The following is a 72089-nucleotide window of genomic DNA, read 5'->3' on the forward strand; positions in this document are numbered from 1 at the left end:
AAAAATAACATGCGGCATGTACAAAGCGGCAGCATATAAAAAAGTCGTGACTTTTTTTACGAAAATTTTTTATCTTTCTCTCGGGCTATTTTTCGGATTATTTACCAGACATTACGGTAACTATTAAGTTCTAAATTATATTCCTAGTTTTTAGAACGGAAAAACTTTGTTAATTAGTGGAAAATATCTCTAAATGGTTAAATATAGTTTCTCAATATCTTTATTTATACGCGTACAATAACACATTGATGTTTTAAATATTTAACTTTTCTGAAGTTTATGTACCGTAATTTCGTGAGTGTAATTAATCCACGTAATCTGCAGATGCCGCTTCCAATACTTCATTAAAAAAAATTCATTGTATATTCCGCAATGTCGTATTTCGCATCGTATATCCGCCTGAGAAAATTTCATTCTTCAACAATGAAATCTTAAGGAATTGTTTGTCACATTTTTGTAGGGGAAATATCTTAATTTCTCTACTCACATCTACATGAAATAGTTCTTAGTCCTTGCAGCTAATTCAAAGCCTCAGCCAAATTCAATGAATTTTTTTTCTTGCATTTTATGCCCATTATAATCTCTCAGAAAAGGAAAAAGCCGCAGATAAAACGCAGTGTCATCTGGGGCGTACGCAAGATCGACTTTTGTGGAGGGCACAAAATTTTTCTTCCCGAGAAATTTTGAGTTCTTCAAAAAGCATTTAAATTGACAGAAATTAGTTAAAATAACATACGACCGTTTTTTCTTAACCTCGATATTTTAATTTTCTTACCAAAATTAGTAAACTTCTTTTTAACTTTTGGTCGACTTGGGAGGGGGTAGGCATGGACCCCCCTATGCACCCCCCACTGAATGTCATGTAATCCGCACTAAGAAAATCTGAGGGTTTTTTGTAGCGTACGCAAGAAAATGCGATAATTCGATGTTTTAACTGGTTTTTTTTTTGTTTTTTTTTTATACATCAATGCCCTATTATTAGTCTATTCTGGCCAATGCAAAAATAAGATCATTTCATTATTAAAAAAACACTTCAGAAGCATGTTTACCGGTTGGGCAAAAGACGAGATTTTAGAGATATTCCCGATAATCCGCGTTTCAGGATTTTCTTGGTCGCTACGACTTCGTCAAACCTTTAAGTTTACCGTGTGCCTGCAAAAGTCATTGCTTATTTATTATTTCATGAGTTATTCATTGAATATTCAACAGGTTATCAATAGTTTTGTAAAAAACAGAGAGGGAAAAAGCAATCCAAATAACGTAACAATGCATTTCAAAAATACCTTTACAATTATTCACATAATCATTTCTTTTAACCCTGTATGGTCCAATGCACATTCGAATATCATTGGCAAAAAGTCGTACATAGTTAAAAAAAACTCATTATACCTATTTCTTTTCTCAATTTGTTTGGTATTTTCAAAAGTAGTAGGCCTACATCTTTTTAAGTGTCATTTCTATATACAAAATACGGCTGTACAGTATATAAGCACAATAGGCTACTTTCTTTATCTGGAAAGATTTCATTCTTTGCCGGTGTCATTTTTTGAGAGCTGCTGAAATTTTACGAGTTCGGTGATTTATGAAATCACACCAAATTGAAAGATTTGGAGATGGAATTCGAATAAGCAATAATTTTATCTTGCTAAGCAAGATTTTATCTATTTACAGATAATAGTAAAATAGCAAACTGTATATTTTACCCTTAATTTACCATTTTATCTTATTAGTTAATTATTACCATCTTATTAGTTAAATTGCTGTGTTGAGATCTCGGCATACTGTTCCAACTAAAAATGTGCTAACAGCACCCATTCACACCCGTTATTATGAAAAAAAAAATTCAATATGTTTTCATGCCGGGTGAACCATAGAGGGTAAGTGAGGACCAATCACGTCCATCCATCAACAATTCTTTACCAACAAAAATCAATCTCCTAAGACGGCCGGAAATAAGACGCTTTAAACCTTTGCATTTGCGATCGAATTGCCATCAACAGAGTCGGGCAACCCAATCGTAATTCCCAATTCCCATCTAATTGGCAGGGATCGAAAGACGAAACCCGAACGATTCGCCAAGCTCTTGAGAGTCCAATAAACCCAGCCAACAGCGTATAAATAGGTCTTGGAACAGCTAGCCCATATCGATCGACGAGAAAGCCTCTCTCTAGCGCGTAATAGAAAAGATCAACGAAGGAAACGAAACAGCCACGTTTCCAGAATTTTCTAAAATAAATAGGAAAAACCAAACCGGAAGAGAGAAAATTACTTTTTCCATCGGATATTTTATTTTCAATTTTTCTAAAGATCTTAGGAAGAGAGAACACAACCCCGCCCGTGAAATAAAAGTAATGTTTTAAATTTTTCTGCTAAGTGCACACCAGGTTTACCAATCTTGCTCTAGGAGGGTGCGGGCCGCGGACCAAATGTGGCCCGCTAAGGGGGTTCCATCCGGCCCACGAAAGTTTTTCTGATAGAAAAGTATCAATATAAACAACACGATAAATTCCTAGGCTGACTATATTTCCCGCATGAAAATACGGGAAATCGATTTTCATACGGGATATCACATATTAACGCAAAAAATTGCAAGTGAAGTTGGCAATTTGAGCCAAAAAAACTATCAAAGAGGCGAGCAAAGTTACCAATTACCCGTTAAAAAAAGGCATGTAAAGTTGCCAATAACCCGTTAAAAAAAGGCAAAAGTCAAGTAAAGTTGTCATCTATCGCTAAGATTGCTGGAAAATCGCCAACGATAGGAAATAGAAAACTACCGCGAGAGAGTCGCAATGTCTAAAAAATCTACCAAAAAACGTATATGTTTGACAAATATGTGAGATGAATATGACTATAACTAATCATGATGGAGTTATAATTGTCATAATATAATTCATAAATCGTGAAAACAATCTCAGTTCTTCAAATATTCAAGTTGAAATTGAAGGGGGAAAACGGGACATTTAAAAAAAAAAAAGTTTTAACGGCCACAAAACTATAGAGATGTCCCGTAAAATGTGGGTTGTATGGTCTCCGATAGATACAAATTTCTGTCAGACCAGACACGGCCCGGGCCCTGTCCCTTCCGGGATGTAAGCCCTTTACCCGTATGGAGATGCACATTTCGGGCCCGCGAGTGGCAAAAATACCACATATCTGGCCCGCGGACTGGAAAGGTTGTGCACCTCTGCTTAAGAGGAAACGGTAAAAGGAAATGCAATCTTTCACGTGTAAAATTATTTTACAATGGAATCCATCATGAATAAATGATAATAGACTTCTTTGTTATTTCCGAATTTCATCGATAACGATCAATATATATCGAATAAAAACAAAAGTGGGAAGAGAGTGGGTGTCGGTAATCGATAAAAAGCGAAATAAATATTAATATGATAGATATGTACATATGTGGTGTGTGGAAGCATATTTTTGTCACGCGTCGGCCACGCTTTTTCTTTGCGTATCATTAACCTCGTTTCAATGATCGTCGCGTGCTTATTTTATTTATGGAAGTGACGGGGAAAAAAAAAGAAGTGTTATATGGTGTTATTACATGTTTGGTTGGGCCGACGTGTGTCACGGCAACGGCCTATTTTTTTTTTTTTTTTCTCGAGCTGTTGCCTTCCAGCAGAGTTTTAGGTCGACGAAAATAATAATAATAATATGAGGCTCGATTCGTAGCGAAGGTTTTGATTTTCTATCCGCTTAGGGCGAATGGACGCGGAAATGGAGGATTAAATTAAATATGAACCAATATTTATTCGATTTAGTTGTTGTTTTTTTTATCAATTCAGCGTGTGTTGACGTTTCATCTGTTTTTTCCTATCGCGTTATAGCGTTTTATTTTCGCAGTTTTTAAAATAAAAGCCTGACACCGTGTTTACAGCAACTACTAAATTTTAGCTCACTAAAAAAGTTTTTGTGATGCGATTACTTTTTTTTTACCATACTTCTACAAAATTAATATTACACATTTTCCATTCTATACGGCCAGAATTACACTATAAAATTTTTTTCATAAAACTTGAAAAAATACAACGAATTAAGAAAGTGCGAACGAATGTAACCGATACCCTGCTCTGACTGGTTGCATTTTTCAAATTTTGAGAAAGATCTTTTATAAAATTTCTATAGTGTAAGGCCGGTATTACACTATAGAAGTTTGATAAAAGTCCTTTTGTAAAACTTGAAAAATACAACAAATAAGCGCATCGATTACATTCGAGCGAATGTAACCAATAGGCTTATCGGCTGTTTCTTCACACAAGTTTTCTAAAAGATCTTTTATCAAACTTTCATAGTGTCATCCCAGTCCAAGGCGGAATAGCACTATAAAAGTGCTTTATAAAACTTGACAAAAAAATGCAACCAACCTCAAAAAGGTCTCTTTGCATTCTTCCGCTTTTCCGGAGCCTAGTTCGTCCTGTAAACGTCCTGTAGTCTGTTCGTAATGTAACATACGAGTTTTATTACCCATAGGTTACATTCGAGCAAATGCAATTGATAATGTTATTGGTTGAATTTTTCAAATTTTATAAAAGAACTTTTAGAAAACTGTTATAGTGTAATCCCGGTTTTATATTTATTTTTGCTAGGCCGGGATTATACTATAAAACTATTATAAAAGTTATTTTATAAAATTTGGAAATACAACCAATAAGTAGATCGGTTACATTCGAGCAAATATAACCAATAGGCTTGTTGGCTGTTTTATGAAAGATCTTTTATTATACTTTTATAGTGTAATCCAGGCCGTACACAATACGCGATCGATATTCGCATCCGTTACATTTGAGCAAATGTAACCGATGCACTTATTTGTTGTTTTTTAAAGTTTTGTAAAACATCTTTCATTAATTTTTTCTATAAAAGTTTGATAAAATCCCTTTTATAAAATTTGAAAAATCCAACCAATAAAGCTCATAGATTACGGCTAATCAAATATCGGTTTGATTTGTACAAATGCAGCCAATAATCTTATTGTTTGAATTTTTCTAATTTTAAAAAAGCTCTTTTAAAAAACCTTTATAGTGTAATCCCGGCCTTTTATATTTTTGCTTTTTTCTAATATTTAATTTGTGTTTAAAAATATTAAAATTGTATTTTTTTTTTGATTAAAACTTTTTTTGATAATTATATTCCAGTCTAGCTAGTGTTTCATCCAATGATACAAGGATTGTCTGAAAAATTATTTGGGAAGTGAATTCAAGATTTAAAGCTTTATAATAGTGCATTTTCCAGCCATTATTCAGTGATATTTTAAGCAAATAGTTGTGGAAAATTGTTACGTGCTAAAAGTAAATAGGTGTTCCTCTTAGAAATATACGACCGAAAATACATCAGTAACAGTTGAAAGAAAATTTTTTTGTAACAAAAATGTCGCCACAAAAGAAAACAGAAACTAGTTTTTGGCTCACTAAAAAAATTATGACGCAATTGTATATTCTTAACCATTTTTTTATTTTCACAAATATATAATTTCTATTATTTTTTCCATTATTAAAGGCCTATTTATTTTTGTGATTGAACGTTTCTTATTTTTTTTTTTAATTTGAAAATCTTAGAACTCAACCTTGAATTTTTTATAAAAATTAATTTATCTTTTTGTTGCTAGTTTTTAACCGAAAGCTCACGGTGATAGAAATATTTTTAAAAAATTGTTTGGGAAGCCAATTTTCAGGATTTAAAGTTTTATAATGCATTTTCTAGTAATTTAATGAACAGGCGAATATATATATATTAAAGCGACTTTTCGTTAAAAAGCCTTACTTGATGAAGAAAAACGGGAGTTATATCAGAAATATATATGCTGCAAAAAATACACCAGGTACCGTCAATTGATTCCAGACAATTTTTTATAACTTTCTATTACATTTTAAACAATTAAACTTATTTACGACATAGTTTTTTTGCGTGTCTTAAAATTCTTAAAAATTTGTCTTAGAATTCTACTTGTATTTTTCATAATGATGTATTTTTCATCATAATAATTCTGTGGTTTTTGGTCAGAACATGATAACTCCAAAATCACATTTTTGAGATATAAGCATTTTCATTGTCATTTAAAAATCAGAAATAAAGCTTACACACAAATGCTAATGAAAATATCATACGTCAGCATCTTGTTTAGCCGTACGGTGCGTATTTGTGAATTTATCTCACTTCTAATTAGTTATAATTAGCAAGACTTACTAGTAGATAAAAAAGCCATTTTTTGGAGATGTCATGTTCTGACCAAACACCACAGAATTTAATTCATCTTTTGTCGGTGCTAGTTTTTTTCTTATCAAAAGCTATCAGTGATGCAAAAATTATATGAAGAATTATTTGAGAATTCAATTCAAGATTTAGACGTTTATAATAATGCGTTTTCTAGCCATTCTTTTGTGATATTAAAAGCAAATTTTTGTGAAAAAGCCATACGTGTAGAAGGAAAATAGAAGTTATAATAGGAATATTCGGCTAAACATACGTCAGGAACCGTCATTAGATTCCAGATAACCTTTTATAACTAGGAATTTACAGCCCCATATGAATGTTGCGGCAAATAGAATCTGCTAATTTTTGGTTCATTTAAAATTTTTTGATACAATAATTTTTTCGCCATATTTCTAAGCATAATTTCTATCACATTTTAGATCATTATATCTGTTTTTATCATTGTTAGTTTTTTTAAATATTTTGAAAATTTTTTTAAATTCTACTTCTATTTTTCCGATTCGAGTCGTTTTAAAAATAATTTCTATTTTCCACAATGGTGGTTTTTTGCCGAAAGTTATCCAAATGATACAAATATTTTTGAAAAATTACTTTGGAAGTCGATCCAGAATTTAAAAATTTATAATAATGTATTTTCTAGGAATTTACTGAGTAATATTAATACAAAATTTTGTGGGAAATCCTAACATGACGGAGGGAAATGGAAGTTTATTAGAAATATGCGACCAAAAATATACCATGAACCCCCATCAATAGATTCCAGATAATTTTTCACAACCTGAAATTTGCAATCCTGCATAAATGTTGCCGCAAAAAAGGAAACAGAAACTATTAATTTTTGTTTCATTAAAAATGTTTTTGACCCAGTTATTTTCTTTAGCATATTTTTAACACAAATTCTGTTACCTTTTATATTATTACATTATTACTTATACATTTACTTTCTTCATTTACTTCGAAATCTTCAAATTCATTCAACCTCGAAGTTTTAATAACTAAATTGTTATAACAATTAATTTATCTATTCGTGATGCTTGTTTTTTTTACCAAAAACTATCCAGTATATAAGTATTGTATGAAAAATTATTTGGGAAGTCAATTCAAGATTTAAAGATTTATGATAATACATTTTCTAACTATTTTTCAGCAATATCATAAGCAAATTTTTGTGGGAAATGCTTACGTTATATTTAGAAATTATGCGGAGTTATATTAGAAATATTCGGCCAAAAATACATTAGAAGCTGTTAATAGATTACAGATAATCTTTTGCAATCTTTGGCACTATCTTGTATAAATATTGTCGCAAATGCAAACAGAGACTATGAATTTTTGATTCACTGAAAATGTTTTTCAGAAAATTTTGCTCTCACCATAGTTTTAAACATTATTTCTCTACTAAATTTTATATCATCGCTTTTTTCCCCCATAATTAGCTTTTTAAATATTGCTTTTATATTTCAAAATCTTAGGATTCCAATTCGAATTTTTAATAATTTAAAATCGGTATAAATTTATTTTTCTATTCTCTATATGCTTTTTTTTTTTTTGCCGAAAGCTATCAAATGATGCAAGAATTATACGAAAAATTATTTGGTAAGTAGATTCAAGATTTAAAGGTTTATAATGTTGCATCATTAAATTATAAGAATATAAGCACATTTTTATGGATGTTAATAGATTCCAGATAACTTTTCATAACTTGGAATCTACAGGCCTGTATAAATATTTTCACAAAAGCAAACCTTGCGCATGCGAGACGACAATTTTTATGTTGATTTAAAAGTGGTTTGTATAATGATAAATCATGGTGTTAATGTTTCTTGGATCGCATTCAAGGTACTTTTGAACCGCAACTTTCATAACTAAAGGGCTTGCTCCAAAAATGAAGTCAGCTCCGATTTCTGCCACCCTTTTTTACTTCTAACTGTAAAAAATTTTGTTGACGCGTTTCGACATTCAAAAATTTCGTTTTTTTTTCTCTACTACCAATGAGAGTCACGAGCACCCATTTATGTCCATCGCCAGAAGAGCACCCATATGGCAACTCTGATCTTGAACTGGGACCAACAATCTGGAAAAACGACGCGCCAGCGAAAATCGTCTCCTGCCGAGAAGTTATAGCGACATATTATAGGATGTGTTATGCTTATATGCAGGGCCGTAACTAGAGGGGGGCAGGGGGAACAACTGCCCCGGCTGGCAGAATTTGAGGGGCGGCAGTTTTTGGTGGGATCAAAGAACATTAAAAAATTAACTAATTTTGAAGTCGTGGGGACGGCAAAATAATGTTTGCCCCAGGCGGCAAAAATTCTAATTACGACCCTCTTTATATGTGCATGAAAAGGCAGAATCTGTGCCATAATGTTTCCGCTTTAAAACTGCTTCAAAATTTTCGGATATGCACCCCTGTTTTCGTTAGAATTTCTATCCTAAAATAATAGGACTAACGTTAAAGAAAACTGCATCGCACCTCATCATCATTTGAAGTTAAATGTAAGAGATGACAAATGTTTTTCGTCTCATTTTCCAAGTTACTTTTCTACTGGAAACTTTTTGTAGTAGCCTATAGGCTTAATGGATAGTTTTAAAAATAAAATTTTTTAATTTGTTAATTTAATTACATAGAGTGAATTATTTGATGAATTACGATGGCCAATAAAGGGTAAAATATACAGGTTTTTTAATATATTTTACTGTTACATATAAACTGATAAAAGATCTTGATAAGTTGAATAGCTGTTGTTCCGAATTTTATTTCGAATTTCCTGAATTTTTGGCGCAATTTTATATTTTTTTTGAACCCGTAAGTGTTCAGTAGCTCTCAAAAAAAAATGACATCGACGAGGAATGTGAACTCTTTCTAGATAAAATAAGTATTGCACTTAGATAGCCGTATTTTTTACTGAAATGACTCTAAAAGATGTAGGCTACTTTCTAAAAATATCGAAAAAAAATGGTGTGATGGGATGTTTATTGCAAATTTTACACCAAACCGAAGGGGATTAATAAAAACTACGAGGCGGGATGAAATTATTTGGCGTAAAGAAATAAATGTCTATTGGCGTTCAAAATATATTTATTTCTAAATGTTTCATTACTCTCACGGTAAATATCGAAATTATCTGATATTTTAAGTGGAATTAATTTTATCATTAATAATGTTATTTTATCATTACACTTCGATATCTCCTTGAGATGGGCAGCGGGGACGTGTCCGGTCCTTCAGCGTTGAATGGTAAATAACAGCTTAGCTTATAATTTTCTCCTATCACTACAATTATTCGTCCAAATAGTTTCAATAGTCCTGATATTATCTGAATAACCAACGTGAATTAGCGGAAAATTCAATCAATATCCAAGTGCATTAATATACTAAACAGAACTTCCTCTTCCAAACCAGATCATGGCCCATGGACCTGGGCCATCTGGAAAATGTGCGTGTACATGTTGTGTGAGAACTTAATGCGAAGTTTTTATCACCTACGAAAAGATGTTTTCTTCCTGAAGGCGAAAATGTGACTCCAGAATGACAATGTCGGAGTATATTTGTTTAAAACTATTGAAAAGCACATGAGCCATCATTCCGACGCGTAGATTGCCATTCACCAAGTAAAACCGATCGAGATCAAATCAAAAACGGACAAAATGCAATTGAGAGGTTTCAAACTTATTATAGAGCTATTCAAATATTATTTCTGGATTCACCAGGTGTGAGGAAATATTGAGAATTTGACCAAAAAATAAAGTAGAGATAACATTGTGGGTTGATTTCAAGTTTCAAAGCACGTGACTTTCTTCCGACTTTCTTCTCGGGGAGTTACAAAACAAAAAAGAACCGACATAATGGCAATAAAATTTCATAAATTTTATCACTTTACTAAAATTTCAATCACGAATATGCATGACAGACAATTTCAGTGGCACAATTTTATGTGGATGCAGCCCACTCATAACTTCAGGCCTTCTCCGCCATATGGTGGAGAAGAAAAGAAGGAAGAAACAGGAAGGAAAACACACAGAAAAATAAAAGCAAGAAGGCCACCAAATTCTCCATGTGTGGAAATGTACCATGCGGATCTGTCACTAAACCGAATGACTTTTTAGTGTAATGATTGAATAATTGTACCGTTGTAGGCCTGTTGCTCTCTGTGATGAGGCTCTTTAACAGGGAGATCGGCTCACATTCACGCCTAGTTGGAAAGCACAGAAAACCAACTTCAGCCGACCACCAATGTGGCAAACGGTGGGGTTCGAACCCAGCTCCTCGCGATGCCAGTCCATCATCACCACAGCGGCTACGCTAAATATAACCCGAATTTCATACTAAAAATGATTTTCAATAATCAATATGAAGACACTATTCATGATTTAAAATTACAAGTACCAAATTGACTTAAAATCAAGAAAATAAACACGAAGGACTTCAAAGTTTTATGTGTAGCACCTCAATTTAATATTCTCCTTAAAAGGCTTTTTTCCGAACATAATTAGCTTTAAAACTGTCCGTTTTTTTAGATGAACTGCAGTTATAAATGGTTTTCATACACATAATTGGAATGGAAAACACCAAAGAATGGCATTGAAAATCTGCAAAGTAAGGAGTTGAAAGGCTATTGTGTGTGCATATAATCGATTAGTTACCTCTCTCAATAGTGATAAAAGGGTTTCTCTAGAGAGAGTGAAAGTGGGCGTTCGTTTGACTTTTGTGACGGTACAAGCACACAAAAGACACGCTCTCTCTCTCTCACCGAGGGTTTCTTTCATGTTCAAGTTCAATACTACGATTCTTCTCATGCGTAAGTACCAGGACAAGTTATAAAAGAAGTCAGCTGCCGCACAGAGATCTTTTTTTCACTTATCGTCTTTTGACAATCGCATTGTCCGAGCAAGAGAAATCGAGAAATAAATCGTAGTAGTGAAAAATCCATTAAAAATAAATTATCGGGTTTCTCAACCCCCCCCCCCTTAAAATTAATCATTTGTTTCTCGTATTAATACTAAAATAATATCATATCGATTTTAATTTACAGTTGATCCCGCTTATGAAAGTTTTCCCGCTTAGTATGATTCATTTTCTTGTGTGTGTGTGGTCCTAACTCTAATTCTTATTTAAGATTTCCTGTTTAAAGCGTTTTCCCGCTTACAACGTTTTTTACACGAGAGTTCTTTGGAAAGCGCTATAAATGAGATCCACACTGTATTCTAGTGTTTCTCAACCTATGGTCTGCGGCAATGGCGGTCCGCAGGTACACTTATAATTGATATTAATAATATCCCCATATGGGTTCTTCAAATGAAATTATACCTTCACTAAGTTCAGCATTCATAAACGGGGGCAGGGCCGTAACTAGTGGGTGAGGCACGCGGGGGGGGGCTTGAAGGAGGACTGCCCCGGGAGGAAAAATTTAGGTAGCGGCAATTTTAGGTGAGAGCAAAGAGAGCACCATTATAACATTATTGAATTTTAAACTTGTGGGGTCGGCCGAATCATGTTTGCCCCGAGCGGCAAAAATCCTAGTTACTGCCCTGTCGAGGAGAATGCAGAAAATTGCGATCATAAATACGGGATGTCACTAAATTTTGCCCAAAAAACTCAATTTATTGCTTTAAATGCAATTTTATAACTACTGCTAAAATTGCTGAAGGATGTGGAAATACAGAGCTGCTACAAATCGCAGTAAACAAAAATGTATTTCACGAAAAAAATATTCAAATGATCTGATGACCATATTTCATTGAGAAAAATAAAATTCAGTAAACTTGTATGTGTGTGTGGGATCTTAAATAATATTCCGCAAAATACGGGGCATCTCCAGTTGTCATCAAAAACCTTGTCAGAAGTGGGCACAATCACTAATTGTAATTAAAACTTGAGGGCGAAACTTTAAACCTGACAAATGTGAGAGAGGTGAATATTTTTAGTTTTCGCCATAATTATCATAAAAAAAAAAACCTTATATTATGAAAACATCGTATATATATTCCCGAATTCATTTAATTTTTTTCATATTCCAACAAATATCGTTGAAAAAACGGAACAAATGTGTAAAAAAAATTATCGGAACAACAAAAACTACAGGAATGTCCCGTAATAAGGGACACAAGTGGTCCGTCGAATTGTTCGTCATTTTACTGGTCCTTGTCTTCAGAAAGGTTCGGAAACACTGCTATATTCTATTTACCTCTAAGAAATAAATTAGTCAAAAAAAAAACAATTTTTTTTTTCACGTACAATAATATGTATTATTAAGTACTATTAATTATATGCTATGTATGAACAAAATATAGCAATCGTAAATCAGTTTCAGTAACGGGTAGCAAATGAAAAGGTGACTAGGGCTAAATATTACAGTCGCAGTTGCAGGTAGTATTTTGTTCAGAGAAGTGTGAGAGACGCGACATGCGAAAACTTCGAGTTAGGGATTTTAATACTAAAATATACGGAAAAAGTTCTGGGGCAGAGGGGAAAACTTCGACTTAAAATTTATTATGTATCGAGTTATCGGAGTTCGATTTATCGCAAATTGACTGTAATTGACGACACGAAGGAAGACGGTGATTTCACAGTAGTCTAATGAGCTAATTAGTTTGGTAAAATTACAGCTTACCCCAGCAATTACGACGACGTAGACTAATATTACCAACAATCTCGAACCGCTATTCAAATACACATCAGTGGAGGTTTACCGTTTGAGAGTTAACCACCAGGCATTGCAATCCTGGTGGATAGTAGGACTGTATGTATAATGCCACCTGAAAGCTTTGCTGAGAAAAATCACAACTGCTCAACTTCACATATTACTTATGCGAGAAACGCATTTAGTCTGATTTATGTATATATTAAAAGATCTGTTTATATAGAATCCCCGGGGAAAAGAATATTTAAAAATGAGAAGAGAAAATTCTGTGTGATATTGGCAAATTGAAAAGAAACGTTTATTACAAGCCATCTAAATAAAATTCAGTTTACGAAATGACATTGTGAGACACATCAAAACGAAATGTCAAAATTAAATAAAAAGCTGCACTAAGAAAAATGAACTAGAGGAATACAGTTTTCTAGAAACTCAGTGCCTTTCTACACGCCACACTTTCGTATAAGCCACACATAATTTTCATTCGAATTAAAACTCACTAACATCGAAGTAAAATAAAATTTTGTGCGTTGAAATTACAGTTCAAATAAGTATTCTTGACGAATTTCATAATATCACAAGATATTGTACATTATTGTTTCAGTAAAAGTTACATTTTTTTTTAAACGGATCAAAAAGAAATACATAAAAAAAATCACACACATCATAGGGAATAATTAGAATTCCTCAAAAAGCCCGAACGTCAAGGGGGAAAAAAACTATTGGCTAGAGTAGCCAGATTATATACAACTGCGAAAACCGGGAAAAATCTCGATAAAAACTTTAAAGTAATACTAATTTCTTGCTTGGTAAAAACCGCGACATCTTGGAAAATATTTCTCAGAGAGAAAATATAATGTCAAATTGCACGGCAATGGGTAAAACTAGCTATTGCTGATGAAGCCTGAACCACGTTACATACATACATACAACACTCGCTGTAAATATGTAATGTCTAAACCGTGTCGGTCTTGGTACGCGGTTTTGTTCAGTTTAGTGTCGAATTGTAAACCTACAATGTAATCGAAATACTATGCAATTACTTTGTATCGGCATTAAGTTATATTTTTGAGACGAATAAAAAAGACTGAATATCGTTCGAGTTTGAGTAAAGCCTAATAGAAAATATGAATTGAAATCTAGCCACCCTATTATTAGATATAATCCAATGGCGGGTTAGAGGCAAGAGGGGTAGGAATAAACTTTTAGAGCAACATAGGCCACGGCTTTATTAGGGAAAATTACGGGATAATATTTCGAAAAAAAGGACAAAATAAGCAAACGAAGTGATGTCCAGAGCAGATTTAAAATTAAACTTAGACCTAGAAACCAAAGTATCTAACATAAAAGAGTCGTTGTGTGTGTGTTTATATTTTATATTTTTTATATTTTATACTTTATATTTTATCATGTGTATATATTGTTTTAAATTTGTGTTAATTGCATTTTTAATTGGGTTGCTGTATTTTTGAAACATATGACAACCATATTTTTATGGGCATCTTTTTATCAGCCACCTCGTTGGGCATTTTGCCTGTTGTGGCGTTGTATTTGTATTTGTGTGTGATAAGATATTTAAGTGGGTTTTATAATGAAATTTTTCAAACATGGTTGAGCGTAAAGAAATTGGAAATGAAATTTAAAATCAAAATGAAATGAAATAAAGAATGGGGAGCACACACTTATAAAAAAATATAGTAAATGAAAATTGATGAATTGTTTGCAATTGATATCAAAGTTATGACCGAACAAGTCATTGGATTTACCAACCACGGCTACCGCAAGGTTGGGAATGGCGGGGTTGGGACTGTACTAAAATTAGTAATTGTCCCGTTCGACCAAACGGGACATATGGTCATGCTTTTCGCCTACGGGATTTTTGATTTATTTTTTTTTTAAATATAGCTATCAACTGGCTATTGTTATCAGGAACCTCGAGCCCCGATGTGATCGCAAAGCGGCTTGCACTGTGCGATCAAACTATGGAAGAAATTTTATTGATCACCGAAGAGAAGTGTTTTCTTCATCCAAATTTCTTTTCTCAAGTCACGATCTTGTGATGGAGGAGGTGGTGGTGGTGGCGGCGGCGGAACCGGTGGCTGAATTGATGATGATGGCGATAATGTTTTCATAGCCGAGGATGTTGTTATCTTTGGGAATACGTGCCCCGTCTTCGAGGTCGAACTCAGCTGATCGAATTGCGGAAGAAACTTACTTAACGAGTCACGACCTCGGAAAGTGTTTGCCGTCACTCCCACCGCGAATCCACCACCACCAACACGACGGCCGCAGCAAAGCGAATAACCCAGGCGTGAGTAAAACGACTCCTTGTCCCTGGTGCACAGGTAAGCCGTCTCGAACCCGCGTTTCTTGGCGTACTCTTCAGTTTCTCGCATGAGTCGCCTCCCGAATCCCTTGCCACGATGCTCTTCCGATACGACCACCGAAGATATGAGACAGCCTCGTGGGTCTTCGACTGTTTCGGCTAGACGACTGTGCCCGATCACTTTCGGTGATAATGATGATTCTTCTTCGCTAGATGATGATGATGGCGATATTAAAACGAAAGAGCACGGCAGCTCGTCACAGCTCTTCTCTAAATAATGGATTCGTGCCTCCGGACTGCGTTTCCATTCGATGTTCAGTAAAATCGCGCATTCTTCAGTCAGCTGTGGATGTTCGTGGAGGAGAAGGATGTCGGCCATCTCGTGTTCCTAGAATAAACATTTCAGCTATTAGAAAAATCTAAACAAATCGATTCCACATTTGACTAATACGACAGCTACATCTATTTAATCCTCTATGGACCGATATAAATTTGAATAGGTTATACAAGGTGAAAAAAAGCATTATACCTATTTCTTTTCTCAATTTTTTTTTGATATTTGAGAAAGTAGGCTATATCATTTAGGACGAACGGTATTCATTGGCATGGTTTAAAGTTTAAACTATGATCACAAATCTTTGGTCCGCGACGATGGCTCAGATTGTCCACTGGTAGACTAGATAATTTCATTTTAACTGAATGGAAAATGATTTAATTGTTGTGATTGATATATATATATATATTATTGTTAATACCCACACGGGTTCAAGTAAAAATGAACATAAATGTGACGAAAACATTCAAATCACATGATGAGCATATTTCATAGAGGAAAAATACGGGGAACTGGGATCTTAAATACGGGATGTCGCCAATTGTCACCAAAAACGTTGAAGTAATTCTTCAAAATCATGAATTGTATTTAGAATCGCTGAAAAATTGAGGAATAAACGTTAAACTTGACAAATATGTAAGATGAATATTTGTATTCGCAGCCACGATTATATAATAAGTAATGAAAACGCCGTTTATATATTATCGATTTTAGTAACTATTACAAATTCAAATGAGCATTTGAATTTGCAATTGTCAATTCTGGACAAATGTGTAAAAAAATTCAGAAATTCTTAAAAATAAAGGAATGTCCTGTAATACGGGACCAAAGTGGTCCGTCGAATTTTAACAGACATAACTAGGCCGTAACTAGGATTTTTGCCGCCCCCCACAACTTTAAAATTAGACAATTTTATTACGGTTTTCTTTGCTTCCGCCTACAATTCCCGACCCTTAAATTTTGCCGCAAGGGGCAGTTGTCCCTCCGCCTCTAGTTCCGGCCCTGCATTGTGTCCTTGGGTTCAGAAAGGTTAAGAAACGCTGTTTTAGCGTAATTTCAGTACAAAATAGTACAATCCTTTCTTTTTATCCAAAAAGAGTTGATTGCTTGTCGTTGTCATTTTTCTGAGAACTCATGAAATTTTATGTGCTCTGAGATTTATAAAATCGCCCCAAAAATTGAGAGAATTAGAAATAAAATTTTCAAAGTAACAATTTTTCAATTTTGCTAAGAAAGATTTTATTAGTTCATAAATAACAATCAATAAAAAGAAAACTTATATTTTACCCTTAATTGGCTATTGTAATTAATTACACACAAAATTTACTCTAATTAAATCACTTGATGCATTGATTAAACCAAAAATATGGCAACAGCACCAATTTACATCCGTATTTGTGAAAAAAAATTCAGTACGCATTTAGGAGTAAACCATAGAAGGTTCGATTTTGAACACTAAATTTTACCGTTTTATTGTCTATAAACTAGATATTAACCCTGAATAAAAGCAAGAATTTATGCTTTTCTAAAAAATTCGTTTCTTATAGGAGACCTTGAAATCCCTCCTAAAAAAAGTAGATCTTTAAAAAACATTCCTTGTAAATACAAATACAAATACAAATACAACGCCACAACAGGCAAAATGCCCAACGAGGTGGCTGATAAAAAGATGCCCATAAAAATATGGTTGTCATATGTTTCAAAAATACAGCAACCCAATTAAAAATGCAATTAACACAAATTACAAACAATATATACACATGATAAAATATTATACGATGCCCATAAAGATTAATGTGCTGTATTTGCTGCCAATTACGGCCAAAAAAATTGTCCTAGGCAAGAAGAGTTGCCAATCACAGTAAAACAAATTGTCAGAGGTACGTATTAATTTATGTCATGAATATAATCTTAATTTTTGATTTCAAAAATGCGAATAAACTTGTCTAAAAATAAGGGAAAAAGTGGGACATGAAAAAGTTGGGACGACCCAGAATCACGGGAATCCCATAAAATACCGGTTATATGGTCATCCTATATAAATAACTTCCTGCCGCGAGCGGTAGAATTACTGCATATCCGGCCGGCGGACTCAAAAGTTTGTGCACCCCCTGCATTAGAATGTTTTGCTGCAAATAAATACTTATGAATGCGTTTTATGTTGGCACTAACAACGCGCGCCAATTCAGCGTTTGTCTGTATTTTACCCATACGAATTAACGAATATAGCTCCATATTCTAAAATTTAAAATAGAATTATTCCATTTTTACAACAATTTCTAACTCTATTACATTGCAAAAATTTCTAACACTATTACATTGCAATATTACTTTTAGAAGATCATTGTGGAAATATGTGAAAATCGTACTTTTTCAGTCATTCCGCATGCTTACACACTTTTTGGGCATTCATATGCTTGCACACGCTTTGCATGACATTTTTGATCAATCATGCTCGTGCATGCTCCAGGTCACTCTTTTACTCACTTATGGGATTGCAAACTCTCACTCCACTTTGCTCACTCACACAACTCTCACTTCCACTTCCATGTGAAATTCCCATTTTTACCTCTTCACACTTCATTCACAATTAAACTCTCAGTTCCGACACAAAACGAATTTCTATATTGTGATACGTTTTGCTTGGCGTTCTTGTTATAACCATAATATAACTTAATCTTATAACGGATAATGTTTTCAAAATTGGGAACATCGGTTTCATTAATTGGAAAAAAAAAATTTTTCACCAATAAAGTTGGTTCAGTTTCATATAATAAAGTTTAGTTTTTTTTGTTTTTTTTTTCTCATTCCAATGTAGTTTCTATGGACATGGAGAAGTCCAGGAAATATGTAGGAAATATTTTTTTTCTTCATGAACTTTTCGGTTGATATGCCTAAACTAAATAACCTGGATATTGAAGGACCGGACACACCCCACTTCACATCTCTCAGAGAGATATCCAAGTGTTCCCGAAGGGTGGATGTGTCCGGAAATTTTATTAAATAACAAGTAACATAGAGCTGCTTGCGACGAAAGAAACAAAAGTAAATTGATTAGTGGCTTCAGCAATCATCCATAAAACAGTATCATGTACTTCGAAACATAATTATAGATTTAGGGCAATCGGGCCCAATAACAATGATTAATTTAGAAATCTCGCATATATAATAATAGACGATTGCATCCGTCGATCGTCTCTCGGCACCGGGAGCGTCCTTGTGGTTCGGTGAGCGTCTTGTGTTACTTAATATGTCGACATTCCATTCATGGTTACATGGTCAGTTCAGATTCTTGCAGGCACCGCAACTTACGCTGCTGAGGGGACTGGACGTCCAGCCGTCATAGTGTTCGTTTAGATGAAAGGTCTTCATTCCTCTATTCATGTCACAAAAAGACGCAACTACAATGAGCAGATCTGCTACTTCAGTAGTGTAAAATTTGGAATCACTGTGGCTAATGACCAGAACACAAAAAGAACAGAAAACCTTGTAATTTTGACTTCAAAAACCAAACCCAATTTCGAATAATTTTTAAAAGATGATTCCTTCCGAAATAGTTGTGTCGTAATTTTATTTAATTAAAATATTATGCACAGAAAATACAAAAATACGTCAATAAAAATATATACAGTACATGCATTTTTTTTTTGTAGAGACATGATACATTTGTTACATTAAATGTAATATACAAAATCCTCAATTTCATTTTAGTCTGTACCTTGGACCAGGGCGGTAACTAGAGGGGATGCAACTGCCCTGGGTGGCAAAATTTAGGGGGCGGCTGGGCGGGTTATAGGTGGGAACAAAGAAACCTATTACAAAATTATCGAATTTTAAGGGGGGGGGGGTTGACGGCAAAATAATGTTTGCCCGGACGGCTGAATCATGTTTGCCCCGTGCGGTAAAAATCCTAGTTAAGGCTCTGACCCTGGTATCTATTCTAATTCCCAGAACACATCCACGCAAGAGGAGTTTGTATTTTTCTCTCTCTCTCTCTCGCACAACTCGTGTATTTTTTTAAATTTTTCTTATGAATCTTATATAAGTTGGCTGAAGAAAGGAAATCTTTAAGGAGCTGAACAAGAATCATCAATCTTTTGGTTGCATTCTTGTCTTGAAGCAGGTTTCTTCACTAAAATTGTAAATTACTTGCACTTGAAATTTGTGAAATGGAATTTTTTTCATGTAGCCTACTTTCATGGATCCCGCATTCACATAATTGATTATCTTAAATCGATGCAAGTACGTTGGGAATGGCTCATGCTCTGTTAGGAATAGGACCATTTACAGGCCCTTCCGTTCATTTTAGGTGGAATTTGGAATGTTGTTCTTTTTTTTTCTCCCTGGTTTTTCCATACCATTTCTTCTCTATTGACTCTTCCAGACCTTGTAATCTGCAGAAATACAGTACAAGCGTCTCGCTTTACGCGATTAATTGGTTCCGCGAAATAGTCGCGTAAAGCGAGTTGAATTTAACTCGGGGAAGGTAGGGATGTGGGGATTGGTTTTTTTCAGAAGGGATAAAAAAAGAAATAAACATAATAGCAAAATAATTTTTTTAATGAATTAATTATTATGCAAACTTATGAATAAATCTAATGAACTTAGGCAATATGAATTAATTAAATTACTGTTTCCTCTGTCTTCACTACTTCTGATTGATTCTGGTGGATGTTTTCTTTCTTATTAATTAAACAGTCGAGATTCGGCTAACAAAAAGCATTCATTCTTTGTCTCTTTATAAAAACTTCAGTAGAGAATTCCGAACATTCTTCCGAAAATATGGAAATTCTAATTTCATTAGAACTGCTTTACTCGATAAATATTCTGTTGGAATTGTCAATGTGCCCCCAAACGTTGTTCATCAATGAAATCTGGTGAGTTGTATTTCAGCATTTCTCTCATATTTTTATCTCAGCTACATTATCAAATTCAACGGATTTTGTCATCAATGAATGAAATGTCATGGAAAAAGAATCTATGCCATGTAATTGGAACCACCTCCAATTTGCAAGCCCATTTTCAAGATTAAAGTTAAACTCCAGGCCGAATTTTGCAAATTTTTTACAATTTCTGAAATTAACTTTTCAAAATCGCGTAAAGTGAGGCATACTTGAATAAATATTTGGCTAAAATGGCAAAAATAAAAAAAATCCAAGTTGTCAGACTAACGCTAAATCTTTTTCTAAACCCTTAAGATAAAGATCTGACAATATTGGGAGATCGTCTCAGATATTTCAGCAAGTTTTCCAGGCTTTCCTTGGGATGTTTGCTAATATTACTGTATTTTGTGTCTCCCAGAAAAAAGTTGGCCTGAAGACCTTTCCCCCCACTTCATAATTTGCCCAACTTGAGAACTCATGTTTTCCACAACCTAAGCTTTTCCAAAAGACTGCACTCATTTTCGCGGTATTTTCATGTTCCGATAATTTTTTTCGAAATATTACATTAGATATACAAAATAATAATTAAAAAAAACAGAGTCGGATTTACAAGCATATCCAATTTATTAGGCTGCATACAATAACAGATGCCACCTGCAATTTTGAACTCAAATTTGAATATTATTCATTCAAAATAATTGCCTATAATCCTATATTTTATCATTACTATCGTTGATATATGACCTCAGTTTAATCATTACAAATTTTGTGCAGGCCATAGACCATTATTTATTTTAATTACAACAAAAATTATCAATGCAGTGTTAAATGTCAAGTACAAAGAGTTAATTGGACATCTCTGATCCAAGACAGTTTAATCCTTTTGAAGGTTATTCACACACAAAGAAACAAGGATGAAGGTGTAATTCGAATCTGGAAAATATATGCAAAGTATTCATTGCGTAAATCTAAACCTAATTGAAATAAATCGCAAGTTAGTTCAATGAAACGATCGTTTCTTGATTCACTAGTTAGCATACTTCAAATTACGTGCCTGCGAATCTCTTATAACGAGGCCAAGGTTCTTGCTTTACATATGTAATATTTCTTACTCTTTCTTTTTTATTCTAATATTCACATTCATATGGACCATGACGTTCCGATTCCTTTTTTGCTTCTTATATCATTTATTAGGCAAGTTTTCGGCTCGACAATGCGCCATTAACTGCTCGAGTAATTACAGGGTGTTTCTGCTGAATCGCTTAAAACTCACTTTGGCAAGGCTCGAGCTGATTTTTCTTATTCTTCTTTCCTTTTTTTTTTTTCTTCATCATGGTACTAACTCGAACCTCATACAGACAGAGAGAGAGAGAGAGAGAGAGGTAATAGTGTAATCAGATTATTACTAGCCCACCAACCCGCAAGCAATTTTCGTCGTTGGCCCAATCAAGTAAATTACGAAGCGTTAATGAAACTCGATTCTCCTTCATAAATATTTCATGCAATTTTTTTTATTATTATATTTCCCAACCCCCCCCCCTCTCTCTCTCTCTCTCTCTCTCTCTCTCATGGTACGTAATTATTATATATTAATTTTGGTAATGAGGTCGTGCGGGATATGTAGGCTATTCGAGTCACAGCGATAACGGATATCCCGTTCTTTACGTATACGGATGTCAATTTCTCGACAGGTTAATTTTTTAATAATCATTTGAGTTACAGATTATAAATAAATAAATGAATATGCAGTAGATCCCGCTTATAATGTTTTTTTTTCTTTCAAAAAACCAATCGTGGAAAACGTTTTAAACGGGAAAGCTTAATGAGAAGTATTTGGAGTTTGGATCTTGAAATAAGTCATACTAATCGAAAAAAACGTTCTAAGTAGGGGTGTTATAAGCGGGATCTACTGTATTATTGTATAGCGAGCGGATCCTGCTTATAATGTTCTTTAAAAAAAATAGCATGAAAAAACGTTGTAAGTGGGAAGACGCTTTAAACGGGAAATCTCGATGAGTAGGCTACTACAGCAGTCGAGAGCATGAATGCGAGCCAGTATGCCGTTTGAAGACAGAAAACCTACAACCCGATACTGACATAACATAAAAATTCAAGCATTTACCATCTTTACTTTAAAATATGGAAGACGGATAGAAACACCAGCAAGAACACAAAACAAGCCCACAACACAAATATGTCAGGGCCACACACTTAGAGCACTGGCTCATTCCAGCATGTACCGGTCCGTTACAGAGGAATATATGTACGCGGTACATGTGAGAGCTGGATAAATCTCCAAAAATTTACATGCCCGGTCGGGCATGTAATTTTTGGAGCATATTAATAGATGCCCGAAAAATATCATCTCATTGGATTTACTTACTTGGAAAAATGCTAAAAACACACAAATTCATTTCATTTGCATGAAAAACATTAAGTGATACAATTTTTTTTAAATCGAAATTTCGGAAGAAATACGAAAATTGAAAAGGAATGTGGTCACCAATTAAAAACCTAAAACTAATCGAACCGTTAATTATAATTTTCGAGCTCTTGGCACCAGAAAAAAGAAGTAACCAAGTAACAATTCACCTCGCTCATAGAAAGAATCACCGCCGATTTACGGTACGGGACCGGACTCGAGAAAACGCGGACCTAGAATGTAGAGGCCAGATCATGCAACAGATAAACCGAGGACAAATCCCGATAAAAACAGGAATATAATGTAAATTAACTGATAAAAACCAGGCCATCTTTAGATGAAAAAAAAAACCTAGTCTTCAAGAGATTTCACATTATTGAAATTTCTACATGCGGATTGCACGCCGCTGCGGACATTACGGTGACATTTTTCCTCAAAGTAGCAAAATCCGCATCCGCGGATTATACGCGGGAAATTATGGTAAAGGATTTCGTTATTAATTATTAGTCATTAGAATTTTCCATGTCTATTGGTCGGGATTGCATTATAAAAGTTTGAAATACATTTAAAAGTTTGAAACACATTTAAAAGTTTGAAACACATTTAAAAGTTTGAAACACATTTAAAAGTTTGAAACACATTTAAAAGTTTGAAACACATTCGAGCATATACAACCAATAAACGTATTGGTTAAATTTTTTAAATTTTATAAAAGAAATTTTAAAAAACTTTTATAGTATAATCCCGGTCTATCTAAAAACCGTATCAATCATATTATATTGAACAGCAGCCTACTAATTTCGATCACTTAGAAAAAAACATATTTGAGGCAATGGGGGGGGGGGGGGGAACAGCACATCAATAATTGCGTAATTTCAATGATATTTTAAAAATGTATTAAAATAGACTAGAAACGCTAATCAAAAACAGTTTTATTGCATCGGTTTAACCGATCACCAAATGCAAAAAGATACCGAAAACCCAGAGAATTGAGCGTTTCTGTTTATCACCGAGAAAATCAGAATTATCTAGGCGTCACAGTTGCGCAACTTTTCAGAAGCGTTTTCGCAATACGTGTAGTATTTATTGCGACATCGTCAGGTGACAGAATTATTTGATCATTCTTCATCCACCAGGAAGTCGTTATCCGCTATGGCCCTCTTGGGTGTTGTACTCTACCCACATTTACCGAAGCCCAGGTGATGACATATAAGGCTACACAAGCGAATCTAAAAAATATTCCACGTAAATTTTGAGTCACGCTGTTGTGCAATAGCTTTTATTTATTTATTTGTTGTTGCTTTCGTCGTAGAATTGAGATTTTTCTATTAATAGGCCTATAGTTAAAAATTAGATACTGAGATCTCTCGTGTAAGGTATTTTGTAAACAACGATCGCGAAATCTTTCTGGAATCGATCATAAGTGTCTAGACATGTTATGTTCCAGCCATCAGGCCGGCATTACACTATAAAAGTTTGGTAAAAATACTTTTATAAAACTTGAAAAATGCAACCAATAGGCGGATCAGTGAAGTTTTCCCGAATGTAACAGATGTGCTTATTCGTTGCATTTTTTCAAGGTTTATAAAAGAATTTTTATCAAACTTTTATACTGTAATACCGGCCTTACACAGATTGCTTTAAGGCCGATATTACACTATAAAAGGTTTATAAAACTCTTGACAAATGCAACCAATAACCCTATCGGTTGTTTTTTCTCGAATGTAACTGATAAGCTTGGTTGTATTTTTCAAGTTTTATAAAAGAACTCTTATAAAACTGTATCCTGTATCAGTTAAAAGCTTATCAGTTACACATTCAAGCAAATGTAACCAATAGGCTTATTGGTTGATTTTTTAAGTTTTGTAAAAGATCTTTTACCAAACTTCTACAGTGTAATATTCTATTATAGTTAAAATACTATACACTATATACCAAACTTATGCTATATACACTATAAAATTTTTATAAAACTTCTTTTATAAAACTTGACATGCAATCAGTAAACTTATCGGTTGTATTTGCTCGAATGCAACCAATAAGGTAATCGGTAGTATTTTCTCAAATCTAACTGATAACTCTCTTGGTTGAATTTTTCAAGTTTTACGAATGAACTTTTATGAAACTTTTATAGTGTAATCCCGGTCTGAGGTCGGGATTACATTATAAAAGTTTGATAAAAGTTCTTTCATAGAACTTGAAAAATGCAACCAGTAATCGTACCGGTTACATTCGGGCAAATGCAAACGATAGTCTTATTGGATGCAATTTTTAAGTTTGGTAAAATATCTTTTGCAAAACTGGAAAAAAGCAACCAATAAGCCTGTTGGTTACATTTGCTCGAATATAACTGATATGCTTGTTGGCAGCATTTTTCAAGTTTTGCAAAATAACTTTTATCAAATTCTTATAGTGTAATCACGGCCTAATTAAGGTTTTTGAACTTTTTGCATTGAGAAATCTTTAAAATAGGCTATTTATGATGATGAAGCCGCTCAGGAATAAGATTCTGATTTTCCACTAATCAAAATCAACAAAACCATTAACTTTGCGATCCATGGGTCTACTCGAATTTAAAAATGCTTATTGAGAGAGAATGTTCCTAAATAACCACATACGTTTTTGATATTTTTGAAGTTGTTATTAGTGTGTGTCAACGGCTGGGCCATCGAAGCCTGAGCGTCGAATCAAATAGGCGCTCGAAAGCATTGAAGGCTTGCCATGGTACTGAAGTTATTTTTTTAAGTTGATTCTCCATTTTTTTTCCATTCTTAAATTATTTCGCTCATTAATTTTCTATTTCATATTTAATTTTGGTACTATTTTTCATTAGTTGCGGCATTAGTTTTCATTCGGTCTGGAGTTGTGTTATTTCTTTTATTAATTTGAAATTCTCATCAATTATGAGTCTTTATTAATTTTTATATTTTACTTCTGTGCGCACATGGCAAAATGTAACAAGTCACTTTTTCAAAATTTCACGAGGGCCAATTTGTAAACAATATTCTGCAGAAATGAGATACTGTAGCTTTTTGTCTTATTGCAATTTGCCTCCGTTGGTTCCTCGTAAACCAAAAGAGATGGACGAAATTTTGTCACCTTACAAAATTTTGACGAACGAGAATGCGAACAACTCAGTTTTTTGGGAAAAGTGGCTTGTGACATTTTGCCATCTGAACACAGATTTGATGTTCTCAAATATTTGAATCGATATTTTTCAGCATTTCTGTGCATTCTATAATGATGTTATGCCTTCTTAAATGCCGACTTGCTTAGTGTAATTAACTGTAACGTAGTTATTGCATACGCTACATAGCAAATATTAAGCCGTTATTAGGTACCATGGCACCAACAGTCACTAGGTTGAGGGATCATGAGGCAGATAGACATTATCTATCAAGCTCCTACGCAGTGGTGTGTTTGCGGGGGGGGGGGGCTTAGCGAGCTATATTAAGGGGGGGATTTGAGGAATGATTAACCAAGAAAATTAATAGAATGTGAGAAGGGCGGAAACATTTGTGTACCCTCAATAAATCCGCCTCTGCCCAAAACCTAGTAAAACCTAGGGGCGCGGTAGCCCAGGTCGGTAAGATACTCGCCTAAAGTACCAAAGGATGTTTAGAGGTGTCACGAGTTCGATACCCGGTTCGTCCTTGTCAGAAAACTTTCCTGACACAGGGGTACAACAAAAATGGCGACATGATCGCAGCAAAAATTGCTACCGTAGGGAGTCCCCCATCGAGAGGTTAGCGCACCAACCTCTCGACGAGTATAAAAAACAAGCCTGCCGTTCGGAATCGGCAATAAATTGTAGGTCCCGGTCTAATTAGCCCTCGTGTGCAGGAAATGATCGCGGTGCGACAAAAATGATCAAAAGTAAAACCTAGTGAGTAACCAAAAACCTAGAAAAACCACAACACGCGAATGAGCAAAAGAGTGAAATACAGAGAGCCGGATTAGGTCAGTGAGTGACCTAGAGCCGTGTTTCTCAACCGCCGGGCCCTGATATCATTCATAACGGGTCGCGAGTGATTAGCCGTTTCATTTTTTCTCATTCATTTTCCGTTGGTCGTGTGTTTAACCAGACCTCCAACTCACAAAAATGAATGAAACCGGGCCACGGGCATGAAAAGGTTGAGAACCACTGACTTAGAGCATGTGCAAACGTGTAAATGATCAAAAGCGTGACCCAGGTCAGTGGGCAACCAAAAGAGTGACCTGGAGCGCGTGAAAGCATGTGAGTGATGAAAACAGTGTGCAAGCCTGTTAGCCTGTGAGGCTAAAAGAGTGACTTATAGAGTGTGTGAGCATGGGAGTGACCAAAATAGTGACTTGGAAACACGGGTGGTATACTTGAGGGAGTGGGGAGAGGCCAAGCGGGTGATGAATTCTAGGAAAGAGTCTCAAGAAAACGACTAGAATGGGAGAAGGGCAGCAAAATTCGAGTATCCCCGCCATACGGCAAAACCATAAATGCGCCTCTGCTCTTACGCAGTGAATTTCTTTACATACCGTGTTTTCCTGTGGATATTCCACGGAATGTACGCTAAAAATTGTAATTTAGTACGAATGCCTGTTTTGACCATCGCGTATTATCTGTAGTTTTTTTTAAATAAAATTTTTAAAAACAATTTTGGAAAAGTAGTAAGTAGTGGGACACACACGCGGAACGAAATACGATATTCACATTGGGAAAAATCGAGAAGCTATCCATACTTAGTTGAAGACAACCATAATTTGTAAGAATATTTATTGTATTCATCTCATAGCTCTTTTTAATGAAAATTGTTATTTCCCCCTCGGGGTTTTTGCTGCATTTTTAGATAAAAAAGAGTATTTGACATCCGTATTTTTAGGGGCTTTATTATATTATTATTTATTTATTCATTTATTCCTTAACCACCTCATTAGGCATTTCACCTATGAATTTGTACAGTAGGACCTCCCAAATCTTGAGCCGAAAATTTTTTTTACCTCAACCAGAGACTTTGATGCTTTTTCTTCGCTCAAATAATTCAGTTTTTTGGCTTTTTCTATTACATCGGTCATTTTCTTTCTTTTTTATATACCGTTCCCCCTCTCGGTGCATTGTGCCCCACCGGGGTTGCCGCGCCGTTCACCAACGTATCTTAATGTGATTGGTCAGAAAAAATCAGCTTTCATAAAACTGGCCGATGACGAAATTCGCAACATGAATTTAAATCCAGAGAAGATACTAATTCAGAAAATTCAAACTGGAAGCATAAAGGAGCAAAGCGAGTTCCAGCGAATCAGGTTCTTTCTTCTTTAGATGGTGTACTTGAAGGCCTGGAACATCGAATGATTGCAATCGTGGGAAAAGATTATGACTCTCTATAAAATATTCGAGCAAAGCTAGAAGAAAAATCGAAGGTCATCAAATAGCAGAAAATTACGGATGTGTTTCCAGCAATACTTACTTTTCTATATACAATATAACTCTGAATGCCGGAGGTAAAGGGCACTACGTCCATTTTCGTCATTATTGAAATAACGCTATTAATTTGCAGTACTTTCGTTACACTACACATAGGTACAGGAGAAACTAAGTTCTATTCCAATAAATAACAGATATTCACTTCATGTTTTATAAACATGCGAGCTCCATAGAAAGCCACGCTAAAAACTTTTCAAACAGCTCTCCATCAAAATTTCTTTTTCGGCACATGGTGCCCTTTACCTCCGACCTACAGAACTATTAACGTAATAAATTAGAAATTATAGTTTAAAACTAAAATTATCTGTTATCGCAGTGTTTGCATAATTATATATTGCTTTATTAGTTGTCTTTTCAAAGGCAAATATGAATCAAATTGCTCAAAGAGGTATACAGTATTACTGCTTTAAATAAATTCGGGAAATAAACAAAAGTGGGTCCATAATCTGGAATCACCTAGGTCCCGAGAAGTGCAGATTTGAGAGGTCCTATTGCATTTAAAAGAAGCCCTTTTTTTTCGGGACCAAAAACCTCTTTTATTCCAAAGAATTTTATAAAATCAGTGAATGGAATTTAGCAAATACGGACGGCACATTTCTTTTACTAGTAGTAAAACTCACAATATCTACAGGAGATTACGGAACAATTTTTTATACTCAACATCCAAAATATTGTAAATAACGGGACTGGGAAAAATCTCCAAAAATATTTAAATGCCTGATTTAAAATAATACAATCAATATTTTATATTTTACCATCGGGCATGTGGTTGAAAAAAATAAACTAAATACGAACTTTTTTCTTTATTATTAATTTATTTACTGATTTTTATAGAAAATTATCACTTTTTTGTTGGTTTTCCTGCTGATTTCTATTGATTTTATACGTACGACTGGTTTTTATTTGACATATTAGCCGGAACTCACTGGCAATGTGCACGATTGCAACTACCCATGTATGAAAACTTGCGTTTGCCGCCAGTGATGGCCAGCGACGTCATTTTTACATTTCAATAAATCTCCGGAGTCACCCGAGTTCCCACGGAACACTGTGTTTAAATCACCTCCCGCGATGGAGCTTGCGTGTCTCTCGGTGGGGAAAAAAAAATACAAGCCCAGGAACATGTCGGGCAATTCTCCAGCCCTGGGATATAACATCGAAATGCATTTATTGATCAGCCAACGCGTCAATTTCGTTGAAGGAATCTCAGGAATTCGGAGATAATTCGATTATTCTCGAAGATCTAACACACGAACTTACTCATATATACCAATTTCAAATTTGTCACGCGACTAATCTGTTATGTCGTTTCATTACCCGTAAAATTCTCGAATGTTTCGTCGGATATTTTTGGAAACAAAAAAAAAATCGATTGAAGAAGCTTCGAATGGTTTCTATTCTGTGGACTCAACAACAACAACAACAACGTGGACGAGTCCAAGGAGGAGACTCGTCAATGTGATACGACTCGCTTCGCTATATTTGGCGCGTCGCAGATAGTGCCGCCAAGAAGTCAGTCAGTCAGTCAGTCGTTCCCATATCACCACCACCACCACCATCGCGACGACGATTAAAGCACGCAGCGAGCGGCTGCGCACGTGGCACAAGCGGCTCTCTGTCTCTCTCTCTATATTTCGCAATACACATACGATGAAACTTCCTCCTTATCTCTTGTACAAACTGCTACTGCTATTTACTACCCGTACATACCGCACCGCCAAGCAACAGTAAAACAACGCCCTGGTGCCCGTTGCCACGTTTTGGCAACAGCTGCAATTATGACGTCGACGTCGTTTTTTTACCAGGAGGAAAAGAAAAATAAAGATGGTGGAAAAAAAAAAAAAAGGCGTCTCGTGTTGTTTTAGTAGTAGTGGTATTATTATTATTATTATTTTACTGTCGCTATATCGAAAATCTTCGTCGGGAAAATAAATCGACATTTTTATTTTATCTAACATGGCGGCGTCAGTGGCGTATGTGCAGGCTGTTCTAGATTGTTTGCACAGCGGATATCTCTGCAACCATCGACTTTAGAAGCATACTTTCAATTACGAAAAGTTTTCAAATGACGGGCAGTTACTGAAAATCACAAATTTCGCTAGGGATCGTGCACATAAAAAAATAGAAAAATTAACTTTTAATGTAGACCTACCCTGCGTGCTATAACTTCCAATTATTGAAATGTAAATCTCGCTCTGAAAAAGTGATTCGCAAAATTTTTTTACATAAATCGAACTTTTCTTCTTCCAAAACAAAATGGATTCCTTTCATATGAAATCATTGAAACAGTTGCTCACTTAGACTTTTACCTCTACTAATTACGCTAACACTGTTAAAGAGTACAAAACTGTTGCAATATTTCCTGATATAAAAAAAACAAACGTTCCATAGCGTTTCTGACAAAATCTTGATTGAAAAACTCAATTTTTCTAGTATATAAGAGGTATTTCTCTAAAAAATTCCTAAAATCTTACTTCAGCAACAAATACCAATTTGTTAAATTCCGAGATAAACATAGTGATTTAATGAAAATTATCAATGGCGGTCTTAGGAGGGGGGGGGGGGTTCTGTTCTTGGCCCCCTACTGTTACTAGTTTTTATCGATGATCTTTGCAAATACAAATACAAAGGTCCAACAGACAAAGTGGATATCTTTCTGAAAAAAAGATGCCCATAAAAATATGGATGTCAAATACACATCTAATTTATACCAAAAATACAGCAACCCAAATAGAGCAATAAAAAACCAATTATTATGATAAAATATAAATATACTGTCCATAAAAAATTATGGTTGTCTCATGTATAAGTATGGATAGCTTCTCTATTGATCCGAATGTGTCTTTATCGTATTTCTTTTTAAATGTGTCAATTATGTTAGAATTTAGGACCCCCGGAGGTAAGCTATTCCATTTATTAACAACCTTATTAGAGGAGAAATTCCCCGATACACTACAACATAACTTCCCAAAGTTTTCATTCCACCGCCCTCTTCATCTCCCCCAATTCACGTGAACTCATAGGATCCCATGTTATACTCGTAACTTCTATCGCCCCCACGAACCTTTCCATCGCCCACTTTGGGAAACACTGCAATAAAACCTAGAGTTGCCCCTTACCAATCGATACTTGTGTCCCCTTGTCGAAGCAGTTGATTGACGATGTATCAATAACTCACGGTCCATTTCATCCATCCCGTTGAAATTTTAAACACTTGAATCATATCTCCCCGACATCTGCGTTCTTCAAATGTAAAACATGTTCAAAAAGTTGAGGGCGAACTAAGTCCCGGAAAAGTGGAAGGATCACTTTAGGAGAACGCGAAGAGACCTTTCTGAGAATGAAACCAAGCATTCTATTCGATTTTTTGACAAAATTTTCTTCCTTCACCTGTACATCTCATACATATGAAGCTGTGATTTGACAGTATGAGCTCCTTAGCGCCCGAGTGGTGTGGTGGTAAGATGCTCGTCTACCATCGTGAATTTGCCGTCATGATCCTAAAAATATATCATATATGTGTCTTTGAAATATTAATTTCTAAAACACAAGCACGTAGTTCATTTCCTTTATGAGCCGCATTTTTCTTTGTAAATCGCGTGCCACCGACAACTCAAAATCATTCAAAATATCATAGTTTGAAGATGAAAAGCTGCGTTAGATTTTCATGAAAATATATATTGATTAATCTCTGATTACAAAAAACTTCACTGATGGTGCTTTCGGAGAGAAATTCGGAAGTTACTCGAGAGAAAATAACCATGTAAGTTACACACGGACGAAAATACGTGCTCTTTTCCATTCCAAGCCATTTGAGGCTCTCGTGGGAATCAGCGGAACGAACTCGACTAAAAAAAAGGCATAAATAAATGAAAAAGAAAACACTACGTTGATGGTGAATGAAGTGATTAAGCGTGAAGGCCTGTGTGTTTCCACACATTTCTTTTTCTAATTTATCTTCCGTGAAGACAACATCGTAAAGGACTATTCCCATAAAAAAAGGCATATCGAATACCGTCTGGAAACTACAGAATTCGTTTCATTTATAGTCTCTGCATGAAACTCCGATTATTACTGATAATATTAATATAAACAGAACAGTTTTCTTTCCTGTCTTGAAATTATATAAAAACAATTTCCACGTCCACGCTTCGAACTCGAGCCATGGAAAAAAATCTCTTAACTCTGCTTCTACTAATCCGATTTTCTCTGTATAATCCTTGATTTATCTACCTCTCTTACTGTAGGAAGTGGAAGGAAAATCCGTTCAGATATATCAGTTATAAACTTTAGATATCTATTAAATTAACCCTTGTACGCATAAAATAACGTGATGATAAAAAAAATGATAATATAATAAAATAATGGACAACAAATTATTCTGTAGGCTATACAGTGGATCCCGCTTACAGTGCCGTCTTAACGCATGGGCCCACCCGGGCCTCAGGAGAAGAGGGGCCTCACAAAAATGAGATCCGGTTGAAATTTTCTAGAATTTACAAGGTAGGGCCTCGGAAAAAACCACTTGGCCCGGGGGCACATGATGATAGATATCATCTTAAGACGGCCGTGCCCGCTTATAGCGTTTTTCAGAAAAACCGTCATGAAAAAATGTTATGTGCGTGAAAACACTTTAAACGGGAAACTTTAAAGAGAATTATAGTTATAGTTGAGACCACAAAAAATAGGTGGCACTAAGCGGAATGATATAAACGGGAAAGTCACAAGCGGAATCGACTGTATCAGCGTTTCTCAATGGTCCGCGGCGATGGCATAGGTGGTCCGCAAGCAGACTTGGTGAAATTATTTGCCCGTTGTAATTGATATTAGTAATATCTCTCCATATGGGTTCAAATTAAATTATACATTCATACTTAGCACCATACATCATCGATGAGAATGCAGGACCCTGCAATCCTAAATGCGGGATATCACTAAATTTTGCCAAAAAATTGCAATATATTGTTTTAAATGCAATTTGCTAAGTAGGCCTACTGCTACAATTGCTGAAGAGTGTAGAAAATAAAGGGCTGCTCCAAATCACAGTCAGCAAAAATGTATTTCGAGAAAAAAGAAATATTCAAATGAACTAATGACCATATTTCATTGAGAAAAATACGGTAAACGGAGATCTTAAATAATAATCCGAAAAACACGGGACATAGCCAATTGTCGTTAATCACCAATCGTAATTAAAATTCCAAAAAAAATTTAACAAAACGTTAAATCTAGCAAATATGTGAGATGAATATTTATGATTTTTTGCCGTAATTATCATAATGTAATTTATACTAAGCAAACGCTGTGTGTGTATTCGCGACTTTAGCAAATATTACAAATTCAAAAAAAAAAATCAGAACAATAAAAATTACAGGAATGTTTCATAATACGGGACATGATTGGTCCGTAAAATTGTTTCAGACGTTTTATTGGTCCTGGTTTTATTGGTCATTTATACGACGTTCAAGAGGTCGAAACGTCGTTTAAATGTGTATGTTGAATAACAGAGAGACTTAAAAAAAAAAAGCCTTCTCTCCCTCATAGACATGCAGAATATTATGAAATACAATGCGTTCAATTGCATCTCCAATTGTGTTATAAAAAAATATCATTTCAATCATAGATGGACTACTTGAGAGGGAAAAAAATTAAATCTCTTGGGACCAACATTGAGAAGATCTTGTTGTAAAATTTTACCCAAATTGGGGTAATCTTCCATCGTGAACTCTAATTTTTTTGGCACTAGATGATTTGCAACCAGCAGCCTGGTCTTTGATTTTGTTCCTCTGGTTTATAATTGTTTTGAAAATTCACACGGGGATGTTCAACTGTTTTGCAAGAATCAACTGCCTTCATTAATTTAAAATTCTATTCGAATTCTTCGAAAATTTCCAGTTTTTTTAGAGAAAGCGCTTTCCATTTTCTCTTTTTTTTCGGCATTACGAACGGTGGATTCGACACAGCCGGCAAACAAAGCCGCACAATGAAAGAAAATTCCATTGGAAATGATCGAAAGAGAACTGCTGTAGTAGGCTACTGTGTGTGTGTACCGTATGTCTCTTATCGGCATACCTGTATCCTCCAAATACTTACATTGTGTGTGCGTGTGTGTGTGGAGAAAATTCTGAAAGGACATATGGCCGTCAAAACAAGTGAAACCCGTTTCTTTGGGGCTCGCCGCGTCTGCGTATTCTCGGAAAAACGATAAACAAATCACCTGAGTGTCCACGTTAAATCGCCATCAGCCAGCTGACGGGTATTTTCGTTATCGTTAGCAATCACCCTAAAATTTATGACTTTTGCGGTGACAAGAACTATTGCAGCAACGCGTTTTCACTAGATACAAAAATTGTGCGCATCCAATGGATAAGAATGACATTTTCTTCAAAAGATTCGGAGTTCAAGTCGAAGTGTAAACGTCGAATAAGTGAGGTTTTGCGTCCAATAAATGAATTATTTAAACATTAAAATATATAGGAACTAATTGTGACCAATGGACCATATAAACGTGAAAGTCGTATAACTGAACGACATATAAACGAGGTTCCACTGTAGCATACATTTCGAAAAACGCATAATCGTGTCTCTAACGATCTCAAAGATTTCGTGTTTACGAAATCACTACATCGATGCGCACGTTACTAAGGTATTGCTTCACTAATTACCCCATTGATACTCTATAACTAACCAGAATTTTGTCGGATGTGATTTCTCCGATATTGATGGTTAAGTCATTAAAAGATTTTTAATTCATTTAGATTTTCAATAGCCCGTAGAAAACTAAGGGCTGTAGGAAAGTCTTTAGAGAATTCAACAAAAGAAAAAAATATGTGTACAGGGTGGTTCTAAATTGATGGGACAAACCTTAAGAGGCGATATAAGACACATAAATGAGCATTTTTGATCATAGAATGTGCGGTCGAATTGCAACAGATCGAATAGCAAAGGCGGTAAAGATTGCTGAACAGCACTTCACCAAAATCAAATATCATACTTTTCCGACGAATTTTCTGTGATTTCCACCATTCGAAGGTGCATATGCACTTTTGGATTGTATTGGAGTTTCTTTTTTCTTTATTGGTGCGAGGTCCATCAAGGTTATGCTGCGCCAAACAATGAGCAAGCGGTACAATGAATGACTTGTGGTAGAATTTGCGTTATTCAGGTTGCACCATGCGATACAATACCGCGATACAATACCCTGCGCTTTCGAATGGTAGATTGCACTTATTGCAGCGAATCCATCAGAAAAAAATATGATATTTGCTTTTGGTGAAGCGCTGTGTTGCGCACTCTAAAAACACCCTCTACCATCTTCACTATTGCGATTCGACCGCACATTCTATGACCAAAAATGCTTGTTTAGGTGTCTTACATCACCTCTTAAAGTTTGTCCCATAAATTTAGAATCATCCTGTATATTGTAGACAACTTCGCGTTCACTTCACGTTTGACTCTCAGAATTATATTATACATAGGACCACGTCATCGGGAAGAATAATGCTCATACACGAGAATTTTTTAGTCACAGGTAAAAGCATTAATGCGATTACAGAAAATGCTGACAACATTTCAAGATGTGGAAAGAAATGGGTTATTAATTTGCATATCGATGATTGTATATGTTGTAGCACGTGGCCTGTGCAATTTGTGATTTCCAAATTTTCAGCGTGAAACCAAATTCCTCGGTTTGAAATGACACTACCTATTTTCCTGCACATAAAATCTACAGATTATGCGTTAGAAAAACAGCTGGATTTTCTAGTACGGACTGCATGCCACTGAGTATTATCTGAATGTTACTATTTTTTTTTTTTTTGGGTGAAATATAGAAATAAATTTTTAGAAAGTTAACTTTTTAAAAAAAAATACTTTGTTTAAAGATTTATAGATGGCGTACGTGGATTTTCGAGAAAAAGAAACGGCATCTCTTTCTTCAAAAGCGTGACAAACAATTTTAACATTCCTTGAGATAATGTTCAAATATATCTTTAAGATAATGTTAAATGTTGTTAAATGAAATTTCCATCTGCAGAGTTTGGTTATTCGACCCGTATCAAAATTACGGTATATGTATATACGATGGATCACGCTTACAATGTTCCCACTTATAATGTTTTCGCGCTTAGTAACCTACTACTTATTTTTTCGTGGTCTCAGCTTTCACTAATAAAAATTTCCCATTTTCTGCTTACAACGTTTCTTCATGACGGTTTTTTGAAAATATAAGCGTGATCCACTGTAACAAGCTTTTCCTAGATATAAAAATTTAAAGCAAATAACTCATCGTCCTAAATTATATTCGAGAAAATAATGTTGTAGGATAACATTAGATATCCGAGAGAATCTCTCCATGTTTAACATTTACAAATTGAAATTCAAAGAAAGAGCATTTTAAAATCTTTCAGATGCATTCGATACCAGGTAAATTTCGATATTTTTTTTATCATCAACACGTCAATGCTTTGGGAACACTGTGACTAAGTTATCAATATACATTTCCGGAGATAAATTCTTAAGTTAATGAAGAAACAACAAAACCGGATAACTTCATACAGAAGAAAATACAGAGCGTTTTTGGAGATTCCAAGCCCTTTGAGACTGTCGAGGGAATAAGCGAATGAACTCAGACAGACTGACACAAGAAAATAAAAAATGCGACGTTGAGAGTTGAGGGGTTAAGTGTTACATTGAAAATTGAAAATATTGATGTTGATACTGAGAATTGGAAAATTCAAATTTTCTCCAAACATTTCTATTCCATAATAAATTTATTAACACCAGGGCCGTCTAAAGAGCATCATGGGCTCCCGAGCCAAGTGATTTTTTTAAGGCCCTAAATGGAAGTCTCGAAAAATTCAACTACTTCTCGTTTTTCCGAGGCCCCCAGAACGCGCCCGGGTGGGCTCCTGCGTTAAGACGGCACTGATTAACACCCTCTAATGTTTAGTAATCCAATTACAATTTAGATAATCTCCACGCATATTTATTTCTTAATCTCTCATCGGAATTGACGAAATATCTCCTTCTTAATAGACTTTTATTTTCACAATGACAAAATTTCAGATATTTTGCAAAGCTGATTTCTCAATGAAACATATTTTCCTATCTCCCCTTACATTACACCTCCTGAAAATCGGAAGAAAAAAGCCTACTTCATAAAGTAGGATATTTCGCAGTGGTTTTAGGGATTTCTACTAACCCTGGGGTTTAAACGGTTAAACTAAAAATAATAAAGCATCCTGGTAATACGCTGTAACAATGGATCCCGTTCAAAAACTCTACACTTAAGACATTTACGTACATGATGATGTTTTGTTCGAATCCTGTTCATTTTCTATTTGGTCGTAATGTTATTTTCACATACAAGAAATTATCATTTATCAAGTTTTTCTCGTTTAAATCATTTTTTATAGGCTTTTAGTTTTATAATAAACATTCTTCAAACGTGTCATGGTGAAAAGTGAGAAGCAAATGTTTTATTATAAAAAATTGCTGTGAGTAAACACATTCTCATGAGTTCAAATTCCGTCTTGAAATTTCTTGTTAAACGCTTTATTCTCTTATATTCCTTAGGCTAATAATTACGCATGCTCGAATACAAAAATTGCATACGTAGTACTGTAAGAATTTGACAGAAAATTCGCTTTTGTATGCCTACCAAATTCGTTTTTTATACCAATAATAGCTTGGTAGTTCATGTTAGTTGCTAGTGTTAGCGAGCCAATAATGAATTCCGTTGAGTGCACTGGTTGCAAGTTATCTAGTCCTTTCTGTTGTGGGTCCAAATACCGTTACTGCGATGTCGTCCGCAAAGGTCTGGACCCTAACGTTTTGGGGACCATTGATATTTTAGGTGGAAAAGCCACCGATATATCTGGGGGTGAGTTTCGAAGATCGATAAATGAAATGAATAAGAAGCTCACGATTAAAGGAACACCAGTTTGGTAAATATTTGTCACATACTGTACTCATTTTGTTCGCGCGTGTGTTACAAATACTCGGATAGGACCATACTTTTTAAAACATGTTCTAAACGGTATCACATTTGGTCTTACATTGATCTATTAATTACCATAGTAAAGGAAATCCTTGGCTAGGAATACAGGCGTATGGAAAATGAAAAATTTTCATGAGGTGAATTATGTCAATTACATGTACAATCAGAAAAAAATTGATAATGAAACCGATGCGTTTACATAAAGATTTCTGAACATCAAACATTATCGAAAATCTTTTTCTGTTTCAGAAAATTTTTGACGGTTATGCGAAGTGTAGTAGGCCTACTACTTATGCCACGGTATATCATGTGATCGCTGCATAATTAGAATACCAGACATGGATTCAAATTCGATTAAAAATCTTTGTCAAACTATTCGGATCAGGCTCTAAACTACGGCAGTGAAAGGCAATTGTTTTGCACAGTGACAGGAAGTTTTACAAGTCGAACACACGCACACATGCGATATCGGAGCAACGAACGTGACATTCTTTTTCATCTAAAGACTAAAATCTCATAAAAAACGTATGGCCTTAATTGAAAGGAGAAAGATATATGGGAAAAAACATGTTTAGAGTCCGAGGCTATACATTCTCCATAGATCACGTTTCATGGTGAAAATTATTTTACACGTTGAAACAACTGTTATACTGTCAGTGGAATCTATGGAAAAAAGACTCGGAACTACTTTTCATAAGGGAAGATAAATTACTCATAGATTTCATCACCATTTATAAACCCGAAATAAAATTATAAAAGTTCTTTTATAAAACTTGGAAACGCATCGGTTACATTCGAGCGAATACAACCAATAAGCTTATCGGTTGCATTTTCAAGTTTTGTAAAATATCTTTTATTAAGCTTTTATAGTGTAATAATGGCCTTAGAGGGGAAATAATCATAAATATAAGTTCGATAGTGAGGTCGGGGTTGGATTACACTGAAAAATTTGTCAAAGTTATTTTATAATTTATAAAACTTGAAAAATGCAATAAAAATTGTATTTTTATGTTTTAATTTTTAAAGTTTTTTGAAAGAACTTTCATAAACCTTTTATAGTTTAGTTCCGGCCTAAAAAACACAAAAGAGCGTGAAACTGGCATTCTCACACACACACACAAGTTACATTATTCCATATTTATATCAGCATCTGAAAAACATATGTCATGGTTATACAGATTTGAAAAAAGAGTTACGGTATCATCCCAAAATCACTACTTAATTTTTTGATGGTTAATTAGGCCCTACTGTACATATTATTATATACATTAGGTACTAGGACACACAATTGGGACATAATCTGAATATAGGTATAACTCTCTCAAACAAACTTGAATGAACCACAATTTTCAAATGAATGTTCTTTTATAAAACTCTATGGAGTTTTGTAAAGCATTGTGAAATATCCAAAAAATAAACATTAGATATTTTTTACAATGCGCGTGAAGTGTAAATCGTAGACCTTAAATACAAAAATTATCATTTGTTTGAATTGCAATTTTTCTGTCCAGAATTGAATATTTTCTCTCTTATTTACCACAAAAAAATTTCAAAACCATAATTACAGCCATAGAGAATTTCCAAACTTTATAACGAGGTTATAATGTATTTAGTTTATCATAATATTTGAAAAATAGTATCATAAATCGAAATCGTGAAGAGGTAAATTCCGTTATAATCCCGATAATGGCAATTACTCCCGTTTGTTTTCACAAATGTAATTTCCGAAGCTCAGCGAAAGGCAATTTCAATAAAATTAATGGGTTTCATCAATAAACACGGAGAAGATGTAATAGATTTTCTCGTAAAAGCCCGAAACTTTATTACTTCAAAGTAAAAATAAAATCTCCATCTTTCATTTCAATGTTCCAATCCATTTCCAAAGGCTTTTTCTTTGAATAATCACGGTAATTGAATTCAGGACTTGAATAAAATATGCGCAAATTCTCAAATGCCGATTCAACTACTCTAAACTCTATGCTATTAGTGGCACATATTATTCAGTTCTATTGACTTCTTTTTATTTGGAATTATCAGAAATTACCTATTCTGTGATAATGAAGAATATCATGTCATTTGCAGGCATAAGCGTACGCAGAATTTTCTCAAAGGGGTTTTTTTCCTTTTTTTTTTTCTTCTCAAATTAGGGGGGGGGGGGGTTACGTTTTTTCCTGCAAAATAACATTACAATCTCGACTTGAGGGGGTTAAAACCCCAAAACTCCCTCTTTGCGTACGCCAATGCTTGCAGGTGTTCCAATGCTACGCTAAACTAATCGCGAGACGAAGTCTTCTATTTACAACGACTTTTACAAATTTCCTGTACGGAACTTTGTTCAGGATTCTAACAAGCTAAATTGAAATCCTCCTCCAATTTCACGTCCAAATTCAATTGCCGCAAAATTATTTTTCGAGACTATAAAGATATACAGAAAAAAAAAAAAGTGTAGCCTATATATTCTTATTACTAGAGCCCGGATTATATGCAAATGCATATGTGCATATGCTTTTGCATATTTTCACCTTTTTTAGCATTAATGATATAAATGCATAAAATCAAAGAATTTTCAGTATAAGTGCATATTTTGAAGGTTTATTTAACTCACTCAATTTTTTTTTATAATTTTTCAAATAAATATTGTTCATATAAATAATATATTGTTGAAATAAATATTTTTATAATATCGATTTTTTTCCCACAGGTGAAATTTAGTGAATTAATACATATTTATAAAGTATTTTACGAATATTAGCCGTTTTATTGTCGTGTTAAATTTTTTTTAGAAATAGTGTTGAAATTTTTTGTTACTGGTATTTTCGTTATTGAGCAACTACAACGAATCTACTTTTTTTTGCATGGTAATTTTTTTAATGCATATTTTCTCATTTTTTTGTACATACTTCGGAATTTTTTACTTTTTCAAGATTCCTAGTGCATATTCTGGAGTATTTAATGCATTTTTTGGGATTTTCAGTGTATATTTTGGCATTTTAAGTGCACATTTTGGCATTTTAAGTGCACATTTTGACATTTTAAGTGCTTATTTTTGCATTTTAAGTGCACATTTTGCATTTTAAGTGCACGTTTTGCATTTTAAGTGCACATTTTGTATTTTAAGTGCATATTTTTGTAGTTTTAAGTGCATATTTTTGTAGTTTTAAGTGCATATTTTTGCATTTTTCAGTGCATATTTGCATATTTTTAGAGCATATTTTGCCACTTTTTTAGTGCATATAATACGGGCTCTACTTATTACATACCTAGTTACAGTGGTGTCGGAGTCGGGGATGCCCGAACATCCACATTACTTTGTGGTTACGTGCTCTGAGCACCCAAGGAAAAATCGTGCTCTGAGCGACTAAATCATTTTCTTAGAGGCCATTACTGGCCATTATGAATTGCCAGTGATTATACCTTTCAGTTCTTGTGTTAAAATTGTAAATTCCTCTATGGCAAAGCATTTTGTTTTTAAACTCTTCGCTAGACCTACATTTACTGACCTGTATACAGTCAATTCGCGATAACCCGAACTCCGATACCTCGAATATCAGTTTAACTCGAAGTTTTCACTCGGCCCCAGAACTTTTTTCGTATTTTAGTGTTAAACACTTAACTCGAAGTTTTTCAAGAGAGAGGGATTAAAAAAAAGCAGAATATTTAGCCTCCCTAGTGAGAAACTACGGGTGTGGTTTTCGGAATGCCAGGAGTTTCTTTCTCTCTTCCGCCCTCCACCCTCCTTCTCCAGTTTCTTAGATAAAAATTGACCAATGAACAATAAACTTAGTAACCGGTGTTCGCATATATTTTGTTGCACGAGTGTTCACGTTAAAACAGCAACTTCCCTTTCGGCCATTTGCAGATGAATGAAGTGTTCTAAAATGGTCAGTACAAATCTCGATTTAGCATAAATTTTTCAAAAATGTTGAACGAAAGATGAAAGGTTTAAATTTCAAAGAATAGGAGAAAATATTATCGATGAAATGGAAAGAAAAATTCAAATCTGAAAAAAAAAGTTTGTGGCTGAAAAGTATACGGCATCCCTCCGAACACCCTATAAAAATAAGGACAGTATTCACGGGCAAGGTTCTCTGCAAACGTGAATCCGAAATGCAAAAACCTTGTGCGTTTTTCAGAAGTCGAAACAGCTTTGCTGCAATGGTTTCAAACATACCGGATGCAACACAGTAACATTCCGATAAGTGGATCAATGCTTCGTGAAAAAGCTTTGTATTTTGCTGAATTATTATTTGCAACTGATTTCAACGCTAGTACCGACTGGCTTGAAAAATTCAAAGCTCGAAACAACATTATCTTAAACAACAGAGCCCTTCGTGGAGAAGCAAAAGATGTTTCCGATGATGTGACTGCCACATCTGGAAACATAAAACCTTGCCTGAACTTTTGAAAGTTTGCCTATGATCCGAAAGATGTATTCAATATTGACGAGCGTGAACTCTTTTATAAGTGCTTCCAATGATGTTCAAAGGTGAATCGCGTGCGGCTGGCAAATTAAGTAAAGAAAGACTGACCATCGTAGTCGGTGATGCATTGGGATCCGAGAAGCTACCTCTTTCAATAATCGGAAAATTTCAAAACCCTCAATGCTTCAAGTCCGTGAAATATCTCCCTGTGCAATACGAAGCGAACAAAAAGGCTTAGATGACCTCAGATTTATTCAAACGGTACATTCTGAAGTTTGATAGAAAGTTTCATTTAGAAAAGCGTAAAGTGTTAGTGTTCGTTGACAATTGTCCTGCGCATTGTGAAGTCCCTAATTTAAACCATCGTTTCGAAATTTTTAGTAGCGAACATCACTGCAAATTGCAATCTGTGGGTCAGGGCATTGTTAAATGTATTAAACATTTGTACAAAAAGCGACTGGTAAGAGCGGCAATTGATGACATATACAATAATGCCAATACATCGATGTTCTGAAAGTTATAAGGCCACTTTCTAGCTCCTGGAATAACGATGTTACACGACAAAAAATTGTTAATTGTTTTAAAGTGTGGGGATTCTGTGGTGATCAAAATGTACCAAGTATGGATCACTTGTGGGAATTAGCAGCACCTCCCAGAGATAGAAGGTCTCTGCAGTCTGCTTGTGACGTCAGTAAGTAGTCCATTTTTCCTCAGAATATTCAGGGAAAACAAATTCCCTGCTCGTGCCAGTATCATCGTTGTGAGGAAAAGAAATGACCGGGCTGAGAACTGGCGATTTTAATGCCCCACATCCAATCACTATGCGGTATTTGTGAGCCAATCAGGAAGATTCTACACCAAAATCAGAAGAAACGAAATAGGTTGCTGCGTTTCAAAATGCGACAAACTTGCTAGGTAGTCTGAATGATGTTTATGGCAAACAGTGCAGAGGCCTTCTATCTCTAGGAGGTGCTGGAATTAGACGATTCCACCATTCATGATTACAATATGATGGAAGTGAACATTGATGTTCAACACAACTCCTTAACATTGATGACATGGTACTGATTTGCGATGATATGTCTGATGGGGACATGGTCAACTCGCTGCAAGAGAAAAATGATGATTCAGGAGAGAAAGATGATTCTTATTTTCTTCCACCCCCTTCGAAGAAAGAAGCAACTTTGGCCAATGGCATGGTGCAACGTTTCATGGAGAGTGTAGACAACGTTGACGCGGATTTATTTTTCTGCTGCCAAAAAGTCTGTGGCTTTCTTACGAAAGAAGAAAGAGGCAGTCAAAGATCACCGCATTTTTTGACAGGAAATAATCTTGGTTTATATAATTTGCTTCATTTACGCGAGTATCATGTATGCGTCTGTTTCTTTAATACAGTTATGTACGTCTATTTTATTTTTAAACATTCCCATTCAATACCTAATTAAGCAAGATTCCATTAGAATGATTTATCTTTGTGGATTTTTTCATCTACAGTAGTTTGAAATGTATTTTACCAATGCAATATTCGTAAACAGCATCGTTATTTTAATAAATTTTCTTTTTTCCCCCACTGAAGAAGGAATTTTCGATAAGTCGAACTAACGATTACTCGAAGTTTTTCGCCGGCCGCTGCACATTCGTGTTATTGAGATTCGACTGTATATGTATAGCCACTCGCCGACTTAATTTCTGTAAGTCGAATTATTTCTACTCCAGAAATTCAAATTTAAAAGACTAACCGTAGTTCATTGAGATGAAAACTGGAACATTCAGCTAATTATAGCCAATAAATGTCTAGCAAAGGGATTTCCAAATAGTTTACCGCTGCACCTCAGATGAGATTAACCGGATAGATAGGGCCGCGGAACACCTTGAAAATAGCATTGCATTAAAATACCAATTAGGTCAGTAATTTCCAACGTTTTATCGCGTGACATTTTAATGTGGCTAGAGATAGTGCTGCCTCGCAGCAGAGTCTTCAATTACAGAAAAATTAATTCAAAATCGGTACTATTAGTACAAGAAGCATTACCAATAAAATTCATTCTTTCGAATCCATATTGTTAGTTCATAATCCCAATTTTCTTGTTGTCTCTGGTTATATAGAAATATTAGCGATTCCGAATTGTTATCGCCTAACCACCTGGCGTTTCGTAAAGATAGAAACACCCGGGGGAGGGGGTTTGCCCTCGTCTTTAAAACAGCACCATTCCTATTCTTGAAATTTCTTTGGACACCAATCTTGAAATTGTTGGTGCTGAGTGGCGTTGTCCCGAACTACACTCCTATTGCAACATTTTCTCTTTATTTACCATCCGCCCCAGATCTTCACTGTTTCGCCGCATTGAAATAAATTTTAGATAGATTTTATAATTCACACCTCCTAATTATAGCTGGTGACTAGAACCTACCCGGAATTGACTGGCACAAAAAAAAAGGAGTCTCACTCGAGCAATTATTAATAATAGAGTTCTGTTTCTTTTCCTTAAGTTTAATCTCTTCAAACTTTTCTAGAACCGACGAGAATCTCGAACCACTCAAGCTCTACATTAATCTCAGTCTGATCCCACCTGATCTTAAAAATCTCATCCTTCACCGAAAAATAAATTACCTAACTAACTCTTTACCTCCATACTTTAAAACTAACCCCTCAAAATTTTGGAATTTTCTTCGCCCTAAATCAGCTGGCCCATCTTCCCTTAAAATTGATAACATAGATCTTACTTCTCACCTTGATATCGCCACAGGAGCCACAGAATTTAATCGGGCTTTTTCTTCTGGCCCCACTCCTTCTCAGTACTCCTTTTCTGATTCATTATTCACTCTAGTCCTGTCTTCTTCACTAAAGCAGGTCTTCTGAACCTCTTAAAAAAACAAACCCCACTCCACTGGCCCCGATGAGATCCTAAATCATATTCTCAAATTTTGCGCTGACGAAATTTCTAATTATCTTTTAGTTATCTTCAACGTCTCATTAAACTCATTCAACAAGGAAGGAGGGGGCAGCCTCCTTCCTGCAGCCTGATGTCAACTTACAGAGAAAACAACAAGTTTCGTACTTCAAGAACCTTAGCCTCAGAATACGCAAAAAAAAACTTTCGACGGAAAATAAAATAGAAAACTTTACCCGAAGCCCCCGATATCTTTCAACGAATTTTTTCCCTGTTACGATATTGTTCGGCTCCGTTTTTTGAAAAGTGACAGCAATACCCGAATGATAACATTATTCATGATTTTTTTTTAATAAGTGGCGTCGACTGTTATAAAACGGTGCACGACCTTCATTTTGTTGGCACATGTTGTCCACGAAACACAAAAGGTTAAGAACCTCTGATCTAGAGCGATCGACCAGTCTCCAAACGAAAACCTGGAAAGTACTTGCTGCATAAAAAGTTGCATTTTACTTAGTAATTACGGAAATTTTTCTAAGGTTTCGTATTTGTTTGAAATCGCATTTCATGCTCATTTAAAACTAATTCGATATTCAAAAAATGAAAATAAAAATCCATAATGGGTTCCTCCCCCCCCCCCCACCCCATCCCCAAGTGTCACCAGTGCCACTACCACAAAAGGTTTTCGAAATCTCTGATCTAGAAATTGTCCAGATGGTATTTCAAGGTCAATACGTGACCCCAACTGTCAATACACAGCATGTTAATCAGCATGGCTAGGAGGGGATACACCCCCTCCCTAGGGAGTGGTTACACTGACTCACCCATCCCTAATTATTCCCAAGAACGGCTTTTAGCATTTTGAAATTCCCAGACATTTTCTATAGTATAGGCCTATTTCCCCAAAATTTCCACCAGAACTAGAAAAAGAATATCCATCGATTCCAGCGAAAAAACAAAAAAAAGTCATTAACAGTTCGGAAAAAAATTTCCAATATTTTTAACATGATAATTTAACCGACTCAAAGACAATAGGCCTAACCTTCAGATATAGGCTTCATTCGGGAGTAAAACATCATTAGTACAGTAGTTAATTCATTATGCCCATCATTATAGCCCAGGCATCTTCAACCCGTTACTCGCGAGAAGCATGGTGCTCCTTGAAGCACCTAGAGTGCTCGATGCTCATGTTCGAGCACTTTATCAACGCTCCTATTAAACACCTTGTACAAATTAAATTTCAAGGGCTGAAATCATCCTAATTTCATGCATTTGTATGTCAAACTTGCAATAAGAGTGCTCTTTTATTGATGATGGGGGTACTGCTCGCAACCAGAAAAAGGTTGAAGACCTTTGGTATGAAATTACAACTGAATTTATATTGTGGTGTCCCCGTGAATGCAATCACTGTATTTAAACATTTTCGTGCTGTTAACCAATGATCGAGTCGTTTCGATGACAGACAGACGTTTCGTCCAACACCGCGGTGAAAGGGCGCGGTAGCCCTGGTCGATAAGATACTCGCCTAAAGTACCAAATGATGTTTAGAGGTGTCGCGAGTTCGATACCCGGTTCGCCCTTGTCAGAAAACTTTCCTGACACAGGGATACGGCGAAAGACCGCAGATAAATATTGCTACCGCAGGGGGCTACAGCCCACATCATGGGGTTAGCGCACCAACCCCTCGACGAGTATAAAAAATAAGCCTGCCGTTCGGAATCAGCAATAACTTGTAGGTCCCGGTCTAATTAGCCCTCATGTGCAGAAAATGACCGCGGTACGACAAAAAAAAAGATCAGTACTGCGGTGAACGTCCTCAGTGCATAGGTGGAGATAGTCTAGTCTAGGGGAGGGGGGTCATTATTGCTGGGAGGGGGCATGATGATGTCAATTCATATATACGCATTAGATCAGTCGATTCCAACTTTGACGCTGCGGTAGTGGGCAAATAAACGGATTGTTCAAATACCATACACTAAAATACTAGAGCTATGTACTAAATACTTAGTTTGGCCGAAAGATGTTACTGCACCGGAAATATTAGGGGTAAAAAACAATTGCAAAACTCAGCTTAGAATAGGCTACTTTCACTTTGTGTCATTTTTGAGCTTATTAATCCTCATTGCATGCTTATTAGACCACAAATGCGGTATTAATCGATCATCAACCGTATTAAAAGTAGGCTACGATGCTGTATTAATCAATGCAGATGGTTTTAGAAAGCAACAAAATGACGAAGCCTGGTCTGAACTGTTTGATATGTACGAATATTTAATTAAATCATTTTCAAAACGATTCATGTGTTTTGATATCGTTTCCGGCAGTCAGGAAGGAATTTATTGGGTCTGCATAAGTCTGCAAAATAAGCTTAAGTATAAGCCGGTATTTTCTCGAAGGAAATGTAGGCCATACTACGGATGTTTAATCCTTGAATGAAAGAAAAAAAAAAGACCCATCTAAAGCAATTGTTTTAAACCAGGGGTCCTCGAGGATCCTTAGAGAGGTTCCAATGGGATCCGTGAGCTTGCGTGAAAAACCAATTACTGTTTTTGCATTATTATGCGCTGGATTTTTATTCTGTAAAGGAATCCGTGGCCTTCATCCTATTCTCACATAGGATCCGTAGGATACAAAGGGGTAAGCCCCTCCGATCGAAAGGTTGGATTTGATTTCGATTTTATTGGCGCAAGAACCATCTAGATCAAGCAGCGCCAAAACAAATGTCCATATAAAAGGAATACAAAACTTGCTCTTGTCATGTCAAAAGGTAAAACTACGAAGTGTGAAACGTAAGAAATGACGTAAATTCTAAAAAAAAAACAACTATAATTTGTCGTATAAAAACCAATGGCTTCGATAAATTTAAAAATGTGAAACGCATCGCAATGGTCACGTAAAATGTCACGAAGTGTAAGATGATTCTGACCAAAAGCGGTCTTAAAAACGGCAACGCCAACAAGTAAAATCATGAGCAATAGCCATCGAAAGGTAGTAGCAGTTTTTATATGAAAACGTTGATCATGTAGAACCATTTCTTTCATTTAGTTTTCGAAGGAGAGTATGGTAACATTAAATCTCAACACCACAGAAAAGAGAAACTTTTTCTGGTTTTAACCCACAGAAAATTAACACTTTTCTTAAGGGTAATGATTTTTCTTTTCATTTTTACTGGTTTTTCTCATTTGTCTTAAAAACGTGTAAAAAATTTTCTGTGAAAAATAGAAAGTTTGAACGTTTCCACTCACTCACTGCATTTCCTTCACTTACGTGTTTCTCTCACAGCAATCAATATTCTGAAAAAGAAAATCCAAAATATGAATTCTTAAACAAAGTGTTCATTAGTTTTAAATAATATCGAAACTAATTGATTGTATTGATTAATTTATAATGTCTCAAAACTTTCGTTGAAAAATGAGGTCGTTTTTGAACGCTTCACCACTGAAATCCTAGTCCACGTTCATATTTAAGATCTTTTTAAGCTTAAAAAGAACGGAAAAAACACATTTGAGGTGTAATCCAAGGAACATAAATATTTTAAGGATTAAAAAATAATAATTTCTATTTTTTTTATCCAATTTTCTACGTATCTATGCCTATCAAACGCGCGATATTATCTGTTGCTACGCAAAATGGCGTCTTTGTGAAGAAGTTCTTGAACTAGCTATTCAAGTTAATATCTATTTAATAAATCGTCGAATAATTTATTTAAAATGTTTTTTGAATAATTAACATCTTTAAAAATATATTATTATAAAAATTTTCGGCGTAATTTTTGTAATTTATACTTAAAACGCTCAGTAATGAACTGAAGTATCACATTTTTTACGGATTATCACGAGTCCCAACAAGTGACTTCAGCGAAATTACGACGTAACAGTGACGAAAGTCACAAAAAGTCACATTCGGAAGCTCTAAACAATTTGTCCATACGTTTGGGTAATTATCAGACACATCCATCCGTCCAATGATTATAAATAAGCGAAAAACCGACTCGTGTTCCCCGAAAAAAAATAATAAAAAAAATCCCGCCATCCGCCATGTTTGTCAAATGGCGTTCCGATCGGAAGCCGTCCAGAAAACTCATTTATCAGCTAATTAATGGTAGATACACCCTTAATTGACGTCGATTATTAATCTATGAGATCCATAAAAATTATCAAGCTAATAATTAACCATAGAGAAGGTTTAGAATTAAAGATATCGGAGGTAATGTAAAGACGCTATTTGAGCTTTTGTGAGTTTTTCCGATAACGTGTCCGCCATCTTGTTTGCCACATCATAATGGCGCAGCTTCGCGGAGAAGAAACGAAGCAAAAAAATAAATTTATTCTTGTTTTTCGAGTGAAAACTAAGACGATAATCGATGATAATTCACCCGTTGATTCAGAGTGTCACTCACCTCTGCTAATTGAATCCCCTTCTCTTAATTAATCTCATATTAATTAAGAAAAATGTGCAGGAAAAAAAATTTTTTTTTTACGTCTCCAGATAGTAAAGGACTCGGTTTCGTGAACGGAGGAGCGACCGCAGCGCCACCGGCTGTGATTGGTTAGTTGATGGCTGAGCCATCAAGTACCCGGATGTTGTTTTAAACCAATAGAAGTGTATCAGTTCGAAAGATCACTTATTACTGGTTTTGTTGGGGAGAGTTGTGAATGAGACCATTCAATAGGACCCCCATCGGTGTTTCTGATTGCTTGGCATTCACCCCGTCCCCCTATATGACCTGGTATGAGATTTTTTTTGGCTTTTATGTTTCTTTGATGAATGTTTACCGTTTCCTGAATTCCAATGATAAAATAATTTTTACTTTAATATTAAACGAGATTTTGAGTTTTCATTTATGCGGGTGGAATTTTTTTTGGCTGTATTTATTGATATTGGATCAGCGTGGAATATTTCTCCCATTCGGGAACAAATGGAAATTCCTCGGGGTTAGGAGAGAGATTCTTAATACAAATACAAGGCCTCAACGAGTGGCTGAGAAAATAATGCCCATATCAAATATGGATGTCATATATTTCAAAAATACAGCAACCCAATTAAAAATGCAGTCATAAAAACTATGTGTATATACACGATACCGCTGGGATCGTTTGAGACAGCGTTTCTCAAACTATGGTCGGCGGACCAGAGGTGGTCCGCAACGATGGTATGAGTGGTCTGCAGGCGGACCCGTTAGTTAAATTCTCGCTGAATGAAAAATTATTCAACCGTTATAGATATTGGTAATATCCATGTGGATTCAATTAGAAATACCTTTGAAGATGATCTTGATTACCAACGTCACAATGGGTTCAATTGAAAATTATACTGGGGTGCGGTAGCCCAGGTCGATAAGATACTCGTCTAAAGTACCAAAGGATGTTTAGAGGTGTCGCGAGTTCGATACCCGGTTTTGTCCTTGTCAGAAAACTTTCCTGGCACAGGGGTACAACAAAAACGGCGACATGACCGCGGAATCGGCAATAAATTGTAGGTCCCGGTCTAATTAGCCCTGACAATGACAGTGGTGCGACAAAAATTATCAAAAATATACCTGGGTTCACATCATCGAGAGAATCGCTGGAAATTGCGATCGTACATACGGTATATCGCCACAAAATACAGTTTATTGCTTTAAATGCAATCGTATAAATTACTTCTAAAATCGCTGAGGGTGGGAGAGAGAAGAAAAGGGTTGCTAAAACAAATCATAGTAAACATAATGTGTTTTACGATAAATTTTTTTTTTTTTTTCAAATGATTTGATGACCAAATTTCATTCAGAAAAAATACCGTAAATTAGAATCTTAGATAGTGGAAAATACGGGACGTGACCAATTATTTTTTATAAAAATGTTCCCGGAAGCGGGCACAATCACTAATTTTTATTAAAATTGCTGAAAAACGTCGGAAAAGCCCCAGATTTCAAAATTAATAGTGTGGAAATTTTCATCTTCGGTGTTTTAAGAAAATTAATTTATGGAGATGATTCCCCCTTTTTTGCATATGGAAAATATAGCTGTGAGATTTTAAATAGAAATTGATGATTTATATTAAAATTTTTGCGTATGCAAAAAAATGGAACACAAACGCCTATGCAATTAAATATGCGTATAAAGTCTTTAAAATATACTTACTGCAGGGTAAATACCTATTTAGTTTTTCACAGTTATAATGGGTAACCTATTGTCTGCTTTTTATTGGTGGATACAGGGAAAATAAGTGACGCCCCCCCCCCCACCCGGTTAAACCCAATATTTATTTTATTAGCAGCTTTTGGGGGGGGGGATGAAAAATCCAACCCCCCCCCCCCTCGAAGAGCCTGTATTCGCTTATGGCCGTGGCAGTCTTTAAAGCCGGCCTACATAACACATTCCTTCACTTCATTCCTAATGATAAAATTCCAATTATATCGTATTTTCCCCTCTTTATACGGCATGCCGGGAAACAACGAGAGAGATCAGCATGCCCGAAATCCGAATTTTCCAGAAATTCGAGTCACGGGTTATGGAAAATTACTATAAATACTAAATTTTAATTTTAAAAATCGGCTAAATGCATATTGTGATCCTTGTTGAACCTCGAATTTTCTCGACATGCCCAGAACGGACTAGATCCCAACATTCCAAAAGCTGATGTACCTCGAGTTTTACATCATGCCGGCTAAAACGGGGGGGGGGGGGGGATACGGTATGAATCAATGTTCGAATATATCTGGCCCGCTTCTAAAATATTTAGTTCCTCACTGCACTAGCAAATGGGGTCCGCGGACATCATTTTATTCGTATACGGATCGGTTCTACAACAGAACACAAAGAGGTAAAGAACCCCTGTAATAGAGCTAGTTTTCTTTCTGATCCAAAATTTCCTATCTATAAATAATTTCCAAAATTAAATGCATTGAACAGACATTTTTTTCCCGAGTTTGCTCTGTTTTGGTTGCAATGTTAAGACGGACAATAAATTTTTTTGGTTCTTATATTCATCTGTTTATATCATGCCATCCGCTTTATCACATAATTACATTCTCATTATTGATAAAGGTTTTACTGTCTGGCTGATACGAAAATAAATTCAGGAAAATCCGCGGAAAATCAAGCTACCATCCCCTCATGAGTAGACTACGCCAGACTATTAGGTTACTCTACAGAAGCAACGAACCTTTTTCCTGTAGTGGTCCAGCCGTCTAATGCACTCGCCTGGATTGCGAGAGGACGGTGGTGTGATTACCACCTGAGGCAAGAAGAGTTGACTTTTCTTTTTTTAATTCATAAACTTTTTGTTAAAACCTGTGTATGAATAGCCGAAAGCTATCATCTCTTCATATATATACACAGATATCCATCTATTCTTCAAATTCCGGATGAAGGTAAGCTTTATTTACTTTTACAGATATATGTGAAACCAGTTGGCATTGATCCATGAAAAAATATTTTTACGAACTTAAAATTTATGCTAATTTTTTTCCTGATGTGGGGGGGGGGGGGTCTCGCCTTCCCTCTGATAAATCCGCCAGCACAATCAAAAGTGTTTTTGTAGTTACTATTATGGGTATTTTGTATTATGCATATACAGTCGATCCCGCTTATAAATTTTTTCAAAAACCACAACTAAACAACGTTATAAGCGGGAAATGTCTATAAGAATTTTAAGACATACTTTTTCACTGACCATAGCTTTTTTTTATCTGAAAAAGGCCTCCATCAAATGCTACTTGATGCCGGCGTCTGAAAATCTGTCAAGCTGTTTATGTTTTGTGCCCATCTCACTGTTTTCCGGCTTTCAATTTGTATCAATAGATTCAGAGATGGATGAGAAGACCCCCACCGTTTTATTCCTTTGTTATATGCAGTCGTCTGTAACAGTGATTCTCAACCTTTCTGAACCCAAGGACCAGTAAAATATCTTAAACAATTCGACGGACCACTTGCGTCCAGTATTATGGGACATTTCTGTATTTTCAGTGGTTCTGAATTTCTTCTTATATATTTGTCCCGTCTTTTCAATGACGTTTATGTAAATTTATAATTAGTTAATAAATAGCGTTTTTATAACTTATGATAATTTTTGGTATAAATACAAATATTCACACATCTCACATCGTCAAGTTAAACGGTTTTTTTCGCAATTTTTCAGCAATTGGGGATATTGCTGACTTATGGCAACGTTGTTAAAGACAGTTGGAGACGTCCCGTATTTTACAGTAATCGGGAATCATTGAATGTTTTTTTCTATCAAATTTGTGTTTACTGCGATTTTTCGCAACCTTTTATTTCTCCGCCCTTCACCCCCCTTCCCCTTTTTGCAGTAATTAACAAATTTGTTGCAAGTTGCATTTTTGGGCTACTAATTAGTGATATCCCGTATTAAGGGGATCGCAATTTCCCGCATTTTTCTACATGAGGTAAAATTAACCTAAGTACGGAGGTACAATTTTTATTTGTGAATCCATGCGGATATTACTATAATATCAGTATTACAACAATTTAATGTGACAACATTTTCCATCCAGTTAGAATTAAATTATCACGTCTGCCTGCGGACCACCTACGCCATCGTCGCGGACTACCTCAGGTCCGCGGACCATAGATTGAGAAACGCTGGTTTGTAACACCATTATGAGAAGATTTATGTTTTTGGGAGAAGCCATTTTTTGGAATCGATCTAATGTGGCAAATTTGAATAAGACCGCAAAGGAAAAGACCTCCCTATTCAGTGGCATAACTTTGATCACCCTGGTGTATGTGAACAGCGGTAAGGGCAGTTTATGCTCCTCACACTATTGTTGGACAAAGTAAAGGAAAAAGAAAAAAAAATTAAAATTGTTATGCCTATCCCTTGAAGAAAAGAAAGAGAAGTCCCACCTCTAGTTTTCGCATAATAGTTAATCGCTAGCCACACGAATAACCAACATTTTTGTTTCTTTATATGTGGAAAAAGCGAAAAAGTACGTTTTCAAGGGAGGAAAAAAGCCCGCTGTGAATTTTTCGAATTGTATGCGCGAACAGCAAAAAATTCAATCGTTGTATCCGGGAAAAGTTAACATTATCAATATAGGAAAAAGGTTAAATTCTCAAAAATTAGCCGTACTAAGCGGGGACGTTATAAGCGGGATCGAATGTATACGAAATTCTATGCAAAATTATCTTAGGGAACTAACTGCTGTGTGAAACAAAAAAATCACTTTCCTGTGTGTGTCTAGAGTTCTGTTTATTCGTTAATATAAGAACGAAATGATCTGAAGACGTTTGAATGTAGCAGTCCGTTATAACGATACTTTTCCTGGTGATTGTAAGCTGTCGTTATAACGAACTTTCACTGTAGGCTACTTTGTCTGCAGACTTTAAAATCTTAGCTTGAATGAGGTATCGTCAGGTGTGTCCCAACTAAATCTATCTATGGGCACACATTTAAAATACGAAGGTTTTAGCAACTAGATGTTGCGAAGATATATTTTTGGTCTGGTCCGGCCGTCCATGTACGGTCCCTTTCAGTGCACACGAGCTCCAAGGAAAGATTGAGAGATTCGGTGCCTCTGTAGTCTAGTGGTCTAGGGCGTTCACCCGGAAAGTGAAAGGACGTGGGTCCGATTCCCCGCAGGGGCAGTTGAATTTTCTCTCTTTCCAAAAATATATCTTCGCAACATCCAGTTGCTAAAACCTTCGTATACGATAGTGGAGAGTGACGTCATCCTTGTACATTTAAAATATTTTTACGTGTTATATATATAGGCCTATTATATATTTTGCGAAATACTTCGTCATTACGAGTATTTTGCTGGAATTTATCGTTTTGTCTCAAGATGTTAATTTTATTGAGTGATCAGAAAGAATGAAGGAAAGAAAGTGAATGATACTTATTCCTTTTAAGCTATCTTTTAACATACGTTTCATCTTGATCGGACTCGTACTTCAAACGCACAACGTTACGAAATTGACAGAAAAAGAGGTTCTTCTCGAGCCCCAAATCGGTGGTAAAAAAGTTACATCAGGTGAATTGATTTCCCCTAAAAATGTCAAATTACTTTTTCCCCTTTTTTCCAAAAAAAAAAAGTATCAAAATCTCTTGAAACTTGTTTGAAAAAATTAGAGCGTCTGAATAAAAACGGAAAACATGCAGGGCCGAAATTTGGGGGGGGGGGAGGGGCAACTGCTCCGGGTGGAAAAATTTAGGGGGACGGCAGTTTTCGGTGGAAACAAAAAAACAATGTTATAAAATTATCGAATTTTAAAGTTGTGGGGTGGCGAAATTCCAGTTTCGGTCCTGATTACATAAATATTTTCATGCGAATTCGCATTAAATTGATCAAACAAGTTTTTTACATTTTCGTTGGTTATGTATGTAAACCTAGAATAACTTTTATCGGTTCAATCTTATCATTACGGGTACGAAAAGGACATTTCTGTAAACTTTGCTTTGACAACATGAGAAAACGCGTGCTTATCTGGTGAAAAATGCATTGTATTTTTTGTACACTGGTGAAATAAATTATGAGAATTTGGATATTTTATCGAATTTCATGAAAAGAACTGAACTGAATGTAAAACCACTGCTTCTAGACAAAAATGCAAATCTTGTACGTCAAATACGTAAGCGTACACGTGTGTGTGTGTAGGCGGAGCCAGTAGAGAAACAGGCCCATCTCACTAATGGCAGTAAATTGCAATATAGCGATATGGTTAGAGTTGGTGTTTGGTGAAGTAGTAGAGAAACAGGCTTTATAAGCGCGCGTAAGTTAAGACGCATTTCGTTCGCTAGCACACTTCGGCCAATTTCTTGGTGTTATTTTGCAGCAATCGGTTAATTTCAAATTGTAACAGTAAAAATGAGTAACCACCGACGTTTAGATAATGGAATAAGGTGGCGAATTGTGGGGAGGCTAGAAGCAGGCCAATCTCAAGTCCAGATTTGTAGAGAGTTCAATTTAACGCCCAGCGTCGTGTGTAACTTATGGAAACAGTTCCAGGATACCGGATCCATCGAGAGAAAGCCTGGGCAAGGTCGTCTAAGAGCCACGACGGCCAGAGAAGATCGTCATTTGACGATTATAGCGAGGCGTAACAAGAGTGCTACAGCTTCTCAGCTCTCTCGTGACTTGTTTGCAAGAAGAGTCCGTTGTCCGTCCCGCTCATTTCTACGGACAGGAGAATCCGTTTATCATGGTGCAGAGAGAGAGCATAGAGATTGGAGTATGGATCAATGGGCGACCTCTTCACTGATGAGTCCCGGTTCAGCCTAAGCACCGATTCTCGCCGTACGTTCATATGGAGAGAACCAGGGACCCGCTACCTACCCTCCAATGTCCGCGAAATCGACCATTATGACGGAGGAGGTTTAATGGTATGGGCAGGCATCATGTTGGATGGCCGCACACCTCTCCATGTCTTTGAAAGAGGCACTGTGACTGGTGTGAGGTATAGGGATGAGGTCTTGGAGCCCTATGTTCGCCTTTTCGGGGATGAAGTTGGCCCTGAGTTCATTTTAATGGACGATAACGCGAGGCCACATAGAGCTCTTCTGCTCGACGATTTTCTAGAGAGAGAGAATATTCGCCGGATGGATTGGCCAGCCAGATCTCCAGACCTTAACCCTATAGAGCATGTCTGGGACGCTCTGGGGAGGGCAATTGCAACTCGCAACCCCCCCCCCCCTCCGGGAACCATCCAGGGAATGAAAACAGCGTTGCTGAACGAGTGGGACCAATTGCCACGGGAAATGATAAACTGCCTTATTTCAAGTATGAAATCACGCTGCGAGACCTGTGTACACAAATGATATGATATGACTCCGATACGTATCTGGACTCCTCAACCATGGATCAAATTGCCAAAGTGATAGTACTTACTTCATCGCACACCAACTTCTGTCATATATCGCCATACGGCAACTTCGAACCGGTGGAGTTGGGTGGGAAAGGATGGTGCCATATATCGGTAGGTAAAGAACTTTCTACTGATGTTCGAACCCGTGGACCTTGACAGTAACCTTCATGGTGGAAGACCGGCGTCTTACAACTGTGCCACTCGGCGCCGAAGTAATAGTACCTAACGTGCATTTGCATAGCTTTTTTTTTGTCCTTTAGAAATCGATACAATGTCAATAGGATGCTTTAAAGTTCTGTAATCAGATATCATGCGCTCAAGAATGTTATTTCTTTTTAACCCGTGATGTATCAAAATTGTACAAATCGATGTCCATTTATTTGTACGAAAATACTGTTTGCAAAGTGTTTTCATCCAGATGTTCTAATTTTTTAAAGACTTTTTTTTACTGCAAAAAATGCACGCTAAAGGACATGCATACAACGAATATACACTATGTGGCCCCCAAGAGACACCAAGTCCTTCCAGGAAATTAAAAAAGATTGGTATTATTAGTTGCACCGCCATTGTGATCTAAGTACGCAGTATAATAATATATAAAAAATTCAATTCATGTTGTATAGACTTAACAGTTCAAAGTGAAATGGCATCGGATTTAGTGAATTTTAAACAAAATGAAGCAAGTATTTCTCAGCCACACCTCGTTAGGCATTTTGCATGTTGTGGCGTTGTTTTTGTATTTGTATTCTGGAAACGCTTACAATATTAATACAAAAATATTAATACATAATTTTAATACAATTTTAAATACCAATTTAGTGCATGATATATTGTTATTTTTACTTATCTAACTATTTGATGAATAGCTTCAGAACGTGTCTTCATAATTCTGTGAAAGCTTTTTTGCATATTTGTAAATTCTTTATTTGTGTTACGTATTATTTAGTTGTTGATTATTTTTGACTGAAATTAATTGATTATTTTGGGAGCAGTAAATGAGAAACACTTTTGATAAACATGTTTCCTTGTTTCCGGCACTTCAAAATTATGTTTGAATCTCGTTGAAGTTCTGTTTGTTTTTTCTCTGGAGTTAATTTTTTTTTTTTTTTTGTCGCAAAGTTTATCATCATCTGTGAATATATAATTGTCTTATGTCTAGTTTATTTTTCTATTGTTTTCATTATAGGTGTGTTACAATAGTTCTTACCTTGTTATACTTGTTACTTACTTTCATGATATTACACAATAGTATGTTCCACCCCCCATACACATAAACCGTAAATTATATCTTAAAAAACCCAATCGTAAAAAAAGACATCTTTCAAAAAAATTTCCCCTATTAAATACTTGAGCTTGTGTATAAAAGAGCTGTGTGAAATCGGATTTTTTTTTTTTTTTTGTTATTTTATATAAACGATAAATGGTAAATTATATATAAAACGATAAATTTATATAAAAATTATATAAAACGATAAATTTATATAAAAATTATATAAAACGATAAATTTATATAAAAATTATATAAAACGATAAATTTATATAAAAATTATATAAAACGATAAATTTATATAAAAATTATATAAAACGATAAATAATTTATATAAACGATAGATGATGTAATTTTTTGTGGAAAAGTATTTCGTTATTTTGAAAGGTATTCAATTAATTTCATATAAATTTTCTGTCCCAGGTACAAGACGAATCTGTTAGAATATAGGAACACTAAATTACAGCTAAACTGTCAAAAAATTTGACTTTCCACTCCTGCATTTCAAGAACTGCAGTAGCGAGTTTTTGGGATGCTAAAAAAAATTTTTTTTAACAAACATACATACGCAGTAGCCCACTTGATTGTATCTGCATATAGTTTCATTCTTAGAAGGTGATGCAAAAAGTCGATATTGGTTGAAAACGACAAAATTTTGCAGCCACTTCTTTAAATAAGGAAGAGCTTGCAGCTCCGCCCTCCCCCCCATCCCCCAGCAGAACACGAAACAAACGCAACTCTGACAACATAAATACGTTAGAAGGTCACGCGCACACGTTCCGACGTACAGTGGGACCTCGTTTATACTTCTCTCAGTTATACAAAGTTTCGGTTAATCCGCTATTCATTTTTATACATCTTAATGTTAAAATAATTTATTCATTCTATGCGCAACCCCAATTATTCGATGTTTTTACATCTCGACTTGAACCACAAATCTATGGGAAACGACATTTTATAGTATTTCCATCTATCGAATCTACGTAATTTTTGTAGATAGTAAAAACGCGTCGATGAAAAACTTTTTATGCATATTGCCACCGCAAAGGTAGGGTGATTGTTGACAGACAGGAAAATAAGATGGCATTGACTATTTTAGAGTGGATGTCTAGGTCATCCTTTCCCGATTCATCCTGTTGTCAAAATGGTGCCGTTTCATCTTCAGTTTTTGATAGAAAGTGTCTCGTTTCTATCCTCTATCTAAGGGGTGGCCAACTTCTTTCTGTTCCCGGACCAACATAATGGTCAACTATAGCGTCACGGGTCGCATCAGTGGTGCAACTTCTGTGCATAAAACCGCTCCATTATTAATTGAACTAATTAGTTAGTTATTAAATAAATTTTGTCACTGGAAATAAGAAGATTGTAAGCAATTTGTTAATCAAGAAATCTGCTGTTGGAACCGATAGTTCAAATAATGTTCACAAATTTAATTTTTTCACAGTACGGGCCGCACAAAATCACTTCATAAGGATCACCTTTTCATAAGGATTCCATGTTTCACTAGGTGCTATATGAATTTGTATATATTTTCTTGTTTTCTCATCTATTTTCGGGTCTTCATTCTTTATTTTGGACGTTTTGTCTCTTTTCCTCATATAGAATTCTCAATATGTGCTTCCGTTGCACATATATATTTTTGTATTATATGTTTGTTGATGATTTTATTTTTAACGTGTAAATTCGATGAATTATTATTATTATTTGCTTTTCTATTAGTTTTCATTACTTGTATTTTTCGCATTCTTATGTCCGTGTTTCCCATCTCTGTAATTGGGCTTAGTCTGTTGAGATGTGTAAATAAATAAATAAATAAATAAACTTCACGGGCCAGCTGTTAGCCACCCCTGCTCTATCTTCTCCAGTCTTTTTTTCTTTCTATTCTACCCCCCTTCAAGCCAAAAAATAGAGGACTTTTCGTAATTCTAAAGTTAGATATTTCTGTGGCAGAATTTGGTCCAAAATCCCGTGCCAATGACAATTCGCGAGCACCGTGGTGTTCTTTGAAGTAGCAAGAGTGGTCTCAATGTGCCTGTTTCTATACTTACGAGATCGATACCCTTAACATCAAGATTCATGTATGTTGTGGGTATGGTTTATGCATATGAATACATAGGTGGTGCCTCTTCTAATGATGGGTATAAACCAGTGCTCTTGACTCAAAATAAATAAATAAATAATAAAAAAATAATAATAAGAAGAAACCACACACACACATTCCGTGCCCCATGCTTAAAATATCAACATATAGATGTTGGGGAAGCAGCGGGGGTGTAGTGGACGAAACTGAACTGCTACTATTATTTATCTGCTGAAAATAAAATATCACAATTTCGGTCAGAAGAAGATACGGGAAAGGATGAATCGGGATATAACCGAGTGGACACTTACGTGCCAAATTAATTTCTGAGAATTCAGAAAACGCGGTGAGCACCAAAGAAACGAATTTGAATCATTTGAGAAACGACCACATGTCCTTTTAGAATTTTTTTTCTGATGTCTGCAGCGTTATTCTTAGACAGTTGGAAAGTGCAATGTGATGGCAGCATTCGGGAGGTTCGTAGATCTGTTAATAGGGAGCATGTACACCGTCGGTTCTTCCTTATTATTGTTTTAACATGGTATTGTACGCAGGTGATTTTTTTCCCGACCGAAGGCCTTCTGAATATTTACGATATAACGAAAGATTTATTGCTGAAAAATAACTACATTTTCTGTAAATAATTATATTACCACTGTAATGGTCTACAGATAAAAAGCGCCACGTGTTAGTAACAAATATAACCATATTAAGAGAAACATTACGTGTTATTTTCGAAAAATTCCATGTTTTTCAATGAATTTTTGTTAAACTGCATAGAATATGTTTCTCAAATTATTTGAATGTTTACTTTTTCTCTTACTTTCGGATCACTTGATAGATGGCAGTCATAAACGATTGTTGTGCTTGGGGAAAGCTGAATTTCGCATTTTTTTGAAAGCACCAAATCTCTACCTATTGACAAGTAAAATTTATGAACATTAGTAATCGGTTTTTTTAAAAATTTATTATAAATGCAGGCAACTTTGAATTAAAAACCATAAGCGTAAACTCAAATAATACCAGTGAAATCAATTAAATTCTGAAAAAAATATTGTGTATATTTTCTTTTTATAAATATAGTTAGTTCAATTAGGCCTACTTAGGTTATGGTGAACGGGGAATTCTCTGTGATTGGACAGGTATGAAAAGTGGATTCTTCAAGGAAAAGTATTTGGGCCCCATACTTTACTTTTATCGTTAAACTCTATCAGGGTATTCATGGGATTGTTAGCAAATTCACAGATGACGTGAAATAATGGGAGTAGTCGGGAATTCAAGTGATAGGGAGATGCTCCAGACCAGCGGTTCTCAACTGGTGCTCCGCGGTGACTCGTGGAAAATAAAATAAATCAGTAAATTTGATAGATAAATAAAAAAAAAGCGGTCTACAGGGGTCCGCCATAAAAATTATACACAAAAAGCAGGGCCGTCTTAAGAGCATCATGGGCCCCCTGGGCCAAATGATTTTTTTGAGGCCCTACCAGGTAAATTTTCGAAAATCTGAACCAGATCCCATTTTTGAGAGGCCCCCTTTTCTCTTGAGGCTCCCCGGGCCCACCCGGCACCGGGTGGGCCCATGCCTTAAAATGGCACTGACAAAAAGGGTTCCTCTAGTCAAACATGGATCCGCCATAGAAATTATGTACTAAAAAGGACTCCACGAGTCAATAAAGATTGAGAACCGCTGCTCCAGACGAACTTGAATATACAGCATAGGCAAATGAAGCTTAGTGTTGATAAGTGACTGATCCCTCATTTTGGCTCGAACAACCCACGATTCACTTACGAGTTGAATGGTATTACTATAATCCCGGATGTAACTAGGGTCACCGATTTGGGAATTCTCATTGACGAGCGGATTATGTTTGTTGAACATTGCTCTGCGGTGTTCAAGAAAGCGAATAGAATGCTCGGTTTCATTCTTAAAAATGTCTCTTTGCGTTCTCCTAAAAGTCATTCTTCCGCTTTTCCGAAGCTTAGTTCGCCCTGGACTTGACTACGCCGTAAGATTTTGGAGAACATACCTACAGATGGATATAGATTTGGTCGGGGGGGGGGGGGGGGTGAGTGATGCAGAGACTTATGCGTGCTGATGTTGGCACACAATTATTGAGCTATGAAGAAAGAGACTTGATTTCTTGAATAGGTTTACGTTGGAAGAATGTTTACATTGAGCATCGCGGGGACATGATAGAAGTGTTTACAATTTTCAAAGTGATGGACCATGAGTTATTGATACATCGTCAATCAACTGCTTCGACAAGGGAACACAAGTACCAATTGGTAAAGGGCAACCCTAGGTTGTAATGTCTCATGGAATTTTCCCTCCAAGGCCGCGGTCGTCTACTGGAAGCGACAACACGCGGCAAGCTACGCGAGCGACAACAGCCGACACTGAGTCCGTCTGACGTCGTCTACTGAAAGTGATCTTTACGCGCACTGAATTCGCTGCTTCACTCCATGCCAGTGTATTAGTTAAATAATCTTGAGAAAATATTTGAGAACTAAAATTTGGGAATATTTACTTCTAGGTCCTTACTTAATGAGAGATCTGGCACAAACTCAGTGAAGGCGTTCTTGATGTAAATAAATAAATAATTTATATTTAATCGATTATACTTACTACATACCATCACAACCTAATGAATGGCAAATTATCAAATTTTGAGCACTCATGCTCACGCGGGCAAGGGGGGAGGGAGACTTGTCTGCAGGGCGAGAGAAAAAAAAATTTGGAGAGGGAAAAAAACCGGAGCGATGGAAAGGAAAAAGTAAACAAGCATACTGCGCATGCGCAGATAAAATACAAGAAGCGTATATTCCCAATCTAAGCGGAGACGTCACGATTCATCGCTCGTCCGCTGATATCGCTCGCTCAAGATCGTTTGCAGTGGATGACGTTCCCTTACTTTCTGTGCATTGGGATCAGTCTTGTGAATACGGACAACTGCGCGCGACTGGTTTATCGCTTTAAGCCAGTGGACCCACTGGCCTAATAGGGTTGTGAATAAATGGAATAGTTCACACCAAGGGCCGTGAATTCTAACAAAATTGGCATGTTTGCAAAAGTACGATAAACATATTGGTATAAATCGAGAAGCTATCCATACTTAGATAAGGCAACAATAACTTCTTTTTTTGTACTGTATAATATCTTATCATAATTATTGGTTTTTATTGCACTTATTGGATTGCTGCATTTTTAATATAGTTTAAATATATATTCGGCATCCATATTTTTTTATGGGCATCTTTTTATCAGCCACCTCTCTGGGCAATTCGCCTGTTGTGGCCTTTGGGTTTGCATTTGTATGCAGAATCCTTTATATCCTGTATGTAGGTTTACTGCATCTCCAATAAATTTTCATCCAAAAATTATATTTATGCAAAACTAAATTTAATTACGTGCTGCATAAGCTTATTTTTGTCTGGGACAATCTCAGACATACAGCTGTAATATAAGCTAATTTCAAGACCTTTCCTTTTATACTACTACCGTTGTAACATACACTTCTTGAATCCCCCTAGAGGGTATGCTATAAGCGAACTCGACTGTATTTTATCTCATATATAATTTTTATACAAGAAAATTTAAAATGCAATCAAAACCACTTGATCAACTTTTTCTTCAATGATCATTCCAGTTGTGCGATTTTCACATTTATTTATATACAACGTTTTAACGCGATCTCTTCAACGTCGTATAAACGAGGTTCCACTGTATAATCTTCAAGTTAAAGGGGAAAAAGAAACAAATCTAAAAAAAAACGCATTAAACAGCGTCCATTCCATGCCATTCATTTCATGCCCGTGCAGCTTCATAAAAAAATCGCTTAAGAAAAAATTCTTTCTCCGCAAGGAAAAAAAGAAATGGCCATTAAGAGGTTCATTAATGTGTTTTTCCCCTCTCTGGAGGAAAGAAGAAAACAACTCTTCTCTCTTTTTCTCCCCTCAGAGATTTAGCCCTTTAATGGGGGCGAACCAGTCAGACCGGTTTGTGCTATTTTTTGTGTTTGTCGGCTGGTGAAAGGCCCTTGAAATGGTTGGGTGGCGCCCGCCCGTCATTGCCGATAGATAAGCAGGTCAGCTCTTTTGACGTTGCAGGAAAGAAAAAAAAAAAAGCCCTTCGGGAACGAGGGAAACACACGCACATATCAAAGGGCCATGCTATCCCCCCCCCCACCGCTTCCTCCCATTCCGAACAGCTACGATCCTCGGGTTTTTATTATTATGTGTGCTTGTGTGCTATGCGTGTGGTATGTGTGTGTGTGTTGAGTGCATTCTTTTCGCCCTCCGTTTTTTTTCCCACCCCTCTCTTTTACCCTTGCTCAGTGGTGGTGGTGTAATAAATTTGCAAATCTATCTGATTATCATAATTAGGTGCCCTTTTCCCGTTGTACACCGGTATTTTGTACCCCGCCGGGACGGAAAATAGAGATTAGTGTCGCGAAAGTATTACCGGTGTACGTGGCGTGAAAAAGATTTCGCTTTTGTTGAATGCTTACTACATTACCTTAATTATTATGCTGTGGTGCACCAATGTGAACCACTGGAATCATTATTTGGGCTTTATTTTTTCCACGTTAAGAAATATTTCATGAGACTTTGTTATTTCTTGATATGGTAGATTAATTGAACCGGACCAAGTAGAAATGGCTTCAGAGTCCAAAGAACATTTTTTTTTTTAAAGAAACTAGAAAAATAGAACTGAGGTAGATGTGAGGTTAATATGGACATGCTAAGCTTCAACGATTTTTGATGAGGCCCTTCTGACAAATTCTGACAAACGGATAGTGAGTGTTAAAAAATACCTTGTGTGAAAAGAAAAAAGTAGAATCCAATCTCAACAGAAAGATATGATTATTTGGTTTCTTTTTTCAAAGAGTCAGAGGGTCAGCCCAGTTCAGTAAGATACTGATACTCGCCTATAAAGTAGCCTACCAAAGGATGTTTAGAGGTGTCATGAGTTCGATACAAGGTTCGTCCTTGTCAGAAAATTTTCCTGACACAACAGAAAAGGCGACAAGACCACAGAAAAGATTGCTACCGCAGTGAGTCTTAGACCGATGGGTTAACGCACCAACCTCTCGGTAGGTATAAAAAGGCTGTCGTTCGGAATCGGAAATAAATTGTAGGTCCCTGTCTAATTAGCCCTCGTGTACAGAAAATGATATTTGTGTGACAAAAATGATCAAAGTGTCTGCATCTTGGCCATATTTCCAACAAATGGAGGTAATATGGCCAATAATGACCACAGAGAAGTTATCTCAACAAATCAAGTGCAACATTTCATTAATTTACTGAAATTATTGAACCGAGAAAACTTTAAATTGGAAATGAAATACAAAAATAAATAATAGTTTGAACCTCCTCGTTTGAAAATAAATTTTGTTGTCTTTTTCACTAAAATTAAAATAACTAAAAACAATTGTCGAATGGCAGTCGAGTGGTTAGGGAGCTAGCCTCTCACTATGCAGGTCTAGGGTTCGGGCATGGATGTTGATTAACAAATTCCCTGAACGGATCACGCTGATCCCTTGGGAATACGTGATGGTTATATTTACTTATTTATACTTTCCAAGTGATTAAAAGGCCCGTTTCGGAGAGATATGCCCTTTTTCATCCTTAGTGAATTATCGAAGCGAATGGGGAGGATTCAGAAATGTGGGAGCATGAAATTTTCAACAATGAGCATTTGATGTCCGCACATGTGCAGAGAATATAGCCATGTGCCTGGTCATGAAACCAACCTATATAAAATATTCTGAAGATAAATCTACACATTACAAACACATTTTTATACCGAATGAAATCATGATGAATACCGTTGGAAAAGTACATAAAGCCGCTCGTGCCATGATGAAGGGACCGAAGTTGTGGAACTATGAAACCCGAAAAGGAAAAGCAAACTTACCGTAAAAAAATACCATCACTTTCCGAATCACGCCTGCGGTACAATACGGTAAACTAAACTGCCGCGTAACTACAAATCATGCACGCAAAAAAGAGCTTGCACATGTGTCTAAACAAATAGCTACACATTCTAAGAGCACCAAATATTGAATTCCGTTCGAAATAAAATAAAAAAACTAGAAAATCGGTCATATTACCATCGGGCACTTTAGATATGCTGTACTTTTGAGAAACTACCGATGAAAAAGAATTAATTTCGATGGCTAATCTAATATTAATCAAAAATTGGTTGAAGCCCATTTTGAACAGACTGAAAAAACTCTTTTTAATGTGTTTAAAATTCTGCAAATATAATATTTTGTCTGTTAAATGTTTACTAAACAAATTTTCGTAAATTAAAAAAAAAGATTTTCAAGAAATATCTCAAGAGAAAATCTTTTCTTTTTGGAAATATATTTCCATTTTCTTCTTTCAAATCGAATGCAACTCAGGTCTATCGCCATATATGGGCAATTTACTACCTAGTGAGTTGTGCCGGAAGTGTAAGTGTGTGTACCAAACAGTCTGAGTGCGTATCTAGTGTTGTGTATGATTTTTCAGTGCTGCCATCTATGTATCAGAAGTGAAGTGAGTGAAGTGTAATGACTGAATTTTTGTACTGTTTGCAGGCCTGTTGCTCTCTGTGGCGAGACTTTTTAACGCGGAGATCGGCTCGCATTTGCGCCTCGAAGTTGGGAACCACAGAAAACCAACTTCAGCCGATCACCACTGTGGCGACGGTGGAGCTCGAATCCGGGTTCTCGCAATGCGAGTCCGTCACTATGACCACTCGACCACCGCAGCGGCAATATTTGCTGGACGTTAGAGCTGGAATAAATTACAGTCGAATCCCGATAAAACACCATTTGTCTCGCAGAATTCTTGTTTCGAGTTTGGCGTTATATCGGATCTTGGTTGAACACGTCTAATTCCTAAACATGGCACATTTGTAAACTGAAAATTGCTGACGTTAAGTGGGGTTGGAGCTAAACCGGGGTTCAACAGTATATGATCCTTCTCTAAGAGCTGGACTGAAGCTGTTTTTGCTTAGAAATAAGCCTTGCTTTGTTGATCATGTTTATTTGTTATTGCAGCGTAATACAATTTTTTTTAACACATTTGCTTTCATGCATTATCTTTCAACTGCTATAAAGTTTAAAGGAATTATCGGTGATTCTATATTTTACGTATAAAATACAACTCAGATCATTTTCGCATTACATGCCTTTTTTTGTGCTATGACCATTTTTTAGGAGCTTAAGAGGTAATAAAGGCATCTAAAAGGAGATTTGTATTTAAGAGGTGGTAAAAAAGAAAGAGAGACATTTAAACGTTGATTCTGGAAGACTATTATTTCATATCGCATGCATCTGCGGGTTGCAAACTCGGACTTGTCGAACCAAAAGTGGCCCTCCAAAAACTCGGAGATGACTAGAAGACTGCCACTGCTTCTAATCTAACCGAAAGTCTAACTGGATTACGAACTTGATATTCCTATCTTGAAGATTGAATGCAGTTTGTGAAATGTTTCGAGTTACGAATCAGCCTGAAAATGTCAACGAACTAATTTTGACTCTCAGAGACATACGCAGGAGGGAGGACATAGGGGTCCCGTGCCCCCTCCCAAGCCGACCAAAAATTAAGAAAAAAAATTAATATTTCGGTTTTTATAATTTGTGTTAATTGCATTTTTAATTGGGTTGCTGTATTTTTGAAATATATGACATCCATATTTTTATGGGCATCTTTTTGTCAGCCACTTCGTTGGGCATTTTGCCTGTTGTGGCGTTGTATTTGTATTAAAAAAATCAAAATATCGAAAGAAAATACCTTTTATATGCTATTTTAACCAATTTCTATTAATTTAAATGCTTTTTGAACGGTGGTAACTCGAAATTTCTGGGGAAAAAGATTTTGTGCTTCCTTCCGATCCTATGTACGTCCTTATTTGACCAATGCAATTGATCCCAGTCTTAGCGATTTTTTTCGAAAACCATCATGAAAAAATATGTTGTAAGTGGAAAAAACGTTCGAAATGGAAGTGATGAATCCGAGAAAACAGTAAATGTATTATTCAATGTTTGTTTAATATAGGTTGCAATGCTCATTAATTTCTCTGACTTGCGAGACATTCAAATGATTTGCGTAAATTACAACATTTCAAATGATGTCGTAATAGACTCCAAATAAGAGCGAATATCGTAAACATGATGTCAAGATTAAGTAACTGCGTACCGGCTGTTTATAATTTTACACATATATAAACCTTTCTTTCCCACCGATATTGCAAACGTACTGATTAATCATATAATGAATTACTTGAGCTTCATCCTCCGAACTACGGGAAATATTTTCTACTGCTGTGATTGCTTATACGCGTAACGGGCATATTTCGGCGAGTCTTCAACTTTCTGAGAAATATAGACTCTGTTATGATAGAAAAATGATAGTATTTGAAATCTTTTTCAATGATTTACTCATATAGGAGGAAAAAACGTATAGGGAATAACTTTCATAGCTAAGGAACAGCTTAAGTTAATTATTATTGCTGTGATAACTCTTTATGGGAGAAGAAAAACATTGGATACCAGAGTAAAATATTTTTTTATCTAATAATTTTAGTTAAATATTTCGTATAGATCAATTCTCAAGACACATATGCTCTACTTTGATTGACGTGTGGTTATTCTGTGACCTCTCAGAGGGTCTGTACTCTGTAAGTAAAAACACTCTATATTCATTCGGAAGCGTCTACGTTTGATCTTAGGTTATCATTAGAAGCTCCCCGGCTGTACCAACACCACCTATAAATGATTTATGTACAGCCGTGGTCCAGTAGGCTCCTCTGGACCTCTCTTCATGCTTCTGCTCATGTACCGGCCGGAAGAGACTATACTCTGTTATCGACGTGTAGTTAATTTACCACAGGTTAACCGCTGTGGTAGTTGAGTGGTCATAGTGACAGACTCGCATCGCGAGGTCCAAACCAAACTGGTAGAAGATCGATATTCGGATGCCAGTTTTGTGTGGTGTTATTCCCCTGCAGGGTATATTTGTAGCGTCTCTTTGTAACTGATTCATATTAAATTTCTATGTTGTTTGTAAAAGTAGGCCTATTTATCGAAGCTATCACTAGCTGCTTGAGATAATAAGTTACTGAAAATGATGCAGCAAATGTATAATAATTAGGGTGTAAGCATAGGAGTACGTATAGAATAAGTGGGGGGGGGGGGTTCAATTTTTTTTTTATTTTCAGGGGGGGGGGTTAAATTTTTCCTGCAAAATAACACTGTAATCTCGGCTTGGGGGGGCCCTTTGCGTACGCCCCCCCACCAATGGGTGTAATTAATACGATATATAAGCCCAAATCCTCAATTTTTTAATTAACGGGAAGGAAGGAACCAAGGCATTTATCTATACGTATATAATGACATGTCCTGACTGACCGATTCATTGACTGATTCACCGACTGACCCATCATCGCCGAGCCGAAACTACTGAAGTTATGAATATAAAATTTGATCAGTAGTTTCATTTCATGAAGTAAAGACCCCAGTAAGAAAGGGTTTTTCGAAATTATACCTCTAAAGGGGACTCATAAGGGGGTTCATACACAAAGTTTATATAGAGAAATCTCATGCCGAGCCGAAACCACCGAAGGTATAAATATGAAATTTGATTTACTAGTGTTATTTCAAGATTTCTTGACGTAAAGAATCACTAGAAGGGGTTTTTCGAAGGTTTCGAATTGAAGTATGAAAAGATTACATAGAGAAATCACACTTCACCGAAACCGTTGAAGCTACAAAGTTTGGTCAGTAGTTTTATTTTGTAATGTAGAGATTCACTAAAAATGAATATTTAAAAATTCAACATCCAAAGGGGCCATAGGGGGGGGGGATTTCAAAGGGTATATGGCGCAATCGTTGCTGAATCCAAACAGCAGACGCTATAAATATGAAATTATAAAATAGGAACTCATTACGGTGAGATTTCTGAAAATTCAATCACCGAGGGGGGTTCAAATATTATATGGGTGGTCATTGCCGAAAAAAATTTGAGATTACCAAATTCAAGCGAGCGAAACCGCGGTTACCAGCTAGTTTTGTATAATTTAAATTTTAAAACTAGAAACTCAATACTTATTCTTTTAGTGTTATGAAACCCCCTCATAACAGTCAATAAATAATAATTTCCCGGGGGAAAAAACCCTTGTTGAAAGTAGACTATGCAGTTCGAACCCCTACTTAACGGTCAACCTCAGATACGGTGACGGACATAATTTTCATCATTGATTCGATTTGGTTAGAACCCATGTACGGACACAAACATTCTTTGTTTGAAAATATTCCTCATCCCGTATTTCTTAATATGAAATTCCAATAATTAAGCCAAAGCTTACGTAGCTCCGAAAGTAACTTTCCAGCTCTTGTGACTATTTCAAAGCCACAGCCTGTTCAATAACTTTTCTATATGATTTCTAGGGATCTTAACGGGAAAAAAAATTGTACCTTCTTTTTTATATTACGATCGTACGATTGAAAAGTATTCTTCAAACTCTAGGAAAATGCCTAATGTTTAATCACATAATTACTGTATTATAAAACTCTCGGGAAAAGGAGGACTTAAACGGTGAGTTAACTTTGTAAAATTGAGTTTTATTTAAATATTAGTGTCTTATCTGCTCTTGAATGAAAATAACTTTTAGCGGTTAGTTCATTTTTGTCGCACCACGGCAATTTTCTGCACACGAGGGCTAATTAGACCGGGACTTACAATTTTAGCGGTTTAGACCTTCAATCCGATACTTACGTATATATTACTAGGAAATTAAGGCACCTGCTATTTTCTACTTCAAGCATTATACTAAATAAGCAAACTTTGACGACAAGAATACGTGTGGGCCATACATGTACACACCCATTCGTTCCTTCATGTACCAGACCATTACAAATTTTCCGAAGGAATATTTATGAGGTGCATGTACGGTAGTAGTAATAGGCCGCTGTGGTGATCGAGTGGTCAGAGTGACGGACTCGCATCGCGAGGTCACGGGTTCGAATCCCACCGCCGCCACAGTAGAGGTCGGCTGAAGTTGCTGCTAATAAGAGGCGATCTGCCCGTTAAAAAGTTTCGCCAAGGAGAGCAACTAGCCTACAACAGTACAAATATTCAAACATCACACTTCACTCAGAATTTGTAATATAGATGGCACCAGTAAAAATTCACACACGACACTATATAAGCATTCAGACTGTTAGGTACACATACTCAAACTTCCGGTACAACCCAATGGATAGCAAATTGCCCATGACGATGGACAGGAGCTGTGCTCGGTTTGAAAGAAAGAAAGTTTACGCTTTCTTTCGATCAATCCCATGTTTGTCTGGTCAT

The 72089-nt window shown here is 35.9% G+C and overlaps 1 protein-coding gene across 2 annotated transcripts; it reads right to left on the bottom strand.

The window, feature by feature from the left end:
- Window positions 1-14315: 14315 nt before the first annotated feature.
- Naa80 (N-alpha-acetyltransferase 80) lies at window positions 14316-50111 on the bottom strand. 2 transcript variants are annotated; one of them, XM_089231301.1, is made up of 3 exons: window positions 49986-50111; window positions 48832-48879; window positions 14316-15568 (listed from the first exon to the last, which is right to left on the bottom strand). In XM_089231301.1, the coding sequence occupies exon 3, from the start codon at window positions 15557-15559 to the stop codon at window positions 14849-14851; it is 711 nt and encodes a 236-aa protein (XP_089087427.1). In that variant the 5' UTR covers window positions 15560-15568; window positions 48832-48879; window positions 49986-50111; the 3' UTR covers window positions 14316-14848. The 2 variants fall into 2 exon arrangements, with proteins under 2 accessions (XP_089087427.1, XP_089087428.1); XM_089231302.1 differs by having other exon boundaries at window positions 48854-48879; window positions 49986-50085.
- Window positions 50112-72089: the final 21978 nt, after the last annotated feature.

The sequence above is a fragment of the Pholcus phalangioides genome, unplaced genomic scaffold (genome assembly GCF_987345545.1).
Source record: "Pholcus phalangioides strain wild (caught in Gottingen) unplaced genomic scaffold, Ppha-v1.0 ptg000004l_1, whole genome shotgun sequence".
Classification (NCBI taxonomy): domain Eukaryota; kingdom Metazoa; phylum Arthropoda; class Arachnida; order Araneae; family Pholcidae; genus Pholcus; species Pholcus phalangioides.

What these genes read in the sequence shown, in the direction of transcription:
- Naa80 (XM_089231301.1), bottom strand. Translation starts at nt 15,559, where the DNA reads ATGGCCGACATCCTTCTCCTCCACGAACATCCACAGCTGACTGAAGAA.